The sequence below is a fragment of the Quercus suber genome, unplaced genomic scaffold (genome assembly GCF_002906115.3).
Source record: "Quercus suber isolate HL8 unplaced genomic scaffold, Cork oak 2.0 scaffold_52, whole genome shotgun sequence".
NCBI lineage: Eukaryota > Viridiplantae > Streptophyta > Magnoliopsida > Fagales > Fagaceae > Quercus > Quercus suber.
The window spans coordinates 67323-139411 of record NW_027069517.1 but is presented as its reverse complement, the minus strand read 5'-3'; the positions used below and the strand labels follow the sequence as shown (position 1 = coordinate 139411).

Here is a 72089-nt window from a genome sequence, read left to right as displayed (position 1 = left end):
GTAAACGATCCATGTCTTGCTGCACATACTCTGGCAATTGCTGCACGTCCTCTCGGAATCCACGATGTAAACAAAGCATGGCACGCTACGCATCCTCCATCAACATAACCAATCTAGCAGCATGATTCTTTCGTTTGTTTTATGTATTAGCAATAGTGAGATCTTCTTATAACCAAATAAAAAAAAAAAAAAAAACTAAATTAAATTATAGGCTTGATTGTTCAAATTAAATCGCAAAATCGCAAAATTATATACCTTCATAGGCTTGATTGTTCCCCATATCAAAATATATGTAGCTTCCCTCATCAAATTCCTTTGGGTCTTGAAACCTGCAAACGCAAACATACATAAAAGATGCGGTTTAGTTTTATGTGGAGTTAGTTTTCAAGGCTTTCAAACACGAACCAACCAAATGGTATAAGAGATGGAGGGAAAACGTCTGCATGATTCACTGTCACTGTCGGGGAAGACAATAATATACAGGCACAGCCCCATGGGAGGAGTTTTACTTTTATATAGTTACCTATGTCCACGAATGGGAGTTTATATGGTTGGCTATTATAGAGACTAGGGGATAGACATCATAGATTCTCACTTGCTCCCAAATATACAGCTTTTTTATCCTAATAGATCCTTCTTCAAATTTTTCAAGCCATCGTACAGCAGAGAGAGGTAATCGGGTAGGACGAGTGGTAGAGGTTGAGAAACGTCAGAGGTAGGATGCTCAGAATCTTTTTATGCGTGTGAAGGTAGCCATTCCATTATCAAAACCGATACGAAGGGGGGGTTTCGTGGCTGGATCGGATGGGCAGCGCACCTGGGTGACGTTCAAGAATGAGTGTCTCCCTATGTTCTACCATTGGTGCGGCCTGCTTGGGCATGATTTGAAGCATTGCGCACAATACTTTGGGTTGACAAAGAATGGAGATAAGGTGATATGCCAATATGGAGAGTGGTTGAAGTCCACAGGAAGCCATCCTAGATCATCATTAAAGAAAGAGTCAACATATACAGGTTTGAACTGAGGAGATCATGATGTTGATAGGTGACAACCAAGCTCTAACGAGGGAGGGCAGTGGAGGATGATGAGGAGTCGACCAACAAACCCTAGGTTGAATGACAAAGGTGAAAAAGGAAAGAACGTGGACTAGGTTGCACTGACACGCTATTTTGGCACGTGTCGGACACGGATACCGGACTCGCCAGACTCTAGTGTCTGAGCGGTGTCTTTTTTTTTTTTTTTTTTTTTTTTTTTTTTTTTTTTTTTTTTCTTTTTGCTTCTCCGACACAGCGCCAACACAGCATCGACGTGGCTCTGAGTAGTGAAAAAAGAAAACAAAAAACAAAAAAAATTCAAGATTTTGACAAATGGACAAATCCTTACGGTTGATTTTGTGATATACCCTTGAGTGAGAACTGAGAAATCTCAAATTAGAAACCCACACACCCAACTATTGATTTCCCTCTACCCACTACCCTCTATCCCTCGCCGGCGCTACATCGGGCCGATCGGTGAGTCGTCGAGCTCTCTCTGTCCCTCTGTCCCTTTCTCTCTCTCTCTCTCTCTCTCTCTCTCTCTCTCTCGCGTGGACAGGTCTGAGCTTCTCTTCTCTCTCTCTCTCTCTCGGCGTGGACAGGTCTGAGCTTCTCTTCTCTCTCTCTATTTCGCGATTTTTTTTTCTTTCTTTCTTTTATCTGCTGACTGCTTTGGACCTTTGGTTTGGTGTACTGTGGCGAGTTATATTTATAACACCCAAAGCTTTTTTTTTTTTTTTTTAATCCCACTCACTGTGTTATACTCTACTATGTATATATATATATATATATTTATTTATTTATTTTGTTTCTTTACTCAGCCTTGCCTTATAAATTATAATGTTCATTATGTATTTAGTGATTTTTGTTTTTGTGTGTCTTGCTATGGTTTTATTTATTTATTAAAGTTAAATATTGTAGGTGATTTTACTAAAGTTTGTTTTTGTGTGTCCTGCTTGTTTTCCTTTCGTGTTTTTAGTTTGATGTTGAATGTAGCCTATTTAAACTTTTGGTTGGTACTCTAAACATTTTATGTGTATTATTGTACTACTTTGAATGTTAGTTTACTTATTTGTAGTTCTTACATAATTTAAATTCTAGACATAAACATATTTTATGTCTAAAAACTATGCCTAAATATAAAATTTAATTAATTATTTAATTGCAGTATCCACGCCGTGTTGTGTCCTTATTTTTCAAAAATTGCCGTATCGCCATGTCCATGTCTGTGTCGTGTCCGTGTCCATGCATCATAGAACATGGATTTAGGCTTTATTGCGGATTTTGCGGGGAGTAATAATTCAGACGTGGCCGTTACAAATTTGCAAAATTTGAACTCTAACATCAATCACATTGGCCATGCAAGCTTACGATTAGAGGGTGATGGGCTTGTGGACATCAAAGACGTTAATGGGCCTCAACTAATTAAGCCAAGGCCCACCTAGACTAGAATAACATGAATGGATAATGGGCTGGGAATTAAGAAAAATGAGGAGCCTGTGGCTGTGCTGGGGAAGAGAGGGTTGTTTCAGGAAGTGCAGGAAACAGAGGATAGTGTAGAAAACCAGAGTACGAAGCAGAGCAAGTCACAGAATGAATTTCTTTGTAATGCAACGGCGGGGGTGATGGATCACCCTTGCTGAGACCAATGAAAATCTTAAGTTGGAACTGCCAAGGACTTGGGAACCCTTGGACAGTTCGTAGCCTTCGCAAATTAGTGAAGGACCAAGATCCTAAGGTGTGTTTTTTGATGGAGACTAGGTTGGATAAGGAGGGGTATGATAAGCATTGTAAGGAGATGCCATTTCAGAATAAATTGATAGTGAAGAAGCCTAATACGGGTGGATGTTTAGCACTAGTTTGGAAAAGAGATGTTAAGCTGGATGTTATAAATTTCATGGAGAATCACATATTGGCAAAGGTGGTGGAAGACAATGGTTATGTTTGGTATTTGACATGTTTTTATGGATGGCCTGATGCTAATCAAAAACCAAAATCATGGGCGCTTTTGAATCATCTTTCTTCTTTCGTCCAAGGACCTTGGATGTGCATAGGGGATTTTAATGCATTCCTACACTCATCTGAAAAACAAAGTAGTCATCAACCTCCATATAAACAGATGGATGAATTTCGAGAAGCTCTGGATTTGTGTGGTTTAATTGATTTGGGGTTCAGAGGGTATCCATTCACGTGGAATAATAAAAGACCAGGTAGTGCGAATACTAGGGAGAGGTTGGATCGGGCTGTGGCAAATATGGAGTGAAGGGTGAAATTTCTAGCAAGTATCGTGATGCATCTTTTTTCCCATGCTTTTGATCATTGACCATTGTTGCTACAAACAACGGATGATGGGGGGTTGCGAAATAAAGGGGTTCCAAGTTTTAAGTTTGAAGAAAAGTGGCTTCTATGGGAGGAGTGTGAAAAGGTTGTCGCGGAAGCTTGGACCAAAGAGTGGAGGGCACCGAGTTGCATGCATGGGGTTCTTCTAGAACCCACCCCGATGCCAACGAAATTAAAAGATTACAGAAACGTGTTGAGGAGTTAAGTGTTGGGATGACTACGGTGGAAAGTAAGACAGAATTTTTGGCAAAGAGTAAAAAACTTGATGATCTTTTGCTTAAACAGGAAATATACTGGGCACAAAGATCTCGAGTTAATTGGCTGAAATATGGGGACAAAAATACCAAAATTTTCCACTCTAAGGCATCACAAAGGCGTCAAAGGAATTTGATTAAGGGCGTGAGAGATCAACAAAACAAATGGGTGGAGGAGATTGCGGATATTGCCGGTGTTGTCACTAATTACTTTGAGAATATCTTTGAAGCAGGTGATTGCAGCCGGATGGAAGAATGTCTAAATGCAGTGCCTCAAAAGGTGACAACTGATATGCAGGAAACTCTATCTACAGAATTTAATGTGGAGGAAATCAAAACAGCATTGTTCCAAATGGGACCAACCAAGGCTCCTGGACTTGAAGGTATGAATGCTCTGTTTTATCAAAAAATTTGGCATATTGTTGGAAAAGATGTGATTGCAGCTGTTCTAGATTTTCTAAATTCTGGAAATATGGTACCTGAAATTAACTATACTCATATTGTTCTCATTCCAAAAGTTAAATCACCGGAAAAAATGTCGGATTACAGGCCTATTAATCTTTGTAATGTTATTTATAAAATTATTTCTAAAGTGTTGGCTAACAGGTTGAAGCTGATTCTCCCACAAGTGATCTCTTTTTCCCAAAGTGCTTTTGTTCCTAGACGCCTCATCACAGATAATGTCCTTGTGGCCTATGAAACACTTCATGCTATGCATTGTAAAAGAAGTGGGACAAAAGGCTCCTTAGCACTGAAATTGGATGTTAGTAAGGCGTATGACCGTGTTGAATGGTCTTTCCTTCGGGGCATCATGACCAAGCTGGGTTTTCCAGAAATATGGATTGACCGAGTCATGTGTTGTGTAACGACACCTAGCTTCTCGGTGCGCAGCAGTGGAAAAGCTTATGGAAATATTCTCCCATCTAGAGGGCTCCGACAGGGGGATCCATTATCTCCATACTTATTCCTATTATGTGCTGAGGGGTTCACATCTTTGCTGGATAAAGCTGAAAGGGAGGGGCACCTCCATGGGGTTTCTATATGTAGAAGGGCTCCTTCCATATCCCACTTGCTATTTGCTGATGACTCGCTTTTGTTTTGCCAAGCAACTTAGGATGAAGTGCAAACTATTTCAGAGGTATTACATTTATATGCTGCTTCATCTGGACAATGTATTAATTTTGAAAAGTCATCTATCTTTTTTAGTAGCAATGTGAAGGAAGAGCGAAGACGAAGGATAAAAGATGTTTTAGGGGTTAAGGAGGTGGAAAGATTTGAATCCTATTTGGGTTTGCCTACCTTGGTTGGTCTGTCGAAATACCAAACATTCTCGTTTCTAAAAGATAAAGTGTGGAAAAAAATCCTAGGGTGGAAAGGTCAATTATTATCAAGAGCAAGTAAGGAGATCTTAATCAAAGCGGTGGCTTAATCCATCCCGACTTACACTATGGGGGTTTTTCAGCTACCGATGAAACTCTATGAAGAACTTAATGCTATGTGTGCTTGGTTTTGGTGGGGGCAGATTGACAATGGAAGAAAGATCCATTGGAAGAAGTGGAATGTGTTGACTCAATCAAAAAAGGAGGGTGGAATGGGCTTTAGAGACTTACATAGCTTCAATTTAGCTATGTTGGCTAAGTAAGGGTGGAGATTGCTACAACAATAGGAGTCTTTGGTGTATAATTGCTTTAAGGCGAAATACTTCCCGCATGGTACATTCCTTGAAGCTACAGATGTCTCAAATAGTTCTTACATTTGGAAGAGCTTACTAGCAGCTCAACCAATCCTAAGGAAAGGTGGCTGTTGGAGGGTGGGCAATGGGTCATCTGTTCGGGTAACTATGGAGAGCTGGATTCCTAACCATCCTACACACAAAGTTCTCCATCCACCACATGTGGAGGAGTGGGAATGGAGAGTGTCCGAGCTCATTGATTGGCAGGTTAAAGCTGGGGACCGGGAGCTTATTATTAATGTATTTCATCGAGAGGATGCAGAAGCAATTCTATGCATTCCATTGAGCCATAGATTGGTTCCAGATACTATGATATGGTTCCATACTAAAATTGGGGAGTATACAGTGAGATCCGGGTACCACATAGCCCAATTAATTCTAAAGCAGGAAAAGGACTTAGGAAAGAGCTCAAAAGTGGTGGAAGGATCTAATGTTTGGGCGAAAGTTTGGAAGACGAAAGTACCAAATAAAATTCGGGTGTTTGCATGGAGAGCTTGCTAAAACATTCTGCCTACACGTGAGAATTTATTTTATAGGAAAGTGGTCTTGGATGCATTTTGTGAACGTTGTAACTAGGCACCAGAATTTGTTCTTCATGTGCTATGGGAGTGTGGGGCTGCACAAGACGTGTGGGCAAGTGGTCCACGTAGGTTGCAGAAAGTGGGCACGGAACATAGGGATTTTATGCAATTGGTTGAAGAATTAATCCTAAGACTGTCGGAAGAAGAGCTAGCGCTTTTTTGGGTCCATTGTTGGTTAATATGGAACCAAAGAAACAAAGTGTGGTGTGGAGGGAAAGCTCAGGATCCTTCAAGACCGAATTCTCGGGCTTTTGACTTGCTTGATGAATTTAAAGAATCACGAGTTTAGCTGGCTGTCCATACAGCTCGAGAGAATGTGCAGTCATGGTGTCCATCTTCAGGGAATATGTTTAAGCTAAATTTTGATGCAGTTTTTTCAGATCTGGAAGCGTTGGGCTTTGGTGTTGTAATAAGGAATAATTTTGGGGCAGTGATGGTAGCACTGTGTGCTAAGGGACCTATGGTTGCCAATAGCGAAGAAGCAAAGGTTTTGGCGTGTTGGACAGCCTTGGAGTTTGCTGTGGAGACAGGTTTCCAAGAGGTGATTGTGGAGGGAGATAACGCAACTGTGATAAGGGGTTTGACAGTAGCCAAGCCTGACAAATCCATGCTGGGAAATATTTATAAGGATGCTTGTTACCTGGCGTTGAAGTTTCGTAAGCTTTCAGCCAGCTGTGTTAGATGCAGTGCTAATGGGGTGGCTCATTCTTTGGCCCGGTTTGCTAAAAATGTAAGTGAGGAATATGTTTGGCTTGAGGAACAACCTCCCCTAGCCCTTGAGGCTCTGTATTTGGACTCATCTGTTTCTAATTAATTGAATAATATCCAATCCAGTTTCAAAAAAAAAAAAAAAAATTTCAAGCCATTGTAGCCAAACTCAACCCTAAGCAGCCCATCACAAAGTAAAACTAATAGCTTGTAAATAATTATTAGTCTATATATCACATGGCATAATTTATAATATTCTTCATTAAAAAAAATTAAATAAATAATAGAAGAAGAGGAAGAATGAAGGAATTCTTACATGGCATAGTTTATAATATTCTTCAATATAAAAAATTAAATAAATAAATAATAGAAGAGGAAGAATGAAGGATTACTTACATGGCATAATTTATAATATTCTTCAATATAAAAAATTAAATAAATTAATAATAGAAGAAGAGGAAGAATGAAGGATTACTCACATTGTTATTGTTATGATTTTCTTGGTAGATTATAGAGATGACTTCCGTAGTAAGAGATTTGGAGTCTAAAGTCTAAAGTCTAAACCCACTAAGAGAGAAATTTGTGGGAGAGGTGTGTGTGGATTTTCTTTTTATAGACAAACAAATAGGATTTTTGCAAGAGGGAAAGAGACGCGTGTGAAGATAAACAAAGAGAATTCCAAATTTTTTGATAGATGATAGAGTTTTTACGTAAGTTAAAAATTACCATAATTCAATTTGGTTTGAGAAAATGTATCTAAAAATTAATAATTAATAATAAGAAAAACTAATTTAATAAATTGAAGTGTTGGTTATCAAAAATTAATTAAATTTTTGTGTCTATATAAAGAATTGATAAAGCAGTGGTGGAAAAGTTGATATGAAAAAAAAAAAAAAAAGTTTACCTATCAAATATGAACAAAATATTCAAAAATTAATTAAATTTTTGTGTCTATATAAAGAATTGATAAAGCAGTGGTGGAAAAGTTGATATGAAAAAAAAAAAAAAAAGTTTACCTATCAAATATGAACAAAATAATAATAATAATAAAAGAAATTGATAGGAATAAAAAGAAGATATTTAAGTAAAAATCAAATACGAAACATTTATAATAATAATAAAAAGTGATAAAATAATAGAGAATTTTATCTTTAAAAAATTACTACAATTTATAATTTAGTGCAACCACAGATTTTCAGTTCAATTTTTAATTAAATAGAGCGCTATTGATAAGAACAAAAGACCCGGTCACAAAAGAAAAATTTTTCTCATTAAAATATCTTTTACTAAAAATTTGATAACAACAATTCAATAAATAATATATTTTTTAAGTGTTGTGAAATCATATTAGGATCATGTTAACAGAAGCCTTAGGGCAATTATTAATAAACCATAATAAAAAAGTTTTAACACCACTTTTATGGAAAATATAAAAAGATGTAAACAACATTTATTATTTTATTATTCCTCCAATAAAATATTTTTAAAAATAATTCCTAAACATTTCCCAATATATTAAACAGCAATTCATCTACACCATAGATGCCATGATGAAATCTCAAAATCAAAGGTTAATAACTTTGATTGTACGATACTGAGATGAATTAAAGTTAGTAATCCAATTGGTTTGACACACCTAAAGATGTCTTAATCTATTAGTAGTCTTTTGTTTTGTAAAAGTCCTACTTTTATAAAAACTTATTGGCATGATAGGACTTGTGTTGTTTGAAATGGGTAATTATATAATACTCCCGGAGTATTATAAATACATCTTCTTTCCTCTCACATAATTGTGGGTTTCACTAATTAAATTTATGATGGGATCTATAATTCATGTAAGAGGAAGGAGTACGCATTTATGGTTCTCTCGGAGTATTCAATAATTTTTCGTACGAAAGAGGAAATAGAGTTGGGAACAAGAATAACTATTAATCAACGATAAGAACAAATAAGTTGTAAAATTGTTTTTATAAAAAATTAAAAAAAAAAAGTTTCTAACTCGTGCGAAGCTCCATATAATTAGTAAATATTAAATATTTCACTTGTTTCTAAAAAAAATAATAGAAAAAAAAAATCTTCACTTTATTCAATGCTACAATTAATTAAAAATGAATTAAAGAAATCTTCACTTTATTCATGGATCCGTCCCTTCAAGCATCAGTAACCACACTGCCATATGGTTTATGTTGGTATATTTTAGCATCAAAGCATAAAAATGTCCCATTACTCGGTCTTACAATTCTAAAAAAATTTACAATTGTGTGACAATATCATCCTAAATTTATGATGGTATTATAGCAACATTCTAAATTTAAATAATATTTTTTTTTATTCCCTACCTAAACATATTTGCATCTCTCTCTCTCTCTCTCTCTCTCTCACGGTGGTGGGCATATTCTGGCGTGGCTCTGACATGGGTCTAGTGGCGGTGTGGGTTTGGTGGCAACGGCATGGACCTGGTGGCACCGTGGGTCTAGTGGTTTCGGTGACATAGTCCCTGATGGAGGCGCTCAACCTCGATTCTGATGATGGGTTGCTCAAGCTTGCTGATTATTGGGTTGTGATTTTTCTGGTGTGGGTTCAGCAGTGCGTTGTGGTGTGTGGGTGGTTTGAAGGGCTATAGGTTGCTGGGTTTTGTGTGTTATGGTGTAGTGGAGGAGGCATAGATCTAGCGGCAGTGGTGGCTGGATGTGGCAATGAGGCATGGATGGGTTGCTAGGTTTTTTCCGGCGATCTATTTCATCTCTACCACCCACTACAAAAAAACTAGGCTATAGCTCCTAAAACACAAGCATAGGTCCTAAAAAACTCAGCTAAAAAAAACGTGGCTTTAGAGCGCGTTTTTAGTAGTGACCATAAATCTTCCTTTTTCAGCGATGATGGGCATATTTATGGCGATGCCCAATTTAAATATTTTATTCAACCCTTTTTTATAGTGCTGAGTATAAAAAGTGAAATTTTTGGAGGAAGAAACCATGGTTTTAAAAACCAGATTGGACTGGCCAGTTCTATCAGAAACTAGACCTTAATCCAATCTAGTTATTATTAAAAACCCAAAAAAAGAAGAAGGAAACCGCATAACTGGAAAATAGTGCGCTTAAACCAGTTTTAAGCTTTTCTTCATAAATACTTCAGCTGTTGCGTATTTTAAATAAATAAAAAATTTTAAAAAGAGAGATCTTGAAAATGATCTCAAGTATGAAGTGGTGAAGCTTGAGACACCCACAGTGACCCAAAAACATTAGAGTTACTATATTTGTGTTGAGAAAGAACCGAAGAAGCCAAAGATAAGCAAATTTGTAATGATATGATATGTTTGCTTCAGTTGAGGCCTTTTGTTTTTGCTGCTTTTGCCTCTTGCACATGCACATATTGACGAGAGAGAGAGAGAGAGAGAGAGAGAGAGAGAGAGAGAGAGAGAGAGAGAGAATATTGAAGAAAGATGAAAATTTAGCAAAAAGTGAGATGGGAAAATTATATGTACAGAACTATTGTTGAATCAAACATATGCATGTATGTAGGGGTGTTCGCGGTGCGGTTTTGGGCTATTTTTAGCACCACACTTTGCGATGCGATTTAGCTAAAACAATAACTGCACCGCATCTTATTTTTGCGGTCACATGTGCGATACTATGTATAAGATGCGATTTAAAGTCGATATATTTTTCAAATATTGGGCTTTTCCTACTCAGCCCAAAACTAATTTTTTCCTTTTTTTGGGCCAAGTTTTAAATTATTGAGTTAGTTTTTCTTTATTTTGGGTTGGCTTTTCTAGTCAACACTTACTAGGGTTATCAAACTTTTTTTTTTTTTTGAAAACTAGGGTTATTAAACTATTAATAATATATTTAATATTAAAAATAAATAAATATATTAATTATATAGAGAGAGTGCGGTTTGTACGGTTTTCTTATTATAAAACTACAAACAGCATTGCACCATGCGGTGTGGTGCGGTGCGGTTATGCCATTTTGTAGGAGGTTTTGGTGCGGTTTTTGTAGTTTGGTGAACACTCTTACATCTATGGATTTCAAAAGGTGTGGTAGTTTGGATATTAATGAGTAGGATATGTGGTGGGAAAAAAAGACACAGAGAGAGTGATAGAGCTGAAACTAGAAACGACTTGTAGTACTGTACCATAAGTCCCAACTCAAAAATAGAAACNATGTAGGGGTGTTCGCGGTGCGGTTTTTGGCTATTTTTAGCACCACACTTTGCGATGCGATTTAGCTAAAACAATAACTGCACCGCATCTTATTTTTGCGGTCACATGTGCGATACTATGTATAAGATGCGATTTAAAGTCGATATATTTTTCAAATATTGGGCTTTTCCTACTCAGCCCAAAACTAATTTTTTCCTTTTTTTGGGCCAAGTTTTAAATTATTGAGTTAGTTTTTCTTTATTTTGGGTTGGCTTTTCTAGTCAACACTTACTAGGGTTATCAAACTTTTTTTTTTTTTTGAAAACTAGGGTTATTAAACTATTAATAATATATTTAATATTAAAAATAAATAAATATATTAATTATATAGAGAGAGTGCGGTTTGTACGGTTTTCTTATTATAAAACTACAAACAGCATTGCACCATGCGGTGTGGTGCGGTGCGGTTATGCCATTTTGTAGGAGGTTTTGGTGCGGTTTTTGTAGTTTGGTGAACACTCTTACATCTATGGATTTCAAAAGGTGTGGTAGTTTGGATATTAATGAGTAGGATATGTGGTGGGAAAAAAAGACACAGAGAGAGTGATAGAGCTGAAACTAGAAACGACTTGTAGTACTGTACCATAAGTCCCAACTCAAAAATAGAAAAAGGAACTACTTGTCATTGTAGTACAGCTAGTAGTGGGCTTAAGGGCAGGCTTTTAATCACCTATAGACCTCAGCTTGATGGACCTGAAATGTGAGCCCAACCAAACCCAATTCATGAGGATTGAACCCAAAAATAAAAAGGGTGGACCGATGAAATTGTGGCATATCACAAGAGCATTCACATAAGCTCGTGCAGAAGTTTTAGTTTATTTTTACATAATAACTTTTTTTTTTTACATAATTATTTTTCAAAAACATTTATATCAAATTATTTATTTTACACTATAATTTATTAAATTATTATTTCATTTTCAAATTTTACTTCTCACCGTGTATATTAGTAAAGAATCATATTTGCATGTGAATAGTAACCTTTTAACTCATCTTATTTTACACAAGTTTACATAAATTGATGTGAATGAAAAGAACCTTATTAGTTCCCCTCCCCACTAATTATAAGGGGAATAAGTGTTTCAAGAGCTTTAAACCTTTTTTGGCAAAAATTGCCAAACAATGGGAATTTCTCTAAAGTTATTTCAAGCGCCCTTTAAGTTGAAAAAAACTTTAAGATTAAAGATATATTTTGAAACGGTTAGGAAAATCTGTAAGACTTTAAAACTAATAATTTCAAAACTTTTTTAAAAAATTATTCACTATAATATATGATACACTTAAAAGAGTCCAAATTTGGTAAAGATGGGGCATAAAATTCATGTTTTATACCATCCAATAAAAATTATGATATCAGTTTTTACTTAAAATTCAATTTAATTTATCATATCTAATAATATCTCAATAAACTCTTAATTGGATTAGATTTTCAAATGAGTACTAGAATTGATTGGGTGTAATTGTATTTATTCTTTAACAGGTGATAAGGTGACGTGGCATGTTAGGATTGATGAATGTAAAACTTGAGTTTTACACCATACTTTTATAGAATTTAATATACTAAAAAAAAAAAAAAAAAAAAAAACCTTTTCATTTAAAATTCTAATTTCTACAACAATACGAAATGAGCACGTAGTTTGAACGATTTGATCTTGCTTGTTCTATAAATACAAAACAAAAATAAAAAAGAAGAAAAGATAAACTGCTAGAGGATATAACTTTGAAAAGAAGGGGAAAAAAAACTTTATTGAAAATCCTAGTTTCATTGTGATTAATTTATTCTTGTTTGCACTTTTGTGGGTTTGGTTATACTGTTCCCCCCCTCTCTCCTTTTTTGTGGGTAGGGACTTTATTGGAGTTATCATTATTAACCTATTACGGTAATCTTGCTGCAGAATGAGAACCGCACCTTGTGGTTGTGGAAGTTGGGTACATTGCCCCCAGGTCTAATCACATTTTACTCGACAACGAAGCCATTGGACAAGTCATGGCATGTTCTGGGACTTGGTTACAATCCAAGCATCAGCGCAGATGAGATCCGCAACGCTGCGGTGGTGCACTTTAACGGGAACATGAAGCCATGGCTTGACATTGCCATAACTCAGTTTCGGCCACTTTGGACGAAGTATGCTGATTATGAAATGAAGTTTATCCAGGCTTGTAATTTTGGGCTCTAAATTTATAGTCAGAGTTGAAGCCTCTATTAAAGGAATTGGGGTATGCTAGTTGTTGTGAAATTTTAAAGTACTCGTAAGTGTATGAATCGTACCGAAATATAGTTTGACAAGAATGAGGTCGAACCCATAGAGACTTGAATGAACGTAAGAAAATTAATCAAATCTTAACCAAACTAATCCTAATCTAGTTTAATAAAAACTGGTTGTTTGCAATTAAATATACTAAGCAAATAATTAAACTAAGCAAAGATATAATATAAAACAGCAAAGAGATGTAAACAATCTAGAGAAAGGAATTAAGGTTTTGAAATCCGCCTTGTAAGTCATATCAGTATATATTTATGATCATTAATTTTTCCTAACTACTACATGATAATTTAGAAATCAATCTTGCTATCATGAAAAATATTCTCATTAAAATCCTTGTTTTAAAAATCAAAAGCATGTTCTTATTCGCTTCTTAAGTATAAAATCAAATAATCAATTGTATCCATAGCCAAACAAATCACAAGAGATATCCAATTTTAAAATCAAGAAATAATAAACCAAACATTCAATTAATTAAGACAAATCCTAAATCATGAGAAAAACATAATTGAACTCATATCTAGAATCCTATCTTAGTCAATTGATATGAAGTAAGAACAATTTAAACCATTATAGAACAACTAATGTGGGAAAATCAAATCAGATAAATATTACTGATAATCCTTAACAAGGTTTCATCCTTAACCCTAATTATAAATTTAGCTACTCGTGGTAATTAAAATAAAACACAAGAATAAAATACTAAACACTAAAGTAGACAAATAAAATAGAGAAAGAAATAGTCACAATCCTATCATGGGGAAAAGCTACAGAGAATCCACATGCGGTACTGCCTCTTACTCCAATTTTCTATTTTGCATCCTAGACCTAGAACTAGCCTCCCTGAATTCTGCCCTAAAGAGTCTTTAAATAGGTCAAGGAATTTTATTACAAGTTGAATTCCAATTTGGAGAAAATCCCAGATTTTTAGGCTTTAATTTACCGACAATTTTGGCCAATTTAACGTCAGAATTCGGACTTTTGGTAAAATACAAAATTGTAGACTTTTAAGTTAACTTTCCATCCCAACTTAAATCATCTTGATTGGACTTCTGAGCCAAAAGATATGTCAAAAATACTAACTGATGCGCAGGTTGGAATCCTAATCCAAATTGGACTTAGATTTGGTGCAAATTTCCTTTGATTCCTTACTCCAATTGGGCTTAAACTTAATTGAGTTGACCTTATTTAACTTCATCATGGCCCTTATAAAAGTAAAGTATGTTAGCTTTCTTCTTTGCACAAATCCACTTATTTAATTTCATTTTCCTACAAAAGATAAATTCACGCAATAAAATTTAATTAAGCACAAAATTGATTATTCAGCATTATTTCAAAACCAAATATAAAATGCATGAATTAACTCAAAATAAGTATGATAATGCTTTCTAACAATGATATAAATATACAAAATTAAGTTATTATCAATGTACATCACTAGTTTTGTAGTAGCTTTCATTTGATTAGTTCTATTGTTATTGCTCATACATAATGCAAGTCTTCCTGTTTAGCATGAAAGAAAATTCGCTTTCTGTCCAAGTGTAACATAATTCTTTGTATATCAGTCTTAGAATTCTTCTTTTCGTTTTTATACGAGTAATTTATATGGCAAATGTTTATTAACAAGATTGTTGGAATACTGTCATTGATTTTTGCATTTTTTAGTAGGGTTGAAACATGCTTATCTATATGAGCAACTATATCATGCAGTTTTTAATTTGTAAACACATATATATGGTATGATCAAACCACTATACTATTCTTAGTGACTTTTTATTTTGTTTATAAAATAACTAAAGATTACCATTTTTTTACATGGAAATTTATTTTAAATTTTTTTATACATCAATAATTGAGGGTGGGGATCTGAATTTTGAATGTTTCTATTGGTAATTGGAGTGCCAACCAGTTAAGCTAAATCTTATTGAAATATTGGAGAAAACTAATAATAAGTTGTGAGTTCCAAGATTTGAGAGATCCTCTTCTCTTTCCTTTCTCCGTTCATTTCTATTCATTCAAAACCACCAAGAGACGGCATAATGTCGAAGATAAAGAAATGCCTGATCTACAATGAGGTACTTGACAAGAAAGAATTAAAGGCATGGGTGAACCACACATGTGTGATGGTTAATTGCTGTAGCGTAATAGCCGCTTGCTGAACGCAGAGATGCCAGGTGGATTATTGTGCCAACGGTGAGCAAAACAAGGAACAGGGTTTGTATAGATCATAGAAAGGCATTGAGAGCCAAGGTTTGAGGCAAAGAGCAGCAGAGATTTTGCTATCAATGTCACGTGTAACCTCTCTATGTCATTATGTCATTTGGTCTTTTCTATCCTGAAAACTTAAATATTCAACACTTTTCCTTCTCTTTACTTTCCTATACATGCATTTTGCCATTTTTAATTAAGAGCTTGAAATGAATTAGCGATATAGTATCAGTTTTGTGGCTTTGGTCTATCTAATCCAAAATTTAAACCTAAAATATGGGTCATAACTCATTGAATTTAAAATACTCTTACATGAGTTGGGAGTCTTATAAATCAAAAACATAGTTAAATTCTATTTGCAAAAATAATTTGCATCAAATCTCCCCCCTATTTTTGTTGTTAAAAAAAAAAAAAAAATTTACTCCAAAAGGAAAGAATTATTTTCCAAAAGTTGAAGCAAAGAGCCCTAATCTTTGAGGCCCAAATATATTTGTAATAAATTTTTTTTTTTTTTTGAGAGAGAGATTTTCACAACTTATGGCATCCACTCCTAATAATAACTCTTTATCATTAGGCCAAAACACTAATCGGTTTTTGGTGTAGGCAAAGATTAAATACACAGTAATAAAGTTGTTGATGTTGGTTTCTTTTTTTAATTTTATTTTATGAATCACTAATAAGGTTGTTGATTTTTTTTTTTTTTTTTTGAGAAGTTGTTGAAACTTGAATTAAACACGAAAGAATGAATCCATTTTTCATGATACAAATGATACTATTGCATGCGCTATAAAACCATCATCACCACGTCACCCCCAAAGTATAATCAGTTGTTTAGACTGTTTTTTGATAACCAGTTCTTTAGACATTAGTTCTCACCCACGTTTCTCAATGCATTTCAGTTAAAGCCGCAATCCTTCCTTGAATTTGCATTTAGCATTGACTTTTCCTTGGTCAAATTTCTTACATTAGAAATATTAATTCATAATGGAAAAACGTTTGTAGCATTTCTAGGTTGCCACTGTTTTTTGTTGAAAGAAGAATTTCCTTCCATTTTCACCAACCCAATTGCAGATTTGTAGCTCTTAGGATATTTTCTTATTTGATAATTGAGTGCTTTAATAATATTTTTTAATTCTATAGGATAGTAATGAAGGATCTATTTGGACCTAAACAATCTTTAATTTAACAATAAGGATCAAGGTCATTCATATAAAGCTATTTTCATCTTGAACTTCTTTTTATTATAAAAGAAATTATGTCATGTTATCAATACATTAATAATATTACTAAGATAATGATTGAATAAGAGATCTGGAGTTTAATCTCTGCCTATAAAAAAAAAAAAACAATTAGTGTTTTGGTCTGATGATAAATAGAAAAAGTCACAAAAGCGGACGTCATAAATTGAAATTCTATTAAAAAAAAATCAAAAGAAAATCTCGCATAAACCACCTTGACCCTATTCCCAAAAGGAGGCAAAGGATCCCAAAGGTCTTTCTAACGAAACTTCATATTTAGAATCATTCAAAAAAATTCCCTAATTAGGAGAAATTGTTAGGTTGAATTCCACCTGAAAGACCTAATAATTTCTTATAAAAAGTTATTTTCATCTTAACCTACTTTTTATTATAAAAGATATTATGTTATGTTATAAAGCCACAAATAATATCACTAAAATAATGGTTCAAATCAAAAGAAAATCTTGCAAGTTAGGTTGACCCCATTTTCAAAAGGAGGTAAATAATCCCAAAGGTCTTCCTCAACCAAACTTCATCTCTAGAATCATTCAAAAATATTCTCTAGATAGGAGAAATTGTTAGGTCAAACTTCATCCAGAAGATCTAATAATTTCTCATAACAGAGCTTAGCTCTATGTTTAGAATCTTAAACCTACCCAATCTTGAAAAATGTCAATTTGGCCATTTTGCGCAATCCCTTTCTCACTACTCTCCCTTCCTTCTTTGGGGTAAGTGCTCACTACCTTCCTCTCTAGTCTTCCTTCTATGGCTATAAATAGTTAAATACCAATGAACTCATCATCTTGTCATGTTCCACTTTTTCATTGAGCCTCATCTTGATGCTAACTGCTTCTATGTTGGCTGTTAGTATGGCCAACAAAGATTGGCATTTTGGTTTTAACTATACCAATTGGCCTTTCAAAGGAGGCCGTCCCCAAAGCCAAAATGATATACCAGGACCCAGAAATATCGTTGTAGGTGGCTTAGAGAATTGGCAATTAAACTTTAACTACACCAATTGGGCTCTAAAAAATGGCCCCTTTTACCTAAATGATACTCTAGGTGAGTTGCCATTCCTTGCTTGCTACTATTGTTTGTCAAAGTGCCATCTAGGTTTTATCATCAACTTATGTTCTTCTAACAAGTGTCCTAAAGACATCAATTAAGAAATACTAATAAATATACATGTATGAGTTGTGAGTTTTTCAGAAAGAAAAATACTTGTGTTAATAATGTGTTGGTTTACATGAACAAGTTCACTATGATTGTTTGTACTTTTACAAATAGTAGGTGTGTAAAATTTAACTTTTCTAGATAAAGAAAAAAAAAAGGCTAAGGTACAAAACACATCCCTAAAGTTTGGAGTGTTTTGAATTTTATACCCTATAATTTCAAAATTTGGATTTTGCCTATTGAATTAATATTCTGTTTGCATTAGCAGCCTTTTTGTCCATATTCCATTAAATACCACATAAGCTTGTCATATGTGTTTAATTATTTAAATAAAATGACTTTACATCATTTTTATAATGCCATGTCATTTTCATTATGCCACATGGCATTGTTTTATTAGACGAAATAACACAAGTGGCAAATGGAAATATGGACAAATATGGATTGTTGATGTAAATAGAATATAATTTCAGGAGGTAAAATTTAAATTCTGAAACTTTAGAGTATAAAATTTAAAACCTTCCAAACTTCAAGAATTTGTTTTGCACCTTTAGCCCTTTTTCATTTATTTTTTATTTATTTAGAAAAGTTAAGTTTTACACACCCTATAATTTCAAGGGGTAAAATTCAAATGCGGTAGTTCCCCATATCATATGCTATAACTTCTTCTTTTTTTACTTTTTTTTATATGACGACAATGTGGTTGTTGCAGTGTTCAAGTATGATCCACCAATAAACGACTCCACAATTCCTCACAGTGTATACTTGCTACCAAACCTCTGGAGCTTCTTAACGTGTGATTTAAGAAAGGCAACAATGGTGGCCAATACAACACAAGGAGGGGGCGAGGGATTTGAATTTGTGCTGAAAAAGTGGCAACCCTACTATTTTGCTTGTGGTGAGCGTGATGGCAATCATTGCAAGGCTGGGCAGATGAAGTTCTTTGTCATGCCACTGTTTCGCCAATGGCATTGATGACGAAGGAGCTAAGGAAGTTTTATTGCTACGTGCTACCTACTACCTAGCTAGGGTTTTTTTCCCCATATTTACTTTCTAAAGTTGTTGCCAGCAAGATTTATTTTTAGATTATTTCCTTAAGATAAGCAATGAGTGCTAAATAAATCTATGAGATGAGAGTGAATAAGTGTACTTCTATATGGCGATAGTCTGATAGTCTTGCATTGATGCGATGCTTTGATGTAATATTGACTTCATAGAGAAAAGCTTTTGAATTTTAGGCAATTGGAAAGATTGATCATGTTTGGAGATTAAATTCAATAAAATTTCAGCGTAAATGTTTTATTTATGCTCTACAATATAATTGTTCCACATAAGAATATATATATTTTTCAAATAAAAGAATAGAGACTAATGCATGTACGAGCACATGAGTTTCTAAAAATTTGTTCAACCAATATAATTTGAATAATTGAATATTAAAAACAGGACAATTACTGTAACATTTTCTAAAGACTTAACTGAAGAAGCACCAGAGGAAGAAAGCTATCAAATTAAGATGTTGATGGAAACTGGAAGAAAGGGCCACTGAAAAAGCTACCATCGACTGAAAACCTTCCATGCCGATTTGATTCATAGTCAAAAATAGCGATGACATTAATGCCACCAGTGGCCAAACCGAGTTAAGCAGGCCACAACATGGGCAATCACTTGCTTAGTACGAGTGTTATATGCAACGGCGGAGCAACGTTGAGACCAAGAGGGCCTTGGCCCCCCTAAATTTTTTAAAATTTCATTTATTGCCTTAATAAATTGAAAATTTATATATAAATTGTTTGTAAATTAACTTATTCACCCCGGGGTGAATTTGAGAAAAAAAAAAAAAATTATGGGTTCAGTACCCAGTTAAAACTCACTTGTCTCTTAGAGCATTCGCAGCAATGAAGAAATTTTTTTAGCTATTTAACTACATAAAACGTCACTTTATCTATTTTACCTACACAGATGCTGCAGTAATGGATCTATTTTAGCTTTCAACACAATAAAATAATATACACATCACAATAAAATATTATAACCACTACAATAAAATAATATATCCTACTACAAAAAAAAAAAAATCACAGTGATTCATTAAGAAAAACCCAAAAAAATAAAAAAAAAAAATCCAGTCCATTCCTTGGCCCATTAGCTCCTCCAAATACCAAAATAAAAATCTTTGACATATATAGGCCATTTAGTTTAAATAAATTTGAATAAAACAAAAAATTCCTTATTGCTACGGCCACTGCAGTCTCAACACTGCAACAAACTCAACAGTTTTCTTTGGTTCTTGTCATTTGCTACGTTCTAGCCTCCGTTCAAGTGAATCAACGACTGGCGACCTCCAAATTAGTGGCCACTAGCCCAATGGTAATATGATATATTTCTGTTTCTCTGCATTTAGTTTTATCTTTTGCCGAGATCTCTATTTGTTTGGATGAAAAATACTAAAAAGTATCTCTTTTAATAAAAAGGTGTTTATTTGACTTGTAGATGACACCACACAGTGCCTGTTTAGTGACTTGTTGCTGGCACCTTTTTCTACTATTTTTATATTATATTTTACTTTTCAAAAAAGGTTACTAACTTATTTTACCATATTAATGTTATTGTATTTGTTATACATTTGTTAATATATTTATGTTTGATCCTCTAAAAATAATATTGTTTGTAGAATGTGTAGTTATAGACTATTGAAGCATTAATATAAAAACAAATTTACATTGGTTGTTTCTTTTATTTTTTGAGCATAAATAATATTTTACATTTTTTTAAATGAAAAAGTTACTATATAATTAGTATTTAAAATTTAATATTCAGGTTTTAATATAAATATATATATAGGTAATTTAATGAGAAACCAATCTACAATTGATACATATTTTAAGAGAAAAAATGTTTAAGATTTGGAGAATACTACACAATTCTCTATCTAGAATAAGAATACTGATGTTGAACCCCTATAGGCCTATACTAGCTCGAAGATATGAATTTAAGGAATATTGCTTTCTTTGAATGTGATAATGGAATGAGTTTTTGAGTGATTGTTTAATGGTATATACAAAAATAAAATAAATAAAGATTAAAAAAATTAGTTCAAGATCAATCATAAATAGTTTTAGTACCATGAACGATCCTATGACACAACCTTAGTGAGTTAAAATTTACTTATATATATAGTGGGGGAGTTTTTTTTTTTTTTTTTTTTTTTTTTNTTTTTTTTTTTTTTTTTTTTTTTTTTTTTTTTTTTTTTTTTTTGCTTTAAGGAAACTCATGTATACTCCTAGGCAAGTTTTGCTCTTTTGTCCTACATTAGAAGGAAATCCTTCCTCTTTGCACCTTATAAGGCATGAACCAATGAGAAAGAGTACCACTAGTTTGGTTAACTTATAAGGCATAAACTAATGAGAAAGAGTACCACTAGTTTGGTTAACCTTATAAGGTGCAAAGAGGAAGGATTTCCTTCCAATGTGGGACAAAAGAGCAAAAATTGCCTAGGAGTACACATGAGTTTCCTTGAAGCAAAAAATCCCCCACATATATATATATATATATATATTTTTTTTTTTCTTTTTACTTAAGAATATGGTTATATTTAACTTGGCCCTCTTAGAAAAAATTTCTAGCTTCGCTACTAGTCATATGTTCTATATATATATATATAGAGAGAGAGATGGGTTCAAGTTACACGTGGTGTAACTTCACAAAAGTTACACTTTTTGTGAACCATTGATTAATATTAGATCTAAGGGTCAAAAAACACTCATACTAGTATCATTATTACTCCCTAGAAATTAGTGATTTAGGTATTAACTCTTCTTATTAATTATGGTTGTTATTAAGACGATTATATCGGTTGGAGTAGGTAGAGTTGGTTTCAAGTCTGTAAAAAGTGGTTAAAGAGGTTCAATTGGTGTAATTCTCACGAACTTCTGCTATGATTCAACTAGTGCATGTTACAGTCACTCTTTGTCAGGACCAGCTCGATATCAATTACATAAATATAAATAACATTAACCAAATCAATCAATGTTAATTTGATAAAGTAAACATATAACTTGATGAAATAATAATATCCAAAGTCAAAGGTTATTTTCATATATACAGAATCAAATATCATGTTCACGTATAAAAATTTAACAAAAATAAATGATTATTATTTTTATTAAAAAAAAAACAAAGATTCTTTATCTTGAAAAAGATGATGTACAAATGCAGAGACCTCATTTTGTACGGTTAATAACCTTTGGTCCCAACCCCAATCATAAGGTGAACATATGTCAATCAAAACTTATTATATAATTACAATTGATATTACTCAAATAATTAATAACACTTTCAACACAAACTTGTATTTTCCCATTTCTAAGCGGGTACACCACATTGACCGAAGTTGTTTGAAATAGACCAAATGGACGAAATAGACTGACGTGGATTGGACTAAAGAGACCTAAGTGGACCAAATTATACCGGATTGACTGAAGTGGATTGAATAGAACGAATAGACCATACCAAAGTGGTCCAAATAGGATGAATTGACCAAAGTACACCAAATGGACTGAAATAGACCGAAGTGAACTTAATGGACCGAATAGACCGAATTGGACTACTTGGACGTAATTGGACTGAAGTGGACCAAAGTAGACTGGCTTGGACCGAAATGGACCTAAGTAAACTAAAGTAAACTGAACCGAACAGAATAGATGAAGTTGACCAAAATGGATCAAATGCCAATCTGAAATTAGCATAGCCAAAATTGTGTTTAGATATAGACTCAAATTCTTATTTCCAAAATAATCAAGTATTAACTCAAACAAAAATCAAACTAAAACTATGTGAGAGAGAGAGAGAGAGAGAGAGAGTATTTGTAATGGAAAACTAAAAATTACAACACCAAAACATATGAATCCAAAATAAATTTTTAATAATCACAATGATTCATCAATATAAAATGGAATTGCAAGAAAGAATAAAAAATATAGAGAGAGAGAGAGAGAGAGAGAGAGAGAGAGAGAGAGAGAGTAACCACTTCTTTCCAAGAGAGAATAATAAGAAATTTATATAAAAAATATGAGAAGAAAAAAAAAAGTAAACATAAAAATATAGTAATAAACACAAAATTATCCAAGTCATGTTATGTTATGTAATAAAATAATATTATATTCTTAAATACTATCTTTGTAATGCCATAGGATAAAATCTATGAAATCAAGAGAAGAAAAAAGATAACAACTTAAAAACAAAACTTAATCATCAACCCAAAGTAGTGGTGCAATAAATAAATAAATAAAATCCATCAAAAAATGAAAAAAAAAAAAAAAAGTTAACAGAGAGAAAGGAAGAGAAATAACTTTTTGTGTATGGGAAAATTATGTATAGAATGGGATAGAGAATTGTAAATTTATAGTAAAATGAGGGGAATAAGAAAAGCTAAAAATAAAGGAAGATAAAGGAATAGAATAAAAATGATATAAAGGTAGATAGTAGTAGGGAGATAAAAGTGTAAAAGGGAGGGGAAAATTTTGAGAAAGTATAACAATAAGTTAGTAAATTAAAATGAACAAAAAATTTAAAAATAAGAGAGAGAACATTGAAAATGAGTGGATAATGTAGCCGTTGATGTAACTCAACAGGAGTGTAGTAACAATAAATATTAAGTTTTAGCTTTTATATTTTAGGGTCCAATTAATGTATGCCCTTAGGACATACATAAATCATCTATTTGGGAAAGTTTTTATGAGAAATTGAAAAAACTGTCAAAAAAATTAATTACTTTTTCGTTTTTCCATAAAAAATTTCCTAAAATGGTTTACTAATGTATACGCTAATAGCACATGTTAGTAAATTCCTTTTATATATATATATATATATAATAGATTAGAAATAAAATATTAAACCGTAATACGCATAATTACTATCTATTTCAGTATATTATAACCCCAAACTAAAGTTCTTTAGAACCAATACACCTTGAGAAGCTGCTGGGAACAAATCATTCTCAACCATGCTTCAAGTCCCTCGTGCAAGCCAATCTTGATGAAGTGATTTCATCAACGCAAGTGGCCAAGCAATCATGATTTTCAAACTCATCAAGTTTAACAAAGGCCCATTTGCTCATTTGCCCAAGCCACCACAATCTTCACTTCAATTGAATCTTTGGATTTTTTAAAACAACGAACATACTCCCCTGTGGATCATTTGCTCAAAGCTTTCTGGGTTGCGTCCCAATAGCCCAATTGTTTGGGCTACGTTCACTGGGCCATCTATTTTCCTTCTTTTATCAATTTCAACAAGGGTCTGACCCAACCTTCCTCTATGCGAAGCTTCCCAAGACAATCTAATCTTTCAGGCTGAAAAACTTGTCTAGTGAACCGTATATGGAGAATATTTTTTGGCCGTCCCAAATAAAGGCAGCAACCCCAGCAGCCTCGTGACTTCGTCTACAATTTTCAAACGATTGTAGATTTTAGTTTTTTTTAATTAAATATTTGGGTGAGTGAGTTTTTAATGGGATTATAAGTATGAATATTAGTGCTTACTCTTTTATTTGAAAAAATTTGATGTCTTATCTTATTTGAGGTGGTAACTGTAGGGTTTATATCACATATTTATCAAATTCAAACTCTATTTTTTGTTTAATGGTGTTGACAGCCCATTTTGCAACCCATATTTAACCTCACATAGAGGGTAAAAGGATAATTTTGCATTGAAAATATGTATCTTGATTCTGGCCATTAGATCCTTAATCTCATTTCACTAAAATAATCTTGATGTTGTAACGATCAAATCGACTGGTCATAAGCCTTAATTGAACCACCAGATTGAAAGTTATTATCAAATCAAGTTTTAATAGCTGAGATGCACTATTACAAATTTAGTCCTACTATATGTGATTATGAACAATTGATTTCAATTGGTTATAAGTGTAGTCAATTTGAGATCAATGACGTGTCATAATTTGATTGGTTAGGACTACATTTTATGATTAGGTTGCATACACCTAATTAATTAGATAGTTAAACATTAATTATTCAATGAGTAATTTGTGCAATTATCTTTTAATTAGAGTAAATTTGGAATCAATTAAGTCTGAAATGGGAGTGATTAGAGCCATTTAATGTTAATGGGAGCTAATTTGGGACCTATTAATGTTAATTGTGCTGAAACCATTTTCTAACAAATGATCTCTGCTCACCATTTCATCGATATCTCTCAGAATATTTGGAATCTGTGAATGGGGTTAATTTTCCCAGAAACTAGATATCTAGGGCTTCAATTTAAGCACAAGAACGAGACAATTCTGATCAGAATCGAGTCAGATATGATTTTTCAAAGTTGGCTCTACAGACTGTTACACCAGCTACGGGAAAACCGAATTTTGGCTTGCTCCTCAATCTTTCCATTTAATGCACCAGATTTTTCCCAAGGCTAAAATGAGGTCTAGGTTCATGATTCTTTTTCAACCCTCATTAATGGCCTTCCATTCATATTCCCTCCACTACTTCTATATAAACCCTCCCTCTCCTTCATTTCAGAGCACACCAAAACCTCATCTCTTCTCCTTTCTTGAGTTCTAGTGAAGTGGAGTAGTTTTGTCATATCTTGGTCTTCCTGAGACTCAAGGTATTGAATGAGATTCACTCTTCCCCTCCCACCTCTTCTTTTCCTCCACCCTTAGGACCTCTACCAAGAGTTTTCTCCTCCACCGTATGGATATTGCATAAAGGTATAATCTATTTCCCTAACTTGTTTTTTATGTTGTCATGATATAGTAACTATTTAAATTCCCTTGGATATGTTTGAATGTTCTTAATTATTCTTATATGTTCTTCACATGTTCTTAATTGTTCATCACATGTTCATACATATCACTAGTTTTAATCTTAAATCCACATCAAAAATATGAAAAACATGTTTGTTTAATAATTCTTTCAAATTCTTGAATCTAGGTTATCACCATCCACATACATTCACTAGAATTTATTTTTCAATCCAAATGCAATGCTTAATAAATTGAATTAGAGTTTATCGCATGCACACACATTAAATTCAACATGTAAATTGATTGACATATTGGATGATATGATATAATTGTTAGCCACCATAGTCTAGAAGACCGGTTTCACCGGGCAAGGTGGATGCCTAACACCTTCTTACCTTCTAACATAGTCTCCGAACTTAGATCAAGAGTTAGTAGATCAAATGCTTATCCATGTAATTTTCGATTTTTAGATTATAACTAAGAAACAAAGCCATGTACTTTATCTTAGATTGTATTTAGGACCAAAGTCATGTAATTTTCCTATGATAAATGTAAATTTCAAATTAATAAAATGAGAAAATTTTCAATTATGGTTTTCTTATTTTTCCAATAATTAAATAAGTGGCGACTTCATTGTAAAACCCTTAATCTAAAGGGAAAAATATAACTAGTCGAACCACCATTTTGAGAGGCAATAACACGACTCCACCCATTCACATGGGTTTGGTCCAACACACTCTAAAAAAGGGGGCCGGGAGCGCAATCTCTCACAAAAGGGAGATGCACAGCACTTAGTCTTTTAGAGCATTCGAATCAGATGTGCCAAATACCAAATATTTGGCACATTTGGCACACCAAACACCAAAAAATACCTCACAGCAGATGTTTACATGTGCCAAATTTTACCATATGTGTCCATACCGTTGCAAATTTGCAACGATTCGAACACAAATGCCAAACCGAAAAAATAATATTTTATTTGACTTTTCTCTCTCCTCTCACTCTCTTCTTAGAATCTTTCTCTCTCTCCTAAGTTCCTAACCCGTGTTCTTCCTCTTCTCACAATTGGACGCGAGCAAGAAGAAGGCAATGGCGGCAGCCAAGAAAAGAGGAAAGGCAGTTGTGACTTCGTCGAAATCGACGGCAGCGACGGCAGATTCACAGAATGGAGCGAAGAAGTTGGCGAATGGGGTTGAGGCACTTCTGATTTCTGATCTCTCTCCTTAGCTATTTGTTGGGTTGTGGTGGTGGCGGTTTGTGAGCTTGTGGTGGCTGTGGATTGTGTGGCATTTACCATTTAAAACATTTAAGAACATTATTAAAAAAAAAAATCATATATTCACTACCTTGGCACCATGAAAATCATTTTAAACAAAGTAACTAATCTATTACATTTTAGTTAATTCCTACTCAAGCATGTGACCTAGGGTCATGATATATCTTTGAGTTTAAATAATAAAAACGATGATTCAATGTTGATTCGGCTCAAATACTATTTAAATCTTATTGTTTGAAACTATAATATATTTTTTTCTTATAAGAGAAACTACATTAATATTTTTAGGTGAACATAAGGTTTAAGATCATGTTGTGACTCGATCCACATAAAGCATGCTTTTCTTTATTTTATTTTTTGATAAGACACGTAAGGCATCCTTGATATGGGATAGATGATGATTTCAAACCTTAAAAACAATATATGATATTGATTTGGCTCAAATTAGATTCAAACACTATCAAATCTTATTGTTTTAAACCACAGGATTATTAAGTGAATATAAGGTTTAAAATCATGTTATGACTTAATCCGCATAAGCCATGCCTGATACTGGATGAATTATGAGTTCAAAGCTTAAAAACAATTATATGACATTGATTATGCTCAAATATTACTACTTCATGTTGTTAAAAACTACTAGTACAAGATTAGTAGTAGTTAAGATTTTAACTTCTTGATAATGACTTATTACTCAAATCCACGTAATATAAAAGGTTCCCAACAATCTAAACCCTTTTAGGTACGTTGATTAATTTCAAATGGTATGCGGTCCAACCAGAATGAGTGTCTCTATAGAACCCACCCACTTGTGGAAGATATTTCTAAATACCAAACGCCAAAATAAATATAAAATAGAGTACTTGGCTTGGCTGACCAAAAAAAACACGACCAAAAATGAAAAAAACACACGCATCGCAGTACCAACTTGTACCATATGACCAATCTCTCGTGGAAAAATATGTATGTCACAGAAAAATTATAACACAATTTGCTGAAAAAAATAAAAAATTTGTGGACGAATAAAATTGACTGAAGTGAACATCACGTGGATATAGCCGAAAGAAGTTTCTCTCATCTCTCTCTCTCTTTCTCTCCCTGCTTCCTTAATAGTATTATTATATTCATAATCACATTTAACAATGACAAGAAAATTAAGATAAGAAAAAGTTTTGGTTTTCAGGGAAAGAAATTTAAACAAAAGCTTTAAATGCGAGTTGGTTGATTTGTTTTTTGTTTTTCTTGTTTATTTTTTCCCCTATTCTCTTTTGTCTTAAGCACCAAGCATACCCATCCATCTCTATCTCCATCTCTTTTTTTGTGTATATATAAATATTATATAAATATATTGGTCCATTTGAATCAAATCTTTAAGATCAACCAGACCCCAGCTATAGAAAGCTTTTATTTTGTATAATTCCCGACCAAGACAATGGATTTTATTGCCTACCCATCTCTTTTTTCTTCATCTTCTTCATCTTCGTTTGGGAATTTCATTGACAGGGTTAGAGAAGCTTGCCATTTTGCTGTGTCTGCCATTATTGGGAACATCTTCTCTGCGATCTTCACCTTCTTCTTTGCATTAGGTTGGTCTTTTTTTTTTCCCCTCAGATTCTCTTTATTGTTTCATGTTTTTCTATGAATTGGCATTTGACTTTGTTTCCTGAGGTGGGTCTTGCAAAAAGATTGGATTTTTGGGCTTGTTTTTGTATTGATCTGTTAATCTCTGTTACTATGATGAATTTGCTTGTTCTTATTTATATAGTTTATTGTTTTTCACATTTGGGTTTTGATTCCACTATTGAATTGAATTGCAGAAACTAAAATTTAGAATTCATTGAAGACAGAAATGAGTTTTTTTTTGGGAATAAAAACAATATATAGGTATTGGGTACATGGTATGTTTTTGTTGGATTCTGATTCGTATAGTTGAAGAGAACAAGTTTAGCGTGTGTAGACAAAGAGGTGTTGGATCTGTTGTCCTTTATCTATATTCACAATACATCCACTTCAGAATTAAGGGATGAATTAAACTCCTCCATTTTTTAATGGCTAATTACCTATTTGTCCCATAAGGGTTTGAACACAAGACCAATTTCTCTATACCATGATGAATCACTAATTGTCTCAAAAACTTAAGCTATTAACAAATGGTGAATGTCTTTTAAGCATTATTCTAGCACTGAAAATTACTTGTTTTCCTAAACTGATACTAATGGAAAATGGGCATTTGTCTTGGCAGTGGGTACCTTGTTAGGAGCTATGACTGGGGCTTTGATAGGCCAAGAGACTGAAAGCGGGTTTGTTAGAGGGGCTGCTGTTGGAGCAATATCTGGAGCTGTTTTCTCCATTGAAGTTTTTGAATCTTCTCTTGTTCTTTGGCAATCAGATGAATCCGGTATTGGGTGTGTCCTCTACTTGGTGAGCAATTTAACTTCCATCCTTATTGTTGATGTGATATGGTGTTAGTTTAATGAAGAAAGAATTGACAATTTTTTTTGTTCCTATTTTGTTTCCAAGCTCCAATTATGTTGCAAAATCTATCCCCAATAACCCAATTCATGTTAAAATGGTACAGATTGACGTCATAGCTAGCCTTCTAAGTGGGAGACTTGTTCGGGAAAGGATTGGTCCGGCCATGTTAAGTGCAGTGCAAAGTCAGGTAATAATAATGCAATGCAAATATTAGTCTCTGACAGAGATGTGCAGAAAATTAAGCAGGGATTTTTGTTGTTTGCTTACAAATTCATTGTGCTTAATCAGATGGGTGCTGTTGAAACAAGCTTTGATGAGATCCCAAACATTTTTGACACTGGTGGGGCCAAAGGATTGCCTGGAGATTCAGTTGAAAAAATCCCAAAGATCGTAATTACAAGCAATAACAATGTAGATGCTTCTGGAGACAGAGTCTCTTGCTCAGTGTGCCTTCAGGTTCGGCCATAATTTTCATCTTTTCTAGCTAACCTTTGCTTTATCATACCCAACTTATGAAATATGTTTATCTAATTGGCATTGTGCATTTCTGCATATTCAGGACTTTCAACTCGGAGAGACGGCTAGGAGCTTGCCTCATTGCCATCATATATTTCACCTAGCTTGCATAGATAAGTGGCTTCTTAGGCATGGTTCTTGCCCACTATGCAGAAGGGATCTGTGACTTTACTCTTGTAAATTATAAACTGAAGAGAATTTCTTTTATTATTTATACAGTTCTTAACTTTTTAGGGCTTTTGCATTTTGTTCACATAAATATATGGTTACGTTGTCACTCTTGTAGTTGGAGCCTACCACGATGTGAGTTGGATCGTTGTACTTAATTAGTGATCATGTATAAAAATTTTGAGATACAGACAGTTTTTGTTGCTTCTTTTGATTCGCAGCCCCTTCCTTACTCACTCTTTCTTCTTGTTGAAGGTCTTTGATGATTAAACCGACGTCTATTACTTATGGATGCTGGATGGATCTTTCGATTTTTTTATTGTATTGAGAATCTGTATATGAAAGGGCTAGTAAAATCTAAATCTAGCCAAGATATCATTCACATGTAAAATCTAAAACTAACCAAGATATCATTCACTAGCCAAACTGTGTTGTGATGTGAATAGTGCCAGTTTCTATGATAGCAGTTACCAAAATATTATTATGTCAGGAAGTATTTGATGTAATTATAAATTTTTGTTCTTGCCATAAATATTGTGGTCATCTTCAAAATGCTTAAGCTAACTTTGTTGGTTATATTTATCATGTTCTCAACAATACTGCTCATGTAGAGGCGGCTATTTGTCCTTCATTTATGAGACTGTTGTGATAAATCTGATGATGATAGGCCTATATTAGTACACAATTGAGATGGCTCGGATTAGGCATGTTGGAGATTGATTACACGTAACAGTGTCCCAAGTCAACAGGATTTAAGCATCTGTATTGTACATTTGTACCACTACCACCTCCCTCTCTTCATTTCAATCTTCGTCTTTCTTTGTAAACTCCAAGTTGACCTTTAAATATTTCTGCTTGGGTGGTGAATGTTGTGGTAGCTCACCCAAGTGGATCATCTTAACCTTTTAATATTCTGTCACCTACAACATACTTGCTCTTAACACTTAGTTATGGTTCAGTCAAATGTGAGAGTCCCTCCTAATTATGGTTCATCTTAACCTTTTGATCCTAATTCATTTAATGGATGAATCATGCGTATTAGATAATGCCTACCTAAGAGAAGTTTGTTGGATCCTCAGGTAGTTCAGCTGTTCTTGCTCACATTATTACATTAGTGAATTCTTAGTGTATTCCACTGGTAGTGGTGACCCTCAATTGATATATAGAAGGATGTATTATGTAACTTTTTGTTAATATTACACAATTTAATAAATTATAATTGGACTAATATTTTAAAATTTCCACCAATGATTTATACGTTTCCGTTTAATGCACAAACCAATTTTGTATTATTAAGTTGTTATTTACTATTCAATTTAAAAACTCATGTTTTGTTTATAATTTCAAATTTTTTTTTTTTACAATTTTTTTTTTTTTGAAATTTAACATTGTATAGATGAGATAATTACTGGTATTTGATTGTATTGAAATTTTGCATGCATAAAAGGTATAAGGAGAGAATGTAATTCTATGGTGAATTTGTCCAAATAAATTATTATTAAATTGTGTAATATTGTCAAAAATTACCCCTAGTGTAACTTAAATCTCACCTCATAAACTTCATGTTAATTTGATATTATTTATTTTCCAATTCATAAACTTATGTTTTGTATATAATTTTAAAATTAAAAATACTTGAAATTTAAACTTTTTATGATAAAATAGTTATTGATCTCTAATCATCTTGATATTTTGTAAGCATGAAAAGTATAACAAAACAATGTAATTCTAGATTGATTTGTTGAAATATTCCTTAAAATAAAAGAATGATGTAACATCATTAAGAATTAGATCGTGTACCTTGAAATTTTTTTAAAGTAAGTCTTTGAATGGAAGAAGGTGAAGTATCTTTATTATCTGTTAGACTTTGGAAAATTAGAGTCCACACCTAGAGGCAATAAAGTCTCATCTTTACCTGTTTAATTCTTATTTAGTTCATTCTACTTGTAAAGGCTTCATTCTTGTTTGACATTAGGGATGGCGAAAATTTCCCGCCCCATTCAATCCATCCTACCCACTGGCCGGCTGCTCCACGTTAGAGCCACCTTGACCTGGAAAAAAAATTATTATTATATATAAAATTTAAAAATTTTATGAATTTTTTACCCTTAGAAAAATGTGTGACCACCCTAAATTTTTTTAAACTCAATATAATTACACTTTGGACAAAGTTTAGCAACAAATTAACTTGGTTGTAGACTAAGGTTACAACTCCACTCGATATTTTTTTTAATAGATACAAATTTTGACAAATCCACAATTAGATTACATTTTTTTTCTTCTTATATCTTTCATGCTTGCAAAACTTCAACAAAATCAAAGATCAATAACTTATGTCATCAATCAAATGTTTAAATTTCGAGTTTTTATAGTCTAAAATTATACACAAAAAATAAGTTTATGGATCAAATAGCAAATAACATCCGATTAACATGAAATTTGACATGCATTTGAAGAACATACAATTCAATGATTAGATTTTCAAAATATGTAACCATGTTAATTTGTTTAGTAAAAGTTGTAGTCTTAAACTACAGCTAAGTTTGTAGTCAAATTTTGTCCCCAGATTTTGTTCCTCTTAACAATATATTGAGCTCTTACAAAAAAAAAAAAAAAAATTATTATTTAACTAAAATTTTGAAAAAGATTTAGCTTGCAGCATTGATAATGAGATTATCATGCAACGATTTCAAAATAATAAAATTGTAACACTTCATATATTTGAGTTTTTTTTTTTTTTTTGGTTGTTGTCAATATATGAATTTATTTTTTTATTAGATTTTGTTTAATTTAAGTTTCTTCATGATCACCTTGGAAAAAATTTCTAAAACTGCCACTGATCCTACCTCATTCCGCCCCACATAGATTTTTTCCGCCTTGAGTGATATGTATATATAATTTAGTTTATTTTTATGCAGTGCTTTTTATAAATTAATTTTTATACATATTTTATTATCATCTCATAAACACTTATTTGTTTTCTCATGGCACTCTCATTGCCACCCCTCTCTTTTCTCTCTCATCCTTATCTCATTGGTGGGGATAAATTATTCTGTACTCCTAGAGTACCCTGCGACCATGCCAATCCAAACTAACTATTGGAAGTAGGGATTTAAATGTAGAACTTTAGTACCAGAGCTTCTACGATATAATGTTTACTTCACATTGTTCTAGAAAGTAGAGCTTCAGTTATAAATTTTTAGTATATAGCTTTTGTGATATAAAGTTTTAACTGAAGTGCTCATTAGTATTTTGGGTGTTTGGCAAATTATAGTGAAAAATGTTTTAAAGTTCTGGATCCATAAATCATGAGCAGTGAATTGGAAAGTTTTTTTGCCCTCATTTTTGCTCAAAAGAGCTTTTCAACTTAAACAAGTATTTTAAGGATCTGCATTATTAGCGCGAGACAAACCTTTAGAGGTTTAACTGTAAAACTCTGATGTTTTTAGTGCGTGGCGAATTAACAGTGCATAATACTTTGAAGTTCTAAATTTATAAATTATTAACAATTAGTTGTAGACCTTTTTTTTTCTAAAAATTTCAGTTTTAGGCTTAAAATTAAAGTCATTTTTAGTTTTAAGGACTCCTAAAGTTCTTTTTAAAGTCCGTTTAAAAATAGCTTATTTAGCTGAAACTGAAAACTTTTTGCTGAAAGTACGATAGATAAAGCTAAAAATTAGTTAAAATAATTCAGTGAGACTTATGAATAGTACTAAAAAGTGCAATGGAACCCATAAATAGTAGCAAAAATAAACGAAGTAGTAAAAATAATTGTCCAAAAATAAGCTATCCCAAATGCAACCTTAGTGGGTCAGCAGGCACCTTTTTTTTTTTTTTTTTTAATTATTATTTTATTGAAGTGCTCTTTAGTTCTAAAAGTTCTATTAGAATTTGCTTAACGTAGAGCCAGATTGGTACTCTTGAGTATATCAGTATAATTATTTCTGACTTTAGATATAATAAGCAAATAAGGTAGCCCATGGTATTTTCCATTTAAAAACATAGCTTTCTAATTTGTACGTATAAATAAAGGGAGGGTTATATTAAAAAATATTACTTTAGTATGCCTTTAGAATATTTGTTAATAAACCATTTTAAGAAAATTTTAAAATTATTTTTGTGGGGCCAGAAAATCGGGTAGCCTCGGCCCACTCCAAGCCAGGCCCAAAGGGCCCACGCCGAGGATGCATGGGGGGTCCGAGGATGAAAACGTGAGGATCGACCCTCGCGGAACATATCCGAGGAGGGGCCCGTCCTTGGGCATCCGAGACCTCGGAAGAACACGAGCAACACCCCACCAAAGGGGACTTCTTGAATATCCGAGGAGGAGAGGGTCCAGTGCCACGCGTCGGCGACGGGAGCACGGCGAAGGAGCAAGCCTTAGGCGAGCTGTCACCTCTGCATTGAATGCGCTCATCTAACCCCCCTGGCTACATTAATGGGGATGTAACCCCTAGACCGGGTAACATTGATTATTGTGAGCCACTCGAGTACGGATAAGGCCTCTGATGGGACGGACGGTTAGAGGGAAGGCCAATGGATGATCAACAGAAGGAAGAAGAGGATAGAAATGAGAGAACTATATAAGAAAGGCAAGCAAAGCAGTAAGGGAGGAGGAAAATTTTCTTGTTCAATACAATGACATAGAATGACTCCGATGTCATGTCGGTTTTCAGGAGGGAACCTCCTCGGACGGGGGCCGAGGAGCTACCCTTAGTTGTAAATTGGGCTCACTCCTCGTCAATGGAAGAAGGTGGCTTGTGTTCCGTTGCTAGTCTGTTAGGGCCTAACCTTTCGTCTCACTCTCTAAAAATGTATTGTTGGGGAACCTTCCTAAACTGAGTCCCGACAACTTTTATAAAAAAAATTTAAAAAGTTGTCAAAAAAATTAATTACTTTTTTTTTTCTCAAATTAGCATTTTGTGTTCTAATTCCTCGTTAGCATGAATCTTTACTTTCTCTTTCGGCACTTTATTAAATGAAGAAGACAACTTGCCAAAATTTTGTGTGTCAATTAATTGTCAAACCAACCGTGAGAAAATTATATGTCAATTTCCCACTAAAGTCTTCCAGTGATTTTCTTCCATTCAAAAGACACCATATCAATGTTACGGACTCTTCGCACCACACAACCACTTTTCCCAAATTTCGATCCTTCCTCCCAAGTCCAAATTAGCACTTGAGTTCATTATTACTATAAGAATGGTAAACGTTCTCTTACATTTTCCTTTTTAAAAAATTCCAAAAAAATAATACTAAAAATACTACAAATTTTTCAATATAGAACTTACAAATCGATGTGTTACAAATCACCAAAAAAAATAAATAAATAGTAGTTTTTCTTTTTTTTTGATAGAGTTTTAACCAAAAAACTAATTGATTTTTTGTGTAGGCAAGGATTAAATCTCAGAACTCTTATTCAATCATTAGAGACTTTACCAGTTGAGCAAATTAAAACTCACAATTTAAATATTAGTTGAAGTCTACTAATTATATTTATTGTCCCATCAGTTTATAAGGTTTATATAATAAAAAGATGATTTCCTTTAGTATTTTCATTTTCAAAAATAAAGTGGATCACGTGATCCTGTCACATGCCACATGCATCAATTGAATGATTTTCGAATTGTGCCTTCCCTTTTAGGTAATACAACTTTTATAAAAAAAATTTAAAAAGTTGTCAAAAAAATTAATTACTTTTTTTTTTCTCAAATTAGCATTTTGTGTTCTAATTCCTCGTTAGCATGAATCTTTACTTTCTCTTTCGGCACTTTATTAAATGAAGAAGACAACTTGCCAAAATTTTGTGTGTCAATTAATTGTCAAACCAACCGTGAGAAAATTATATGTCAATTTCCCACTAAAGTCTTCCAGTGATTTTCTTCCATTCAAAAGACACCATATCAATGTTACGGACTCTTCGCACCACACAACCACTTTTCCCTAATTTCGATCCTTCCTCCCAAGTCCCAATTAGCACTTGAGTTCATTATTACTATAAGAATGGTAAACGTTCTCTTACATTTTCTTTTTTAAAAAATTCCAAAAAAAATAATACTAAAAATACTACAAATTTTTCAATATAGAACTTACAAATCGATGTGTTACAAATCACCAAAAAAAATAAATAAATAGTAGTTTTTTTTTTTTTTTGATAGAGTTTTAACCAAAAAACTAATTGATTTTTTGTGTAGGCAAGGATTAAATCTCAGAACTCTTATTCAATCATTAGAGACTTTATCAGTTGAGCAAATTAAAATTCACAATTTAAATATTAGTTGAAGTCTACTAATTATATTTATTGTCCCATCAGTTTATAAGGTTTATATAATAAAAAGATGATTTCCTTTAGTATTTTCATTTTCAAAAATAAAGTGGATCACGTGATCCTGTCACATGCCACATGCATCAATTGAATGATTTTCGAATTGTGCCTTCCCTTTTAGGTAAATTTTTAGTAGTCAAAGGTTCATGTGATTTTTCCCAATTGTGCCTTCACTTTTATTGATAGAAAATGGGTTTCTCATGATCAAATATATACGTGTAAGAATCGTTACACGTGAGTATTATTAAAAACAATTCCCACCCCTTTCACATATATAGAGCCATAGAAGATATATGTGGCTATGTGCCACACATTTATGCACTAACTCAATTGGGGTGATTTGAACCTCCAATTATACCCCTTTCTAATTTGGCCATTTTAAGCTTTTCTCATGACCAATCATGTAAGAATCGTTTTGATAATTGTTAAAACAATTCCTACATAACTACGTAGAAAACATTTGTGCCACACATATGCTCTAGCTACAATCTCTAATATTAGGGAGATTTGAACCTCAATTGGGGAGATTTGTTGAACATCCAATTCCACCCCTTTCTAATTTGGCCACTTCAGAAGTCTCCCAACTTTTTTGTCCTACTTCTCTCTAATTTGTTGGGGTTAGCATGTACATGTTTATATGTCTTGCCCATATATAAACTAACTCTAAGCCTATTCTCCATCGATGTCCATCTAATTAATGATTATCTTATAGTAATGTGGGTTTGCTACTAAAGGAAACCTATATGTTGTGAGATGCATAGTGCATCTATTCAATGCAGAAGATACTTTCTCCTGAGCCTTATTATTGTCAGGATTGGGTTTATTCACATCTCTAACTTGCTAAGTCAGGATGTAGACAGAAAATAAGGATTAGATTTAGAAGGATCCTATTATCCTTTACTGAGAGGAAAAAAAGAAACTTGTTTCTGAGCCTATTAATTTGGTGGGAATCTTTGCAGACCTTGATAATCCATGGACGAGGACGAAACATCCAAAATTTAAGGTATAGACTTTGATGGTAAAACAAAAAAATTCGATAACTAGGTCAACCAATGACTAAAAAAATTCAAACGTAGATAAGCAATATTTCCATTTGTTTTAATAATTATATAATAATATCTGTAGGGTCAAGATTTGTAACCCAAGCCCAAAAGATTTGGAGTATGAGCCCAATATGTCCAATACAATGAATTTGTAGAGAGTAAGTGAAAGAGCTGGGCTGGTTGTGAATTAAACAACGTTCAACAAAGGTTTTACTGATGAATCAGTGTAAGAACAAACTTGAAACTTAAATATATTTATATCCGAAGAGACAAACTTTTATACATATCATTCTTAAAACTACAGCAAACTTTCTTTTTCTCTCTTTTCCCCCTCCTCCTCTGTAGGAAGTCTCTTACATTTATATAGTTTTCTTTTAAACTATCTTGATCGTCCACTTGTCTTTATCTAAACGTTCACTTGAGCATATATCTCATCAGATATCTTCGTCGGTTCTCCATGAATAGCGGTAGTTGAGATTGCACTGTTCAGAGATCTTTTCCACATTAATGTGACCAGAAAAGTTGCTGCAATACATTTAATGCAGTGGTAGCAGCTTTTCCTTTAGATATTTCTCCGTTCTTATCATCTCCATACATGCTCTCTTCGGACTATACTTCTCGATCATTTCCAAGTATATCTCTCCCACGTGGAATCCTTCTCAATCATTTTCTTCTCTTCGGACACACTTTAACCTTGAAATAGGGCCCTAAGCCCAATACACAATGTTGAGTTATTACCCCCACAATATCGGTTTGTGATAATTTTTTCTCTCTAGAAATGTAGAATTAAAAAAATATAGTGGCTCTAATTTGGAATTCGCTTCAAGCTTTTGGATGCATATATATCCTAGACCTAGTAAATATATATATATATATATATATTTTCCAGCTGGTCCTAATTTAGCAATAGATTATTATTATTTAGTAACGTCACTAATAGTTATTTTACACCCACAAATCGCATATAAATCAAAATATAAAATTGATGATATGATGGAGACAAGGATTGGTGAACTTGTAGAAATTTTATACAACATCAAGTCCTACTCATTATGTGTCAGTTCTTAATGCAGAACAGGGAGCACGATAATGCTAGGTCAATTTTTATTTGAGTATAAATATTTAAATTTATAAATAATTCTTTGAATTTACAAGAAAGAATTCTATAATCCTAAATAAATAAATAAATAAATAATCTAAAAATAATCTATTGAATAAAGCTGTCCCCAATACTATTCGATGTCCATCTAATTAATGATTATCTTATAGTAATGTGGGTTTGCTACTAAAGGAAACCTATATGTTGTGAGATGCATAGTGCATCTATTCAATGCAGAAGATACTTTCTCCTGAGCCTTATTATTGTCAGGATTGGGTTTATTCACATCTCTAACTTGCTAAGTCAGGATGTAGACAGAAAATAAGGATTAGATTTAGAAGGATCCTATTATCCTTTACTGAGAGGAAAAAAAGAAACTTGTTTCTGAGCCTATTAATTTGGTGGGAATCTTTGCAGACCTTGATAATCCACGGACGAGGACGAAACATCCAAAATTTAAGGTATAGACTTTGATGGTAAAACAAAAAAATTCGATAACTAGGTCAACCAATGACTAAAAAAATTCAAACGTAGATAAGCAATATTTCCATTTGTTTTAATGATTATATAATAATATCTGTAGGGTCAAGATTTGTAACCCAAACCCAAAAGATTTGGAGTATGAGCCTAATATGTCCAATACAATGAATTTGTAGATAGTAAGTGAAAGAGCTGGGCTGGTTGTGAATTAAACAACGTTCAACAAAGGTTTTACTGATGAATCAGTGTAAGAACAAACTTGAAACTTAAATATATTTATATCCGAAGAGACAAACTTTTATACATATCATTCTTAAAACTACAGCAAACTTTCTTTTTCTCTCTTTTCCCCCTCCTCCTCTGTAGGAAGTCTCTTACATTTATATAGTTTTCTTTTAAACTATCTTGATCGTCCACTTGTCTTTATCTAAACGTTCACTTGAGCATATATCTCATCAGATATCTTCGTCGGTTCTCCATGAATAGCGGTAGTTGAGATTGCACTGTTCAGAGATCTTTTCCACATTAATGCGACCAGAAAAGTTGCTGCAGTATATTTAATGCAGTGGTAGCAGCTTTTCCTTTAGATATTTCTCCGTTCTTATCATCTCCATACATGCCCAAAGCTTATCCTTATCATTGGAATCGTTAGGAAGATCACTCGAACCTCCTAGGTATTTGCTTGATTGAGACTCTTTATATCCGAGGAGAATACACTCTTCGAACTACTGATGCTCTCTTCGGACTATACTTCTCGATCATTTCCAGGTATATTTCTCCCACGTGGAATCCTTCTCAATCATTTTCTTCTCTTCGGACACACTTTAACCTTGAAATAGGGCCCTAGGCCCAATACACAATGTTGAGTTATTACCCCCACAATATCGGTTTGTGATTTTAAACCGTTTGAAACAGTCCAATAATAATATAATTTTTTCTCTCTAGAAATGTAGAATTAAAAAAAATATAGTGGCTCTAATTTGGAATTCGCTTCAAGCTTTTGGATGCATATATATCCTAGACCTAGTAAATATATATATATATATATATATTTTCCAGCTGGTCCTAATTTAGCAATAGATTATTATTATTTAGTAACGTCACTAATAGTTATTTTACACCCACAAATCGCATATAAATCAAAATATAAAATTGATGATATGATGGAGACAAGGATTGGTGAACTTGTAGAAATTTTATACAACATCAAGTCCTACTCATTATGTGTCAGTTCTTAATGCAGAACAGGAAGCACGATAATGCTAGGTCAATTTTTATTTGAGTATAAATATTTAAATTTATAAATAATTCTTTGAATTTACAAGAAAGAATTCTATAATCCTAAATAAATAAATAAATAATCTAAAAATAATCTATTGAATAAAGCTGTCCCCAATACTACCGAGTCAAAAAGAGTGAAAACAATTCCTTAAGAAAGCTTGTTTTGACTTGAAAAACCTTATTAAAACCTAGTATTAAAAATAAGGTTAAAGTGCAAACAACATCTCTAAAGTTTGAGTCTTCGAATTTTATATTTTAAAGTTTCAAAATTTAGATTTTACTTCTTAAAATTATACTTAATTTGCATCAGTAGTCTCTTTGTTAGTTTTTTGTTGACGCGTCTGTTAAGTGCCATATAAACTTATTAAGTGTACTAATTGATCCAATTGAAACATGACACGTGGATTCATCTACTCACATCAAATTAAAAACCTAAAAAAAATAAAATAAAACCTATTTTGAAATATTTAAAATAAGAACTAAAAAAAAAAAATACAATAATTCCTTCTTCTTTTTTTCATTTTCTACAACAATTTTAGGGAACCCAAAAAAAATTAAAAAAATCAAACAATAAATAAGTTTCTAGGGACCCAAACAAATAGGCACAGACACAAAGAATAATATGTGGCACATGCTGCTAATAGCGGGAAAATAAACAGAAGCAAAGCTGGAGTTTGAGTTAAAGTTTTCTCCACGGTCTGATTATTATTGTGTTTCGTTCTTCTCTTAAAACAGATATATTTGCTAAAATGTATTTACCTTCCTCTATTTCTTGTTTTTCTTTGTCATTTCTGCTTAGCATGGTTTCTTGGCAAAATTTGAGAAATTTTTTTGTTTGTTTGAGTCCCTAGAAAATGTTTAAGAAAAAAAAAATTGAATTATTTTATTTTTGGTTTTAGACTTTGATTTCTTATATTTCAAAAAAGATTTTATTTTAATTATTTAAAAATATTTAGGCAATTTTGTCTGAAGTGGAATAGGTAAATCCACATGCCACATTTCAATTGGATTATGGACAAAATTGGGAAATGCCCCATTTGGGTAAAAATAGTAGCATAATGCCCTTTTCTCCAAACTATATAGAGAAATGCACCTTTTTTGTAACTCGATTTTCTCAAAATCGAGTTATAAAAAAAAAAATTCTGGAGCCCTATAGCGGCGTTTTTAAGGACCTATAGTGACATTTTCAGGATCTATAGTGACATTTTGTAACTCGATTTCCATAAAATCGAGTTATAGGCAATTTTTTTAATTTTTTTTACCTATAACTCGATTTCTTATAAATCGAGTTAAAAAACGCCACTATAGGTCCTAAAAACGTCACTATAGGCTCTTAAAAAACGCCGCTATAGGGCCTAACTCGATTTTGAGAAAATCGAGTTACAAAAGAGGGTCATTTCTCTATATAGTTTGGAGAAAAGGGCATTATGCTGCTATTTTTACCCAAACGGGGCGTTTCCCAATTTTGTCCCACTTAATTAACGGACACATCAACAACAAAACTTATGGAAAGATGCTAATGTAAATTAAGTATAATTTCAAGGGATAAAATTCAAATTTTAAAACTTTAGAGTATAAAATTCAAAGACCCTTAAACTTTAGTGGTATAATTTGCACTTTTTAGCCTAAAAATAAAGAAATATAAATCCTTTTAAATTACACTCAGATATATATATATATATATATATAATAATAAAGAGCAACTGACTAAACTAGACCCGTATATATTTTATCCTATTTCACTATTTCTTTCTCTTTTTTCGTTTTTATGAGTCCTATTTCACTTTTGAATCACTAGATAAGCATGGGGATTCAATTCAATGCCTTCTCGGGCAAACAATGTATACGTGCATGAATTTACGTAAACGTATAGTTGTACATGTTCTCTTGGCCTATGTGCCGTCCCAAGAAAGAAGACTGAGTCACAAATGACATGGAAAACGACTATGAAAAACATTTACTAACTATTGAAAATAAATATACAGCCGGCATTGTTCATTAATCTTTATCAAACTACAATGTCCTTTGCTTAACATTTTCTACTATCTCTCTCTTAATTGAAGCAAATACTTCGAGTCCAAATCTTCTATCCCACTTTTCCTGCTCCACTCTATACTTCACTAATAAATATTTACCACGTGTTCACCTAATTAATTAAATACTATCATTATTGACTTATTAATACTACAATTATTAATTAATAATAGTATTTAATTAATTAAGTGAACATGTAACAAGTACTTATTGGTGGAGTATAGAGTGGAGTAGGAAAAGTATGACAGAAGATTTGGACTCAAATACTTCATGCAGGTGAAAATGGAACAAGAGTGAAAAAAACAACCAAACATACAAGTTCACGAAGCTTTCTCTTTTAGGACACTATCAAATTTTGTAATGGAAATTAGACAATTTCTTGTAGTAGCTTCAGTTGCAGCATCACCAATTTTAAGTATATTGGTGGTTGCCTTATTTTGCTACTTATGCAAAAGAAAACTCTTTCCAATTCTCAAGCAACGTTACAAGAAGAAAGGTTAGTGACTTTTTGTGCTTCAAATTCTTTGTGAATTCTTTTTGCTTATAAATCTCAGTTCTGAGTTGGGAAAATGATGATTAGGGAGCTTGAAATTCGAGAATATATTGTTGCGGCGCTTCCAGTTGGTGGAGCAAGAGAAGGCTACCAACAATTTCAGCCAAGATTGCTTGCTGGGGTCAGGTGCATTTGGGAATGTCTACAAGGGGGACTTTAATGTAGAAGGAACACTAGCTATTAAGAGACCCTTGTTAGAAATACTGAATAATTGTATTGTATTTCTTGTATAAAAGAATGTACATAGATGCCTTTATATAGGAGGCATATGTGTGCAGTACAAGTAAATATGTGTGCTATACAAGTAACCTAACTGGGCCTAAAGCCCACAACACTATATATGTTAACACAATACACACATATTTATTCAAAAATATAAGAAAAAGTTTCAATTTCTTCCATCCCAGAAAATTAAGGCATATGATTATTGTGTTTGGTGAGAACAATGCTTAAGACTACTTCACAATTTTTTTCATAACTTGTTATGGGGGTAAGTTGTGATTGGTGCTATATCAATTTCATTTATCTGTTACTTGTACTCAATTACAACATATTGTCTTTATAGCCTGGCAAAAGAAAATTTAAAAAAAAAAAATTATGTCTTTATACTTGTTGATTATTTGTTGTGGTTTCTTGAACAGAAGTGATGCTACTTTCAAAAGTAAAGCTCAAGAACCTTGTAAGTCTCGTGCGATATTGTAAAGAACCAGGTACGTAGATACAGTATCACCCAAAAAGTAGGCCATGCTGATTATATACTAAAGATGAAGCAATGACAGTTCAAGTAATATTCACAAAGAGAAAGAATGAAAAATATAATCAAGTAAAATTGTATCGAAATTTTAAATACATATCAAATTAGGTTGTCCATGTACAAAATTATACCAAATATTGCCCCTTCTTTATTTTGAAAGCTTAATTTTTGCTTTGAACAGGACCAAAAGGTGCAAAATTATTAGTTTATGAGTACGTTCCAAATGGTTCTCAGCTTGAGTACATTACGGGTAAGTTGAAGGGCATGCATTGCTACATGTAAACATTCCTAAATATGTTTATCTTAGTAGACTTCATATACTATTACCATGTAGGAAAGAGAGGGAGGAGCTTGACTTCGAAGCAGAGAGTAAATATAGCCATTGGAGCAGCTAAATGTGCAGTCCTCATTAGACTAAAATGATTATAAACTGGCATGATAATAAATGTTATTGGTAGCACATCAACAAAAATAAATAAATTTATGATATTTTTTAATATTAAAAATACATTTATTTATACAATAAAATTTGTAATAATTGTAAAATTCGAAAACAAAGAAAAAATGGTGTTAATTAAGTTGGTTGAAAATTTTGCAGGCATTGCTCATTTGCATGAAGGGATTCAGCCTAGCATAATCCTCCGCGACATAAAACCAAGTAACATCTTAGTAGGAGATGAGTTCGAAGCTAAGGTTTCGGATTTTGGGTTAGTGAAGATGGGGCCTACTGAGGATCAATCACATGTCAGTAGTCAAATTAAAAGAACATCAAGATACCTTGATCCGGCATATTGTACGAGTCTCCATTTGACCCCATTCAGCGATGTCTATAGCTTTGGTGTCATATTGTTGCAACTTGTGGCTGCACGACCTGCAGTTTACTCTAATGGAAGGCTATCTAATTATCATATCATTGACTGGGTAAGTAATCGAAGCACCTATATGTTCATCAAAAAAATCATTAAGGTGCTACTCTAAACCAATAAGAAAAGTCATCTAACACATAAAATTAACCTTTTCACATTACTTCTCAAGTTCATGTACTATTATTTTATTGTGATGACATTTTTATTTGTGTTTGAGTACTACAGCAACTGTATTTTGGAAGTACCTAATAGGAGATTAGGATTGTGATTTTCATGACAATTTAAGGTAGTCTCATATAATTCAAAGTTTTAATTTATTAATGTGTGTTTGACCACGCTTATTTGCTTAAAGGTGAGCAAAAAGTAACTTTAAGCAAATAAGCCAACTTTTTTTTTCAAAACTAGTTTATTTATTTAAGTCATTTTTTGTCTCGCCTTTAAGCAAATAAGGGCAACTAAACCAACACATTCATTAAGTAATTAACCCTAATAGCTAGTTCCAAGTTTAAATAAAATGGGGATTGTGTCTAATGAACAAAATGCATGCAGGCAAGGCCTAGCTTAGAGAAAGGCAGCGTTGAAGAAATTTTAGATGTAAATCTTCTATCAGAGCCATGCAACATGGAGATAATGCTGAAGATGGCACAACTAGGCCTAAGATGTTCTGTGAAAGTACCCAAACAACGTCCTACAATGAACCAGGTGTGGCAAGAACTAGAAGAGGCCCTGCATTCAGTTGGCAACTTTATAAGCAAAAAGCCCTCGAGTGCTGCTCTAATATCAAGTGGCAGCAGCGCACCTTGTGAATCAATGGATAACGATTATTCTCAAAGCTTTGTGAGTTTAAATGGTGTTGGATTACAGAGATTTCATGTAGAGATGGAAAGCTACTCCTTTCGAAGCACTAGCTTAAGGTGTTTGGAGGAAAATAGTACTAGTGTCGAGTTTGATAAGAAAAACTTAAAAGGGAATACGTGATCATACAGAAGACGACCTCAGTTGAGTTTGTCATGGTTTAAGCTCTCTCAAAAACTTGAGTGTATGATCTGCCCTCAGTACCACCTATGCCAATCGAGTTCCTTAGCTTATGCGTGTTTGAGTGTTAGAGAAGCACCTTGCTGTTTATCAAATAGTTATGAGAAAATTGATGTGAATTGCTCTTATGTTTTAAGAAAGGTTGGGAATTGAGATGCTTACCTCTTGTGCTATTACAATATTGGTGCATGGGAGCAGTAAATTTAGTTTTTAGGAAAAGGTGAATTTAATTTGTACAAGTTTGCGACTAATATACAAGATAATAGAAGTTACCATTATTAGTTGTGAATTTACTATTTTTGGAGAAAATGGTACCAACTCATTCTTGCGTCTCCAGAGCCTAACCAAATATACATTTTGACAATTAACAATACTAACATCCTTAAAACCATTTTCCAGCTTTCTTTACACTGTTATCTTTTAACTCCAGTGCTCAAAGTCCATTCCTCTTTGTTGTATACTAAGTTATTTGCTCACCTCTTCATCTACGACCTTTGCATTTTTGCCGAGTGCCAAAAGATCAGCATACATTTTCTCAGAAGCCTTTGAAAACCCAAGCAAGGACTCGAAAACAGAAGAAAATCCAGTTGGAAATCCATTTACAGTGACATGCTGCATAACTTGCAAGCTATTATGGTGCTTTTCTTTCTCCATGTCTAGCCTCTTCCTAAACATATCCAACATGGCTTTCCTCTCTGTCAAGTTTTCAATCCGACTACGTACATTTGCCTGTGATTCATGCTCATGGAGCTTTGATTCAAGAATTCTGCTCTCTGCCCGCTGGAATGCCAGGACCTTCCTGTCAAGTTCACTGGCAAGTCCATCAACCTTCCTTTTCTGGTGCTGTTCCTCTCCTTGTTGAAGCCACAAAGCTCGAATATCCTTCTCAAAGCTTTTCATGGTATGAGTCACTGCTTTTTCTGGCAACTTCTCCAGGCAAGCTAGCCAATCATGACAGATTACAAGCATCGGTGGCCCACTGAAAATAGGCCGTGGGACTGAAGACCTGCCTCTGGAGTATAATTCCACTTCAGGGGCGATGAACTTGGATAGCCAACTATCAAGAGCTTCAATATATGCCTTCTGAGCAGAAACATATGCAGTAAAGCAAGCGCGCCAATTTTGAACTTCTGCTTCGAGCTGAAGGGTTGCAAGACGGTGAGAGTCATTGCAAAACTTTCCATAGGCAGGACAGTTGAAAGATTTAACCTCACACATGATTCGGTTTTGAGTTTCATATGATTCCACCATTATCTTCCAGTGTTGCATTAGGCTGCAGAAGTGGCGGAATTGGAGGTTATCACAAAATTTGAAATTTCAAGCTTCTTTAATCTAACCTACAAATTTCTGTCATCAACTTTCTTACCCATTTATTAGCTCTAAAAGTTGTGGCTGCAGCTCTTCGTCTCTCAGTTTTTCAATTCTTTGGGAGATTGATTCTGCACTTCGTATTGCAACCAAGATCCTTGCATGCATGTCTTTTACTTCAACTCTTGTTTTGTCCCCAGAGCAGATTCCATCCTTTCTGGCATCCTGGTTCCTCAAATTAGAGCATTTTCGCTCATAAATTTTCTTGTTCTCGTCCCCAGCCTGATAATTTGATTTAAAACATGTTCAAGAAAGTTGGTAATGAAACAATGTTTAGTGATTACTAAGGTGTCTACAAAAAGTATCTGTAGTGGATCCATTTATAATGGAGTGACTAAATTTTACACTAGCTGTCGTCCTACCACAACCATTCTCCTTTTTTTGGGCTTGGGACTAGCTTTGAACAAAATATGACACTAAGCACAGACACAGGCAAAGTGCAGCAGTAAAAAATTGATAGCTTTCTGGTTGCAAAATCTGCATCCCAGATGAAAGAAAATGGCTGTTCCCATTCTTTAATGGAACTTCAGTAATTAGTTTTACTTCAAAAAACCTAGTTGAAAGCTTTGCAGAATTGATAGCTGACCTCCCCTGCTTTCAAAACTCTGTTTCAGCCAATCAAACAAATAGGTTTTTACTCCCAAGGGTCACATTCATGACACTGTAAATCTGCCTCATTTGTTTTTCCCCATCAGAAACAAAGATTTTCTAGTCTTAAATAGATCTACAATTTGTTTGACCTAAATTTACAAGTCATATCTGGATTCAGTTAGTCCATTGCTACAGCATATAAATACTTCAACAGGAAAAACTAACACATGCAAAAGAGAAGGAAAGGTTTGCCTTCAAATAATGTTCAAAAACAAATTGTGAAGGCATAAGAAGCAGAGATTGACAGCATCGTTAGCCAATGGCCTTTAGGCTAGTTAGAACCAGTGGGAGGTTCGAGAGTAAATTACCAAGCCTAAAAAAAGGAAAAATAAAAAATAATAATAATAAAAGAAGAGTGGTTCATTAAAGAAGACAGTAGATAGGTAACAGAAAACAAGAAAACAGATAAAAGGTTCCCTAATGACTGGCTATCTATTTTAATCACCCATATCTATATAATGATGGTACAAAGAGTGTCCCATGTCTCTCTTTTTTTTAGCAGAGAATGAAAATACTGCAAACAAGTGGTAAAAGAGACTAACAAAGCAAAAAGAAGCTGGGGGGAAATCATAAGAAAGCATATGAATGAGATTTACCTTCACCTCCTCATAGAGTTTCTTCTCCCAAGCATATAACCTTTCTAGTGTTTGCGAATGGCTTCCAGATTCCATTCCTCCATAGTCATCAAATAAATCACTCTTTAATTCTGTCCATGTTGAAGAACTTTTGGAGCTACATGAGACGAGACTTTTACATGAGGAAGACCGAGATGAGGTGGATCGATTCAATGTAATTGACCGAATGAGCTTAGTTGAGCTCTCTGCACCCAAATTTCATGGATGAATAGATGAAGTAACTAAGATACGATGAAAGTTGGTGAATGAGCAATGTCCAACACATGACAAAGATAATGATTGTCAGTAATTTAATAATAAAAAGGCAAGATCTGTATGGAACACCATGACAAATGGCATTAAGAAAAAAAAAATGTTTAAGAAAGACAGTTCAAATGTTCATTTTTTTGATAAGTAGGGAAAGACAGATCAAATTTTCAGGTCCAAGAATGGTTTGGTTTTTAGAAATTCAATTCAAGGAAATGGAATTTGATGACTTCAATTATATCTGTCACCACAAGGGCATACATTCTTTGTATGGATTCCTACAAGAAGGAAACTGGAAAGTGAGTTCCTACTCCTTTGGGACGATTCTTTGAAATTGGCAGAATATACCTAATCCACTTCCCACATTACACAATTTCTTCAATAAAAAATAAAATAGCCTACAATGTCACATCTTACAACCGCCAATGACACATAACCCTGTGCATCAAAATCAGGCACCAAGACATTTTATTCCTCAATTTGCATTCCATGGAAGCAAACGTAACTAATTTCCTCTAATTTAACCATATATATACACATAGAACTGCGGCAAGCATGTACGAATCACAAGAAATTATAAATTATAACATTAAGAGGAAAAAAAAAATAATTTAAATTTAAATTTTAAAAAAATATAAAATATAAAAATATAAAATAAATAAAAAAAGAAGAAGAAGAAGAAGAAGAGAGAAAAGAACCAACCTTTTATTTCCTCCAAACCAGACAGCATTGGAACTCTATTGGCCTCCAGCATCCTAGAAACTTCCAAACCAGAATCATAAGCTCTGGTAAAATGGTCTTCAATATCCTTCAATGCCTCCAACAATTCTCTCCCATCAGTGGGTGTATCAATCACTCTAAAACTTTTGTGCTCCTCTTGGCTCACATTAACATCATCCCCTTCTGTCACAGACTCAACCTCACCACCCTCCTCATGATCTACTTCATCATTATTCAAATCCTCAACCTTTCTCTCACTCATCATTCCTCTTTCTCCATCCTCTTCCAACTCTGGAATCCCTTCTTCCTCTCTCACCACCCTCAGACCCTCCTCAGAACTAAACTCATTCTCCACTTGTGTTCTCACTCCATCAAACAGACTGAAGAAATCCCAACCAGAATCTTTGTGTACACCTGCCACTGGCTGAGCCACCTCATCGAAAAAATGCTCACAAACCACATCTCCATCTTCTTCTTCTTCATCCTCAACCTCATTGTCATCAATATCTTCTTGGTCTTGTTTTTCACTTACTATCTTAATAGTAGAGTCCAAAAAAGCTGTAGAATCTGAGGTGGGACATGAAATGGTTTCATGGGTGGGTTCAGTTGGTCTTTGTTGAAGGAACATGGGGTTGGAGATAAGGGTCTCAGTGGTCTCAGAAGAAGAAGGAAAAGTGATGAGAAATGAAGAAGATGAACATGAATGCCGAGCAACAAACAGCCTTATAGCTGCTGCTACAGCATAAAGCGAGTGATTATACTTGCACTGTGCGTCTGCAAGAGCATACCTCCTCTCCACAGCCAATTTTATGAGGCGTTTTCTGTCTTTACAGATAGACACAACATCGTCTTCTTCATCTTTCCTAGACACAACACAACCCATCTCTATCTAAAAACTCAAGAAGTTTTGTGTTTTGGTAAGAGTTTAGAGTACCCAATAATGTGTATTACTCTTTTGGCACAAACAGCTAGCGGTTTATTAGTTTTTTGTTGTTTATGAAACAAAGGCAGGTTCTGCCAAAAGAAAAGATGAAGGTTTTTGTGTGTTGTGGCAGAAAGTTTATGTTTTGGCAAGACTTTAGAGTACCCAATAATGTGTTTTAACTCTTTTGGCACAAATTAAGAGCAAGTGGTTTGGTTTTTTTTTTTTTTTTTTGTTGTTTCTGAAACAAAGGGTGGGTTCTGCCAAAATATGGAGGTTTCGTGTGAGTGTTACTGTGGCAGAATTGCAGAAAGGTGGTTTTGGGAAAGTTGTAGAGAATCACATTATGTTGTTAACTGATTGAAGTATAGCTATGCCTTTGGTGAGATGAGAAAGACATCATAGAAGACAGATGGGTTTGTCAGAGATGAGACAAAAACAAATTAGGTGTAAATATTGGTTCTTAAAAAAAAGCTTCAAGGCCAGTCATACACTCAAACCAATTGCTTTTTTAGTACTCAACATTTCTTTTGCAATAGGATTTGATCAGAGACTAGCTCAACATTTCTTTCGCAATATGAAAAAGAGGATTGGTCAGTGACTCAGTGTTCCATGGACCCAAAAGTCTTGAAACATGGAGAGGCCTAGGCAAACATACTTAACTCACCCGCCAAATTTTACTAGATTTTAGCAGAGATTTTGCTGGTGGTGAGTGACAGGTAGCCTAGAAGAAATAGGTAGGTGATGACTGAGGAGTCAAAATAAAAAAGCCTCTCTCTCTCTCTCTCTCTCTCTCACTCAATCACTCTCAGGCTCAAAGCAAGAGAGGGAGAGAAAGAGAGAGAGAGAGATAGAGAGAGAGAGAGAGAGAGAATGTTTGGGCCCAGATTCACTGTTTAATGCAAATATGGTATCTCTGGAATGAATTGCTTCACGCGGTGTTGGAGCGTCGAAACACTAGTGAAGTGTACCATGAAATCAAATTCCTCTTTGATCAACGTGTGTGCTAAGGTTTATGTTTTTCTAGGATATAATTACATATTGGTCCTTAATTTTGTCACATATTTTGAAAATGATCTCTATTCTTTCAAATATTTTGGTTTAGTTCTTAACTTCTTAAATGTATGTCAAATAGGTCTCCATCGTTAACTGGTCGATAAAAATGACTTGGCAAATAGAATTACCAAAATCAAACACAAATGCTAATCTAGCTAGATGATGATGGTTGCTATGTTCTTTTTTGTTAACTCAATGTTGGTGTCAAAAATGTCCCTAACATGTTCATCTTCTTACAAGTTACAACAACTAATGACGTTTTTTTATTAAAAAAAAATTACAAAAACTATCTCTTGGGCTTCGCATCAGCTTTAATACTTGGTTTTTAATGTTTCCATTTTCCAGGATTATACCTTTTCACTCACCAAATCACAAAAGTTGAGGAGTACCTTTTTAACGCACATTTAAAAAGTTAATGACTAATTTGAAACATTTGAAAGGTTGAGAACCAATTTGAAACATGAGACAAAAGTTGAAGACCAAATGTGTAATTAATAAACATTTTTTTATCAGAAGCATCACACATTTCTCTCTTCTTCTCAAAAAAAAAAAAAAAAAGGAGATTTATGTTTTTTCTTATATAGAGAAATTAAAGTTTAAATATTCATAAATTAGTCAAATGTGCGTTCGGCCAATGTATTTAATACTATCATATTTACTTGCGAGTGGAACAAAAGTAACTTTAGGAAATAAATAGACTTTTTGTTTTCTGTAATTTAATAGTTACAACAACAAGAAATGAGATATTCGAACTTTGATTTTCCTAAAAAATATGAATAAGTTATGCCATTTAGTTACAAAACTTTTAGTATAAGGTTATTTTTTAAATTCACGAGGATATTTGTTGTTACAATGCATGATGAACAAGTGTCACTTCATGTGGCCTAGTAGTTTCTTAACCTCTCACATGATTCACGAGACTCTGAGATCAAAAACCTCCTAAGAGCTTTTTCATTATAATTAGATAGTGCGTGTAGGACATTACACACATGGATTAATAATACTGAAACTCGAAAAGATTCGGATATCTTCCATGGAAGAAAAATAAAAACAAAAATGTCAATTCAGGTTATGACGGTGCTACCACGCGCTGAAGTAAGAGTGTGAGACTAGTGAGCCTTAAAGGATAAAAAGAAGAAGAAAAAAAAGTTAATGTGGAAACATAAATGGAATTTGAGGTTGATCATTGCTGGTTTGGTTTGTCAGTAATAAAGACGGAAACAGTAAAACAGGGGATTTTTAGTGGGGCTTAGGTCTGCCCAAAGTCATAATTGCCCTTGTGTTTTTCTGCCACAGGACAGCATGTATTATAATATTGGCATTTGTATAACCTTGACATCGGCAAAAGATTTTTTGTAGTTGGTGCCATGATTGCCATCAGAATCAGATGAGAATCTAGTGGGCTCATTGTCCATCACTAGCAGATGTACAGTGAGCACTCCTCACTACCGTTATTTCACAATCATTCTTAACTGAGTTATGTTAGAGATACAATTTTTAGCACAATTTTATGATACAATTTGTCACTTATAATTGATAAAAATATGTTTTTACATGACCTACTAATATATCTTACTAATCATAATTCGTCACATAATAAGTTGTGACATAAAATTATATTAAAAGTTGTTCCCTGACATAATTCTTTCTCAATTACTCAATTAATACTGGGAAAAGTTGATTTTGATTGCTAACACTTTTTTATTTATTATTTATTTTATGAATTGCAAATTTTTATTAAGAGAAAAAGATTTTACTTTTTTTTTTAATTTTTATTCTAACCTAATTTAAGTGTATACGTGTGAAGTTTCTTTCTTTTCTTCTAGAGACTTGAACAATAACTCTTTCCCCCACACCTCACAAGTATTTATACTTGTAAAGTGACCATCGCACCAAGAGTATACGGTGGTAAAACACATTGGTTTAAATTTTAAGGAAATGTTAATGGCATTTATATTCGTCCAAAAGTTAAGGATGATTTATTGTGGAGTTCATGTAATAAAAAATTAGTATAAATTGATAAGGTGACTTAAAATATTACTAAGTGATCATTTTTTTTTTTTTTTTGAGAATTAAGTTTAAGTTAAATTTAATAATTTTATTTTATTGACTCTACATCTTATAAAGTTAATTTGAAATCCGACATAAAACAAAATGATTTGATGTAAAATTACTTTATAATGGATATTATAAAGTGCCTGTTAACATCAATCTTAATTTTCATACTATAGTTTGGCCATATGATTAACTTTTATATATATTTTTCTCATAATTTTAAAAATATTATATAATTGTAATTAATACAAAACAAAATTCATGTTCTGCAAGATGTGAAAGTAATATATTTTAACCATAACTTTTCATAAAAATGGGTGTGGATTTGACACTTTTCCTCTTAACTTACTAGAGAAAATGTTAAGAAAATTTGTGTATATCTCTGCAGAATTACTCGTCTTCTTGTGGAGTACCATAGTAAGTCTAGACATATGGACAAAGATTTGGACCCTCAATTGTCTATTAACTGCTAAAGTCAAGACTACACAGCAAAATAAATATATATAAAAAACCTGCTAAAACCTATAGGTTTTAGCTAGACGCTTGAACTGTGGTCACGAGGACAACTTTCTTTTTTTTTTCTTTACTTCTTTTTCTTTTTAGGTCTTTAGTCGTCCTGTCATATTGCTTGGCTTTGCTTGTAAGCTGTAATGTGAAAATTAAAAATAAATAAATAAATAATAAGAAATAAGGATAAGTAAATAATTTTATCTGCAACAGCAATGATAAATTCTTTTTTAGAAAAGGAGCAATGATGAATTCTTACCACCTGCTAAACCAGTATTGACATAGCCTATAAAAGACTACCATTTTTTTTTTCCATCACAAAATAGCCATTGTGTTGGAGACATCAGACAAGTGACACTTACATAATTCTCACTGCATGAAACAATAAATGTATTATTTTAGTCATTGAAATATCATGAAACCAACACTATAAATATTCTGAATTCTGAGTACTTGACAGACTATGGCTTGGTAATTCTACCATAGAATTATTAAAATTTTGCAATAAATTCTAGAATATTATTTATAAACGAATGATTAAATTTTTTTAAGAAATTTATGCCATATTTTAGCTCTACAGACTACAATACGAAAAGAAATGTGCAAGTCTTAAATTAATAAAAATATGATGAAAGTCAAGATTAGCAAAGAAAGATGCCAAAGAAGAGCTTGGTAAGTCAGAAATCAGAATAATGGAGGATCTCTATCCCTCCTTCAGGTTTTCTCCGTGGAAAAATCGCTCGTAGGTATGGAGAATTGTGCCCCTAAAAAGTGATAAGGGAAATGACAATTTATAAAGAAGTGGAGCCTCTCTCCCTTTCTCATGACCAATGGGGTAGACTTCTATGCGCTGGGAAGCGGGAAAAGACAGCCCAGCTACCCAACGCTCCCTTCACTCTCTCCTGCCCTAGATTTCCTCTACAATTTGGAATTATTATTTTTTGTACTAGCATGGTAAGTTATGAGAGATTACTTGTTACTTTTTAAAACTAATTTTTTTTTTTTTATTGTTTTCAATTTGTCATGTTAGAGTTATATACGTCTTTAGTGAGCTTGATTCCTTAGTTGAAGTCTTTTTCCTAAATTGTTATAAATTATGAGTGGTTACTTGTTACTTTCTAAAATTAACTATTCTTTCTTTATTGTTTTCAGTGAGCCTGATTCCTTGGTTGAAGTCTCTCTCCTAAATTGATATGTTAACATTCACACTAACTTTTTGCCTTTGGAAGATGAGTGCATGTCTCTATAATGGAGGACTCGTCATAGTATGGTTAAGCATATTTTTAGAGAGATGAATAGGATTACCAATGCTCTTGCTGGCTGGGAAGGTCCCAAGATCTGAATTTTGTTATATTTTCCTTTCTTCCGGTTGTTGTTTCAGGGTTTTGTGTATTGGATAATTCAACGACAACTAGTTCTCACATTCGTTTCACTTCTTTAGATTCTGTGATGCATCTATTTCTTACCCAAAAAATACACACACACATTAAAGTTGTCCCAAAGTTGTGGCACAAAAAGTTGTGGTATTTATTCTCCCCAATCTTTTTGTTCACATTACTACTACCAACAATACTATAGATGTTTGGACTCTCAAGTTTGTGGCTTTGGTCTCTTTGCTAGGTTTTTTTTTTTTCCTTCTATGGATGCACTCTCTAAAACCATTCTAAAGATACCCAATCGCAAGCTTAATTTCATAATTTGTTGACTTGTGCAATTATGAATAGTCACAAAAAGTGGTGGGTCACACAAATTATTAGCGGGCAGAAAATGTCAATTACTCACAATTGCACAAATTAACAAGTTATAAAATTAAAATTAGGTGTGTGATTTGGCGTGTCTCTATAATTGTTCTTACTTTTTTCTTGATAAACTAATTGTTCTTACTTAGCTTAATGACTGGTTAGATTTTGCTCGAGGTCATTGTTAGCTCATCTGGCATAAACCATACATGTCTCCAGCAGTTGATTTCACTGGTTTAGTATGGATATCAGCTTTGTTATTTTTTATTTTTTAAGTCCTTCTGTATTTGTTTAACTGTATAAAGTATAGATGGCATTGATGTAAAGACATTTTTACGGTCTTATCCTTGTATGAATGCCATTTCCCTTTCATTTATTGTGGGTTTGGATAGGACTTATTGCGCGTTGCATTTTCTATTTCACATTTCCTTCCTCTCTCTCTCTCTCTCTTTTTTTTTTCTTTTTTTTTTTTTGTGCTGCTGCGCACGCATTTAGGGGGACAAAAGGCTACTGTTTATGAATAGTAATCGTATATTGTTGACTTTTCAACCCTTTTTATCAATCCTGTAAGTCCCGTGAACAGTGCACGGGATCCACAAACTTCACTTTTCAACCATTTTTTCATTAAAAATAGGTCTCAAGCACTATTCACACATTTAAATTTTATTTTATTACAGTGTTTTCAGTTTTCAGTTTCAGCAAAATAAGTTTTATCCAAATGGACCTTTATTGCCCCGTTTAGGATAAATATTTCATCCTTGCGTTTCTTAATTTTAAACGTTGTCCATTATCTGTCACCAGGATTTCTAGTCATCTTCAAAGCAAAGATCATAATGGCCTAATTATTTTGGTTCATCAACAATGTTAGAAGGATCTATCTTAAACACCAATCCAACCAAAGGCTTATTTCATCAAACAAGCCGGCATAAGTGCCAAAGGCACGTGACTATCATTTGTCTTCTCTTTCCTTTTGTCACTTAGATCAACTAGGCATAAGAACTGTTTCTTAAGTATAAAATGTGGGTTCCAGTTAACTAAATTGGTAAAGTCTCTGATGGTTAAATAAGAGATTTGGAGTTCAATCCCCATCTACACTAAAAACTGATTGATGTCTTGGTCTGATAATAAAAAAGTTATCATCAGGAACAGATGCCAGAAGTTAAAACTCTTTCAAAAAAAAGTATAAAATAATTTTAGGATCCAAATTAAAGGTGTCTCAGACCTCGGATAATTGACTTGCCAATCTCAAATTTTTGCAACAGCAAGCAATTTACCAATATTATGTTTTGGCTAATTTACACATCCTCTAATTTCGACATTTTTGCAATTCAGTCCTTTAATGTTTTTTGTTTTTTTCTTTGTTTTTGTTTTTGTTTTTGTCCTTTAACTTCTATTTTTTTCCAATATAGTTTCTCTGTCCAATCCACACCATTAGCTCCACCAAAACAGCTTCATTTTTGAAATTGAAAATTACAAAAATTATTGGCAAGATTGGACAAAATTAGATGAAATGACTAAATTGAAAACAAATTAAAGTTAAGGGACTAAAAAACTAAATTGAAAATAGGTCAAAGTTAGAGGATACAATTTGAAATTTGGCCTAATTATTTTTATTGTGAGCCATAACTTCCAAAATATGGAATACTTACAATTATAGAGATAACAAAGAAACTTGTTGTAATCTCCACACTATTCTTATTATTTATAGAAATACCATAGTCCAAAAATATGCTTTCTATAAAGGAATCTAACGTAATGAATGTGATGAATCTTATGATAGCATTATACATGATTGACAACAATGCTGATAAATGATGCTTGTAACATGTAATCCCTTTTATCACAGAGCCATGCACGTGCTCTATGAATTATTCCATGACAATGCAAATTAAATTGGGCTGAATGCCAACCTTAAATAATAACGTATTTAGGTTGGAAAATCATTTTTCATTCCTCAAATCATTCTCTAGCTAGCTAGCCTTTGTTGATGCCTATTTTGGCAAAAGGGCCCAATGACAAGAAGAAACCCAACAATATAAAAGGGGTGAAGAAAGAAGAATTAACAAAATAAGAAAAATCATTAAACCCGAATGGCAGAAATAATGGTACACAGACCTACAAAATAGTAAAATAGCCCCAAAGAAGGCAAATGGGCCTAAGGGAGCCCCAAATAAGGAAGTAATAAGCTCATGGGAATCATAAGAAGTGGAAAGCAAGCAAAGACGGGCCGAAGGAGCCCAAAGGAAGGGATTATTAAATGAGATTAGTTCAAAGACCAATAAACCCAAAAGTAATGGATATGGTAATTGGGTCGGGCAAGTCCAAAAGAATTAGCAAAAGCCCATGAGAATGAAAGAAGCAAGAAAGAATGAGATGGGCCAAGGATGCCCCAAGGAATGAAACGGGTCAAGGATGCCCAAAGAAATAAAATGGGCTAAGGATGCCCAAAATAATATGAGAATTGACCCAGCAGGAGTACTGGGCAACATAAACTAATGGGAAAAGTAATACATGGAACTGGCATGGCATGCACAAAGAAGGCCTAGCAAACACAAGTTAAACGCTATCATGGCAGAAATGATGCAGTGGCGTGGTAGAAATACCAGTTGGCCCACGAACCAGAAGTAAAAGAAGGTAGGGACTGAATTAAAGAAGAAACGACTTATACTCGAGCAATATCGAACCCAAAGAAGGAACAAGATACATGGAATGAAGACTCAATGACTCATCCACGCCACAAAGAGTTAAACGAGCAGCAGAATGCACAGCAGGACCAGACAAACCCATAGGCAATGGCAAACGTGTAAACACCAGACAAGCCATGAACTCATATGGGAGTACAGCATACACACGACTCAAACACCATCCACACATACCCAACCAATATAAGGGCGATGGGCCATGAGTTAGAGGTAAGAGAGGGTATGGTCTGGCAGTGAGGAGAAGGGGAAGTCTATTCTGGGGTTCCCGCTCAAACTCTTTTAAGGAAATGTCCTGTCAGGATGACATACCATCCAAAAGAATGAAATATGGACTGAAATCACTAGGTGCATGCTATAAGAATGAGTAAGAGATGAAAGCTCGTATTTGTGTTAAAGCACAAGAACTTGTTCATACCCTCAATTAAAAATTATGGCTAGATTGCTTTTACTCTAACTTAGACTAAGTGCGAAACAAGAGTAAATAAGTATAAAGAACCGATAACACTACCCTAAGCCATATTCATCTATTATCAACGATAAAAATAAAGCTTAAAGGGTAGGAAAGAGAGATGCAAATACAAAATAATACTGAAACGTGTTATCAAAGAGGAAATTGAAAAACTCAGCAAAAAACCCTTTCGTGGCCCTTTAAGTCAAAATCGATCCACTGGAGAATAAAGTTAGAGTACACGAATAACAAAAAACTCTCTAAGCCTAGTCTACCCCATGTACTTGGGCCCTTCAAGCTCCTGCTATCAACGGACTTCTCAAAGTCATGTCTTCTCTAATTTTCTAGATCCTGCAATATGCCTGATTGCATCTGCCAAACCTCACCGGCTTCTTTTGACAAATTCCCAAACTTCGAAATACTTTCTACACTTTGAATAGGTGTGGGTTGTGTTTGGGTACAAATTTTCTCTTAAGATATGATAATGGGAGGAGAAAGGAGAAGAGACTACAATGATTTCTCACTAAGGATGAATAGCGCTCTCTCTTTAAAGGGTGGGTGTGTTGTATTGTAGAAAACCTATCTAGAGTTTTTTTCTCTGAATAGTCTCCTTTACTTTTGTGGGTAATAAAGATATATATAGTATGGGTGAAGGGTAAGAAAGTTACACTTTCCTCCAAGAAGAGAGTTTCGCGAGTACCTCGTGAGATGGTCTGTCTTGCAAAATGAAGCCTGACACTTGACTCTTCAGCTTCCAGCATGTGCTTTTCATGTGGCCTTTTCTCGGGTTACTCTTCTTGCGAACTTCTTGTGAGCTAGTTGCAAAACTACACTAATCTTCATTTCATACTTGATTCTTCACCAACTTAATACTAAACCCAATACAACAAAATCCCACAAAATACAAAGAAAAAAATTAATGAAATTACAACATTTTTTGTCATGGAATAAAATCAATATAAAACATAGTTGTAAATCACAACTTTATAAGAGAGAAGCTCAACCCTTATCTGGATGAGAATGCCACAAGAAGCAAGAAAACAAAACAAAAACTACTGTTGTTTAGGAATGAAGCGTGGTGTGACCAGCACAAGGTAGTGGTGGTGGCTAAGTAGCCAACAAACCAATGGGCAGTCTAGGAAGGACACCCTCAATGGGCCAGAAGTAGTTGAGGGGTAAAATGGTAAATCTTATCACAGCAGGTAATATAAAAAGGTCTTAGTTGTGCACAGTAAAGAGGAGGAACAATGACAACAAAGAACAATAGGAGAAAACTTTGAAAAACAGAGAAAATAGAGAAGAAAAAACAAAAAGGAAAATAAGAGAGTAAGGAGTGAAGAGTGATAGAACACACACCAATAGGCTACTCACTTCTCTCCCTCTTAATAGCCTATTCTTTAGTGAGTTAAAGAATTTGAGATCAAGCTACTTAGGTCCATTTTTCAAAGTAAGTAATTTCTATGGCAGAATTCCCTGGAGATTGGTTCATTTCTTGGACTTAAATCTACTAAGGAGGCAAGTTTGGCAAACTAATCCCCTTCCTTCCTTTTATCATGATTGTTTAAGTACTAGCGTTATTTTTCCTGTCACTGATTTATTTTTGCCATACTCATATTATCATGTTTTCCTGTTGCAAAAATTGTTTAAACGTCATCTTTGATTAGTAGCATGCACTTTAGTTAGAATATTTTTAACTATCATGCTATATTACGTTTCTCTTGCTATAATACTTTTATGATAGTGTTCCCTGCCGTGGACACGTGACCTAGATCTCTGCCAAGGGGTCTTAACTTGCGTACAAGCTGGGTTAAGGTGAGTTCCAATTGAACCAATCCCAACTCTCCTATCCTAGAATTATTGGGCCATTGTCCAGCAAGAGCAGTTTAGCCCAAGATACAGAAAGGCCCACCACAGTCTTCCAACATAATTTCCTTATATATAAAGGAATCGTTTAGCATAGCTTTTCTTTTTATTTTTTAAACAAAATGGTGTCATTTCACTTAGTTAAAAAAAATGGTAATTTTACTCCCCTTTCTTGAAGTTTGGAGAAATGACACTTAGGCTGCGTTTGAATTGGGAGTAAACCATTTCCGGAAATGGTTTTCCACATTTTCGCGTGTTTGGCTGTTCCGGAAAATTCTATTTTCCGGAAAATCACTTCCAAATTTTCCGTTGCCCAACTGAAATTATTTTCAGTACCTATTTTCACTTCAAAGTGTTTCCGGAAAAAGAGAGAGAGAGAGAGGAAGGAAGAGCCAAACCGAGCGAGAGAGAAAACGAACCAACGCCACAGCCCATCGCCGGCGTTCACGAGCCTTCGGCTTCGCCGGCGCCACGAACCGACGAACCCACGAACTGCGTCATTGCACCGGTCTCGCACCTCGCCATCGCACCGCGCCGATCAATCAAAGGGAAATCGCAGCACCGCGCCGATCGCTCCAACGCCGCTCGACCCAGACCCATCGCCTCCTCGATCGGGCCATCGCACCACGTCATCTTCCTCGACCCAACGTCGCTCCCTCTTCCTCGATTCATTACAATCGCAGCACCGCTCCAACGTCGACCCAGACCCATCACTCCCTCTTCCTCGATTTCTCAGTTTTTTTTTTTTTTTTTTTTTTTTTTTTTTTTTTTTTAAGTTTGATCGTTGTTGTTGATGATTTTTTGTCTTTGGGTTTTGTATTTTTGTGGCTGTGGACTGAGGAATGATGTTAATATTTGTTTGGGAGCTGAGGAATGAAAATTGTTGTTATTATTGTTGTCGCCGGAATTTGTGTTGTTGTTGCCGGAATTTGCGTTGTTGTTGTTGTTGTTGCCGGATGTTGCCGGATATTGTTGTTGCCGGAATTTACTGTCGGAAAAAATTGTAGGAAAATAGCATTTTCCTAATAGAACCAAACACATGAAAATATTTTCCATAACAATTTTCATAATATAACCAAACACTTGAAAATATTTTCCTTTTCCGGAAAATAGCATTTTCGGAAAATAAGTATTTTCCGGAAAATATTTTACGGGAACCAAACGGACCCTTAGCTCCAAACCTAAAAGAAAAAAAACACTCCATTCCCTTAAAGTTTGAAGAAATTTAACACTCTCCCCCTTATTCTTTATATTAGTAATGAAATATTTTAAATTTCTATAAGAATTTTAAATTTTTAGCAATGGGGATGTAAAAAAACACATATTTTACATTTTTAAACACTACTTTATCTATTTTACCAACCCATTCAACAATACACCCACTATCCAAATTTTTATTTTACATACAACTCAATAAAATAATATAAACTACCTAATAAAAAAAAGTAAGAAGAGAGAGAGTGTTAGAGAAAGAAAGAGTGTGTGGAAGATTAAAAAAAGTAGTTTTTTTCTTTACAACCTCATGACTAATAAGGTTGCAAATATGTAGCCTTATTGTTGCTAGGATGGATAATTTTTTGGGTTTACATACTCAGATGGAGCTTGCTTTTAAAGGGTTTAGTTGCTAAAATAGCAATTGGTGTTTTTTTTGAGGGGGGGGGGGGGGAGGTTTACACTCCCTAATGGTAGCGCTCTAGTAAACAAATAACTAATAAATTTAGTATAAAAATACAAAATTTATTAAACACTTACAAAGGAAAATGTTCCCATAACCCATTGAGAAAATAAAAAAGAAAAAGAAAAATTCACACTTAATATTTAAAAATACACTTAAATAAAAAATTTAAAACAATGAATTTTAACTATGAAATAAGATAATTTTAGAAACCCGCTCTTAAGAATATGGCAAGTTAGTACACAACATTTCTAATATTAATTTAATATAGTTTGATAAATTAGATGTCAAGAGGAGAATTTTTTTTTTTTTTTTTTGGTTGTCCCTTTAAGCTTGAAATAGAGTGTCATTTTTCAAAATCTTCAAACATGAAAATGTAATTACAAAAAAAAAGAAAAGAAAAAGAAAACAACGACAACAACATGAAAACGGCGTCGTTTTGTGGACAGCCCACACCTATCTCCCTAGCTATAAATTCGTTATTTTCTCAGATCTTCCTCCTTAACTCTCTCAGTCTCTCTCTCGCCTCTCGGCTTTGCTGAGTGCTGGCTCTCTGACGTGTCTCTCTCTCACCGGCTCACAGCCTCGCTGCCGCCAGCCACTCCGCCGGTAACTCCATGTCTCTTCTCTCCATCTGAAATGAAAATTGTTCTTGGTTTTTTAATTAATTGTATTGACTTTCTCATTGTTGGACCTAATTGCATAATGAGTAATGAGTAATTAAGCATAATTTGTATAAGTATGAGTTGGAATATGTTTTTGTGTATTAGCTTATGAATTTTGGGAGTCAAATTGGTATTTGGGGTAAGATTTTTGGTCCGGAACTGGTTATCTGAGCTGAAATTGGTAATTCGTAAATGGGAAATCTGATCAATCTAATTCAAAAAAATAAATAAAAAATAAAAAATCACAGTTTAATTTATTCTCCATTTCGATTCAAGTCCCTGATCTCTGTTTGGATGTGTGATGAATTGGGTATCTTGTAGCCATGAGTCAATTTTTCCTAACTGGGAATTTTCAATTTTAATCGATCTTGTTTTTACTAAGCAAGAAGGAGAAATTGATATTGTGATGTTTTGCGTGTTTTGTTACAGATGATCGACGATCAGGACCTCGGCTTCTTTGCCAATTTCCTTGGCGTATTCATCTTCGTACTGGTTATAGCGTATCATTACGTGGTGGCTGACCCGAAATATGAAGGCAACTAAGGTTTTCTGTCTGTTTTTTTTTAATGTGTTTGCAATAGAGATGTTTGTTCTTGTTTTGTAGACTTGAGCTGTTTCACAAAATGTACGCACTGCGACCGCAAATGTCATTTCATTGCTTTGTTTTCATGAAAAATTAATCCATCTAGTAATAGATTCTGGCCCTGTATGCCCATTTTGTTTGGCTGTATTTTAATTTTGGTAATGCTGTTAATGTCTTGGGGATCATGATGGCGGTGTGCTTATATATGTGGCATGAAATTGTCAAGTATCAATTCTAGTGTTGGCGGTTGGCACTCTTTAGCTTTGTAGATTTGGGGTCCCATTTCTACTCTCGTCCAATTGCAAATTGGTTGGAAAGAAGTGTGGATTTTCTTATTCTTGCAACAAGGATTAGGCCTTTTCTGGTTGAGACCTTAGCGTGTGTTTGGCATTACCTTAAAAAGTCAGTTTTTTTTTTTTTTTTTTAACTATTTAGTTTATTTTTGCTACTATTCACGTGTCTTTTTTTTTTAACTATTTAGTTTATTTTTGCTACTATTCACGTGTCTTGTTACACTTTTTGATACTATTCGTTAGTACTATTGTAGCATTTCAACTACCTTTTAGCTTTATTTACAGTACTTTCAATAAAAAGTTTTCAGTTTCAGCTAAATAAACCATTCCAAATGGACTCTTAATACCAAATCACATGAGGAGTTGAGCACAGGTAAAGCATTTGTAGCTTTGTGCTTTGTGATTTGGTTGAATGCCTAGAGATGCATGTTGTATCCCGACAGCCTTTCCATGTGGGACTCATGAAATCCATTTATTGGCATGGATTCTACAGCTAATTGGCTCGATAGGAAAATTCTATTAACAGTTAAGCAAGAGTTTAGGTTTTCTATCTCTCTTCTCTTTCAGGCACCCACTAGTGTTATTAGGTTGTGGTGGTGGTGCTGCTGCCGGATTTATGAAAAGCAAGCACAATCCTGAATGTGACTAGCCCTTAATTTTAAATACTATAGTCTGGCCATATGATAAATTTTTATATATATTTTTCTCATGATTTAAAAATAATATATTATTGTAATTAATACAAAATAAAATTCATGTTACTGCAAGATGTGAAAGTAATATATTTTAACCATAACGTATCATAAAAATGGGTGTGGATTTGACACTGTTCCTTTAAAAATGTAAACCTGCAGAGACTTGCACTAACTTACTAGAGAAAATGTTAAGAAAATTTTTTATCTCTGCAGAATTACTCGTCTTCTTGTGAAGTACCCTAGCTAAGTCTAGACATATGGACAAAGATTTGGACCCTTAATTGTCTATGAACTGCCAAAGCCTAGTACACAACAAAATAAAATAAAAATAAATAAATAACGTGCTAAGAGGACAACTTTTTTTTTTTTTTTTTTTACTTCTTTTTCTTTTTGGGTCTTTAGTCGTCCTGTCATTTCGCTTGATAATTTTAACTGCAACAGCATTGATAAATTCTTACCACCTACTAAACCAGTATTGACATACCTATAGAAGACTACGAATTTTTTTTCCATCGCATAATAGCCAATGTGTTGAAGACAAGTGACACTTACATAATTCTCACAGCATGAAACTATAAATGCCTTATTTTAGTCATTAAAATATAATGAAACCAACACTACAAATATTCTGAATTCTGAGTACTTGACGGACTATGGCTTGGACCGCTTGGTAATTATACCATAGAAATATTAAAATTTTGCAATAAATTCTAGATTATTATTTATCAACGAATGATTAAAATTTTTAAGAAATTTATGCCAAATCTTTGCTCTGCAGACTACAATGGGAAAAGAAATATGCAAGTCTTGATAAGAGTCAAGATTAGCTAAGAGGGATGCCAAAGAACAGTTTGGTAAGTCAGAAATCAGAATAATGGAGGATATCTATCTCTCTTTCAGTTTTTCTCCGTGGAAAGATAGCTCGTAGGTATGGAGAGTTGTGCCCTATAAAGTGACAATGGAAATGACAACAGACAATATATAAAGAAGTAGAGCCTCTCCTCTCTCTCTCTTTCTCATGACCAATGGGTAGACTTCTATGCGCTGGGAAGCGGGAAAAAGGCAGCCGCACTTTTTTTTTTTTTTTTTTTTTTTTAACGTCATAAATTATGAAGAGTTGTTTATCATTTTTGTATAAATTTATAATTTTTTTTTCATTATTCATAATCTATTACATCAAAATTATGCTTTTTGGTGAACTTGATTTTTTGGTTGTGGTCTCTTTCCTAAATTGTTATGTTAGCATTCACACTTACCCTTTGCCTTTGGAGAATGAGTGCATGTCTATTATGGAGGATTCACTATTATAAGGTTAAGCATGTTTTTGGGGAGGTGAATAGGATTACCAATGCCTTTGCTGGCCGGGGAAGGTCCCAAGATTCGGATTTTGTCATATTTTCCTTTCTTCTGATTGTTGTTTCAAGGTTTTGTGTACTGGATAATTTGGCAACAATTAGTTCTCACCTTCGTTTCACTTCCTCAGCTTTTGTAACGCATCCGTTTCTTACTCAAAACACACACACACACAATTGAGTTGTCCCAAAATTGTGGTCTTTTATTTTCCCTAATTGTCATGTTCACAATACTACCACCAACAAATTTTTTTTTTTTTTTTGATAGGTACTACCTCCAACAAAATTATAGATGTTTGGACTCTCAAAGTCTGTGGCTTTGGTCTCCTTGCTAGGTTTAATTTTTCTCTTGTGAATGCACTCTCTAAAACCAATCTAAAGACATCCAATCGCAAGCCCAATTTCATAATTTGTTGACTTGTGCAATTGTGAATAGTCACAAAAAATAGTGAGTCACACAAATTATTAGTAGGCAAAATATGTCAATTATTCACAATTGCTCAAATCAATAAGTTGTAAAGTTAAAATCGTGTGTGTGATTTCATTGGAAATAGCTACTTAGTTAAAATTGAAAACTTTTTACTAAAATTACCCTAGAAAAAAGCTCAAAAGTTAGCTGAATAATGCAATGAGACTCATAAATAATACCAAAAGTGTAATGAAATCTATGAATAATAGCAAAAATAAACTAAAAACTCTTATAAGCTACAACTTTCATTACTTTCCAAACACACTCAAGTGTATAAAAAAATTCATAACTTTCATTACTTTCCAAACACACTCAAGTGTATAAAAAAATTCATTTTTTTTAGTATTACTATACTTTTGTCAACTTCTAACAAATAAAATTTTAGGGGAAATAAAAATCTAATCTAAAAGTATGTTTAATTTTATACTACTTGGTTTTCAGCAGACCGAAAATTAAATGGATTTGGGATTGAATCTGTTCAATGAGATTTTTAATTAATCTCCATCATCAATCTGTAACTAAATTACACAGTAAACAAAGACCCATTTTGGAACCTATATTTTTACCAGCTTTATTATTTTCTTTTGATGTGCAAAATGCACCCAATGATGCTTATCCATATCTTTTCCAGAGTTTCCTGCCAAGTATAAATAACCAATTAAGGCAGAATTTCCAATCAGTTCAGACCAATACGTATCTCTTCAAGTAAGCACAGACAAGCAGAATCTGAATCTGCAAGTACAAAAAGTAAAGCGAAGCCGTGAAGTAACAGGATCCGAAACTTTGATTTCAAGGGATGAAGTTCACATAATATACAAAACACAAAACTCTAAAATGAAAGAAAGAGTGGGGGAGGAAAATGAATACGTAAGAACAGAGTCTCGAAGAAAGAATCATCAGTGTCACCTTTGAAGCTCTATTTCACTGATTCTTTCCTTGCTCAAGTCCTTAGAAACTAAATAAATACACGTTCTTGGTTAAATCTACATTGTACAAGATAAAAATGACCACACCTTCTCTTATCTCCCTTGGATATACATTTTTTTTTTTTTTTGATAGGTACTACCTCCAACAAAATTATAGATGTTTGGACTCTCAAGTCTGTGGCTTTGGTCTCCTTGCTAGGTTTAATTTTTCTCTTGTGAATGCACTCTCTAAAACCAATCTAAAGACACCCAATCGCAAGCCCAATTTCATAATTTGTTGACTTGTGCAATTTGTTGATTTCAATGTTTTAGTTTGGATCCACTTTGTTATTTTTTTATTTTTTAAGTTTTACTGTATTTATTTAAGGGTTTGTTTGGAAATAGCTACTTAGTTAAAATTGAAAACTTTTTACTGAAATTACCCTAGAAAAAAGCTCAAAAGTTAGCTGAATAATGCAATGAGACTCATAAATAGTATCAAAAGTATAATGAAACCCATGAATAATAGCAAAAATAAACTAAAAACTCTTATAAGCTACAACTTTCATTACTTTCCAAACACACTCAAGTGTATAAAAAAATTCATAACTTTCATTACTTTCCAAACACACTCAAGTGTATAAAAAAATTCATTTTTTTTAGTATCACTATACTTTTGTCAACTTCTAACAAATAAAATTTTAGGGGAAATAAAAATCTAATCTAAAAGTATGTTTAATTTTATACTACTTGGTTTTCAGCAGACCGAAAATTAAATGGATTTGGGATTGAATCTGTTCAATGAGATTTTTAATTAATCTCCATCATCAATCTGTAACTAAATTACACAGTAAACAAAGACCCATTTTGGAACCTATATTTTTACCAGCTTTATTATTTTCTTTTGATGTGCAAAATGCACCCAATGATGCTTATCCATATATTTTCCAGAGTTTCCTGCCAAGTATAAATAACCAATTAAGGCAGAATTTCCAATCAGTTCAGACCAATACGTATCTCTTCAAGTAAGCACAGACAAGCAGAATCTGAATCTGCAAGTACAAAAAGTAAAGCGAAGCCGTGAAGTAACAGGATCCGAAACTTTGATTTCAAGGGATGAAGTTCACATAATATACAAAACACAAAACTCTAAAATGAAAGAAAGAGTGGGGGAGGAAAATGAATACGTAAGAACAGAGTCTCGAAGAAAGAATCATCAGTGTCACCTTTGAAGCTCTATTTCACTGATTCTTTCCTTGCTCAAGTCCTTAGAAACTAAATAAATACACGTTCTTGGTTAAATCTACATTGTACAAGATAAAAATGACCACACCTTCTCTTATCTCCCTTGGATATACAAGCTGAAGGCACTAGAATTCTGAGAAGGATCTAATACCACGTACAATAGTACAATGAGGCGGCTTAATCAAGTAGTATTAACTATTAAGCTCCACTGGTGTGGCACAGGGGGCTAGAGACTTCGCACGTAGGTGAACACCACCTCCTCTCACAGACAAAGTAGGGCCTCTAACTGAACTTGCTCTGCTCACAAGATTTGAATCAAGAAAAACAACTATGACTGTGATGTCATCATGGAAATGTCGGCGGACACCGCGGTCAATTTTCTTCAGATCGGTGTATCTCATTTCCCTCTTCTTAGCTGCTTCCTGTAAGGCAACTTTCACAAGCCTCCGGGCAATTCCCTGCATGAACAGAACAGGTAATGTCAAATTCTATCATTTCTTGAGGCCCCCATCATATGATACTCGTAACAATCATGGTAAACACAAAGTGAAAGCATGTGTACTTATTGGATGGGCTTTTCAGCCCCAAGATCTCCATAAAGTTTCACAAGTAACTAACAATTCCAAATTTACTAGGTCAAGCCAGCTGTTGGTAACTCAAAATTTCATGCAAGTAAATACAAATACAAATTAGAACTGCCATTGCTGTGATAAATATCTTACATTGCGTGGGTGGTTTTGAACAATGTCAACTGCTTCCTGATTGCTAAGGTGCTCCCACAGCCCATCAGAAGCAAATATGAGAAACTGATCATGGGGTTGAAGTTCATGCATGGAAATTGATGGATCAGAGCTTAAAATTGGCATTTTAAAAGGTCCACGAAGGCGAAACTTAGTATACAAAGGCTCCCTGTTAAATTCAGCCTTTTTTAGATATACATCACCAATAGATCTAGATATCTGAAACACAAAACATATCCACAAATAAGCAAATGTTAAAACCAAGAGAAAAAAAATGCTCAGCATGCCACAAAAATTGCATCATAATTTACATATACATGCATGTGTACATGAATACAAATCCACATACCCAACTAATTTTGGTAAATTCATCTAATTCAAAAGAAACCAATTTCCACTGTAATAGAGATATTGCACGGAATCATCAGTAAAGCAATAACACGTATAAGGGTTATCTTTTTCAGGAATCAGTGGAACCTAAGACCCTGCCCAACACCATCCCCTGTCCTTCATCACAGGGGCACTATTATATAACTTCTTTTAGTGTGATTGTGTCAAAATCAATTACAAACTATAAAGTATAAATGACATCAATGTAAAGATATTTTTAGGGTCTTATCCTTGTATGAATGCCATTTCTCTTTCATTTATTCCCCCATTTTGGATAAATATTTCATCCTTGCGTTTCTTAATTTTAATCATTGACCATCTGTAACCAGGATTTCTAGTCATCTGCAAAGCAAAGATCATAATGGCCTATCATATTGGTTCATCAACAATATTAGAAGGATCTATCTTAAACACCAATCCAACCAAAGGCTTATTTCATCAAACAAGCCAACATAAGTGCCAAAGGCACTTAAAAAGGAAAATAATTGCCAGAGGTACGTGACCATCATTTGCCTTTGTTACAAACTCATAAGTAGAACTCACCCTTAAAAACCGGCTTGCAAGGGGAGGTGCCCAAGAGCTTATAAACACATGGTTAATCAAAGTGGGACACAAGGATCATAACATACCATCACGCTCTGCAGCCGACATCCATGACGACTCACTCTAGCGACACTGATCCGTTGGTAGCCACTTCTCTTTTTGGTGGCTCCACTCAACTATCAGTAATTTTAATCTAGCCTCTAGGTCATCCCTTCTAGGACCTAACCACAAAGTTCCAACTCATTTGATCCCATACTCAATGAGCTACACCCGATTAATCAGGTAATGGTTGGCTCTAATACCAAATGTTACAAACTCATAGGTAGAACTCACCCTTTTTTTTTTTTTTTTTAGGTAATTAGAAAACTTGTATAAAAGATAGAAAAAAGAGAAATACAAGAAGTTCATGATTATGAACAACAAGAAATAAAAGGAACAAACAATACAATAAACAGAGGGTAATCAGGAAACTAAGCTAAGGGATGACAAAATTCAGAGAGAGAAGAACAATTAGAAAAACCCCAACAATGAGACCACTCCCATAGACTACGATGGCATAAAAGCTTTAACTCATCCAACGTCTTCTCTTTGTCCTCAAAGGAACGACGATTTCGTTCCAACCACACAATCCACATTAAGCACCCTGGAACCAAGTTCCAAATGTCCGAGTTATGCTTCCCATGCCATTGATACCAACAAGATAACAAACCCGCCACCAATCCTGGCATAACCCAAAGAATACCAAAGGCCTGAAGCATAAAAGACCAAAGAGAATGGGTCACAGGACAATGAAGAAGAAGGTGGTTAACCGACTCCCCATCACAGCAACACATACAACACCTATTAGCCAAAGGGCGACCCTTAAGCATTAGATTATCCAAAGTGAGGATCCGACCATGTGTAGCAGTCCACAGAAAAAACGCCACGCGCTTAGGAATCTTTGGTTTCCAAACCCCCTTCCAAGGAAACAAAGAATTCGAAGCACCCCAGATCTCAAGGTAGTAAGAGGTAAAACTCACCCTTGAAACCGGCTTGCAAGAGGAGGGTGCCCAAGAGCTTATAAACACACACTTAGCCAATGTGAAACATTAGGATCTTAACAGTCTTCTCCCTCCTTTTGTCACTTAGATCAACTAGGCATGAGAACTGTTTCTCAAGTATAGAATAACTTTAGGTTCCAAATTAAAGGTGACTCAGACCTCGGATAACTGACTTGCCAATCTCAAATTTTTGCAATAGCAAGCAATTTACCAATATTATGTTTTGGCTGATTTAGAAAGTACACCCTCTAACTTCGACATGTTTGCGATTCAATCCTTTAAAGTGTTTTTTGTTTTTTTCTTTGTTTTTGTTTTAGTCCTTTAACTTCCATTTGTTTCCAATATAGTTACTCTATCCAATCCACACCATTAGGTCCATCAAAACAATGCCATTTTGGAAATTGAAAAATACCAAAATAATTGGTGAGATTGGACAAAACTAGATGAAATGACAAGGGGATTAAAAAAAATTAAACTTAAAGGACTGAATTGAGAAGAGGTCAAAGTTAGAGGCTACAATTTGAAATTTAGCCTAATTATTTTTATTGTGGGCCATTACTTCCAAACTATGGAATACTTACATTATAGAGATAACAAAGAAACTTGTTATAATCTCCACACTATTCCTATTATTTATAGAAATACCATAGTCCAAATATATGCTTTCTATAAAGGAATCTAATATGATGAATGTGCTGAATCTTATGATAGAATTATACATGATTTAAACAATGCTGATAAGTGATGCTTGTAACATGTAAACCCTTTTCTCACAAAGCCATGCACCTGCTCTATGAATCATTCCATGACAATGCATATTAACTTGGGTTGAATGCCAACCTTAAATAATGTATTTAGGTTGAAAAATCATATTTCATCCCTCAAATCATTCTCCGGCTAGTTAGTCTTCCAACATGATTTCCTTAGTCACATCAAAATACCTTGTCAATATTACTTTCTTTACTGAAATTCATATGTTGTCAAGAGAAAGAAAAACAGAAAAGAGAAGAAAAACACCACAAAACCAAGAGTTTCCAGCGAAGCCTCTTGTTAAACATGTGAACAAGGAACTATAAACAACTTGCCTACAAAGAAAAAGAGAGGCTCCATGCAGAACCAAAATGAAGTCTAAAGCAATATAGTCCCTCATTCAAACTATTATGTAATTTCTCATGAAC

The 72089-nt window shown here is 33.8% G+C and overlaps 5 protein-coding genes across 6 annotated transcripts in view; 3 read left to right on the top strand and 2 right to left on the bottom strand.

Moving 5' to 3' along the window:
- The first annotated feature begins 27888 nt into the window (after nucleotides 1–27888).
- Nucleotides 27889–30142, top strand: LOC112022805 (NEP1-interacting protein 2). The gene is made up of 5 exons (XM_024055431.2): nucleotides 27889–28361; nucleotides 29018–29196; nucleotides 29354–29437; nucleotides 29539–29706; nucleotides 29810–30142. Exons 1-5 carry the CDS (start codon nucleotides 28208–28210, stop codon nucleotides 29930–29932), a joined length of 708 nt encoding a protein of 235 aa, XP_023911199.1. The 5' UTR covers nucleotides 27889–28207; the 3' UTR covers nucleotides 29933–30142.
- Nucleotides 30143–42556: 12414 nt separating this feature from the next.
- Nucleotides 42557–45347, top strand: LOC112022810 (probable LRR receptor-like serine/threonine-protein kinase At5g48740). Its single transcript, XM_065772016.1, has 7 exons — nucleotides 42557–42692; nucleotides 42777–42875; nucleotides 43391–43459; nucleotides 43685–43753; nucleotides 43838–43900; nucleotides 44102–44424; nucleotides 44919–45347. The coding sequence occupies exons 1-7, from the start codon at nucleotides 42557–42559 to the stop codon at nucleotides 45345–45347; spliced, it is 1188 nt and encodes a 395-aa protein (XP_065628088.1).
- Nucleotides 45348–45652: 305 nt separating this feature from the next.
- LOC112022785 (protein ALTERED PHOSPHATE STARVATION RESPONSE 1) lies at nucleotides 45653–50796 on the bottom strand. Its single transcript, XM_024055412.2, has 4 exons — nucleotides 49007–50796; nucleotides 48020–48243; nucleotides 46771–46994; nucleotides 45653–46677 (listed from the first exon to the last, which is right to left on the bottom strand). The coding sequence occupies exons 1-4, from the start codon at nucleotides 49905–49907 to the stop codon at nucleotides 45870–45872; spliced, it is 2157 nt and encodes a 718-aa protein (XP_023911180.2). The 5' UTR covers nucleotides 49908–50796; the 3' UTR covers nucleotides 45653–45869.
- An 11674-nt stretch (nucleotides 50797–62470) lies between these two features.
- Nucleotides 62471–65294, top strand: LOC112022812 (dolichyl-diphosphooligosaccharide--protein glycosyltransferase subunit 4A). Of its 2 annotated transcripts, XM_065771976.1 has the most exons (3): nucleotides 62471–62600; nucleotides 63086–63200; nucleotides 65006–65294. In XM_065771976.1, exon 2 carries the CDS (start codon nucleotides 63086–63088, stop codon nucleotides 63197–63199), a length of 114 nt encoding a protein of 37 aa, XP_065628048.1. In that variant the 5' UTR covers nucleotides 62471–62600; the 3' UTR covers nucleotide 63200; nucleotides 65006–65294. The 2 variants fall into 2 exon arrangements, with proteins under 2 accessions (XP_065628048.1, XP_023911205.1); XM_024055437.2 differs by lacking the exon at nucleotides 65006–65294 and having other exon boundaries at nucleotides 63086–63424.
- Nucleotides 65295–68034: 2740 nt separating this feature from the next.
- The window catches only part of LOC112022787 (probable protein phosphatase 2C 46), a 6443-nt gene continuing 2388 nt past the window's right edge, over nucleotides 68035–72089 (bottom strand). Inside the window, exons 4-5 of the mRNA XM_024055414.2 lie at nucleotides 68921–69157; nucleotides 68035–68656 (exon numbers count right to left, since the gene is read on the bottom strand). Coding sequence (XP_023911182.1) covers nucleotides 68390–68656; nucleotides 68921–69157 — 504 coding nt within the window. The 3' untranslated portion in view covers nucleotides 68035–68389. The remainder of the gene's footprint in view (nucleotides 68657–68920; nucleotides 69158–72089) is intronic.

Excerpts from the sequence above, each read along its gene's own strand:
- LOC112022805 (XM_024055431.2), top strand. The coding sequence starts at position 28,208 with ATGGATTTTATTGCCTACCCATCTCTTTTTTCTTCATCTTCTTCATCT. Across the intron at positions 28,362-29,017 it reads CACCTTCTTCTTTGCATTAG|TGGGTACCTTGTTAGGAGCT; the intron begins GTTGGTCTTTTT and ends TTGTCTTGGCAG. Across the intron at positions 29,438-29,538 it reads TAAGTGCAGTGCAAAGTCAG|ATGGGTGCTGTTGAAACAAG; the intron begins GTAATAATAATG and ends GTGCTTAATCAG.
- LOC112022810 (XM_065772016.1), top strand. The coding sequence starts at position 42,557 with ATGGAAATTAGACAATTTCTTGTAGTAGCTTCAGTTGCAGCATCACCA. Across the intron at positions 43,754-43,837 it reads TCAGCTTGAGTACATTACGG|GAAAGAGAGGGAGGAGCTTG; the intron begins GTAAGTTGAAGG and ends ATTACCATGTAG. Across the intron at positions 43,901-44,101 it reads AGCCATTGGAGCAGCTAAAT|GCATTGCTCATTTGCATGAA; the intron begins GTGCAGTCCTCA and ends AAAATTTTGCAG.
- LOC112022785 (XM_024055412.2), bottom strand. The coding sequence starts at position 49,907 with ATGGGTTGTGTTGTGTCTAGGAAAGATGAAGAAGACGATGTTGTGTCT. Across the intron at positions 46,995-48,019 it reads AACTCTATGAGGAGGTGAAG|GCTGGGGACGAGAACAAGAA; the intron begins GTAAATCTCATT and ends TCAAATTATCAG. Across the intron at positions 46,678-46,770 it reads CTTTTAGAGCTAATAAATGG|CCTAATGCAACACTGGAAGA; the intron begins GTAAGAAAGTTG and ends CCACTTCTGCAG.
- LOC112022812 (XM_065771976.1), top strand. The coding sequence starts at position 63,086 with ATGATCGACGATCAGGACCTCGGCTTCTTTGCCAATTTCCTTGGCGTA.